The sequence below is a fragment of the Lepisosteus oculatus genome, unplaced genomic scaffold (genome assembly GCF_040954835.1).
Source record: "Lepisosteus oculatus isolate fLepOcu1 unplaced genomic scaffold, fLepOcu1.hap2 HAP2_SCAFFOLD_67, whole genome shotgun sequence".
Lineage (NCBI taxonomy): Eukaryota > Metazoa > Chordata > Actinopteri > Semionotiformes > Lepisosteidae > Lepisosteus > Lepisosteus oculatus.
This window is the reverse complement of record NW_027168224.1, coordinates 199,201-270,815: the sequence shown is the minus strand read 5'-3', so window position 1 is coordinate 270,815 and position 71,615 is coordinate 199,201. Positions and strand designations below refer to the sequence as shown.

The 71,615-nt window shown below is 42.5% G+C and overlaps 14 non-coding genes across 14 annotated transcripts; 5 read left to right on the top strand and 9 right to left on the bottom strand.

Annotated features, from left to right (window-relative positions):
• Positions 1–2,372: 2,372 nt before the first annotated feature.
• On the bottom strand, positions 2,373–2,445 carry trnar-ccu (transfer RNA arginine (anticodon CCU)). Its single transcript has one exon. It is a non-coding gene; the product is annotated as a tRNA-Arg (tRNA).
• A 13,406-nt stretch (positions 2,446–15,851) lies between these two features.
• On the bottom strand, positions 15,852–15,925 carry trnai-aau (transfer RNA isoleucine (anticodon AAU)). The gene has a single exon. It is a non-coding gene; the product is annotated as a tRNA-Ile (tRNA).
• An 841-nt stretch (positions 15,926–16,766) lies between these two features.
• On the bottom strand, positions 16,767–16,848 carry trnas-aga (transfer RNA serine (anticodon AGA)). The gene has a single exon. It is a non-coding gene; the product is annotated as a tRNA-Ser (tRNA).
• Positions 16,849–19,932: 3,084 nt separating this feature from the next.
• On the bottom strand, positions 19,933–20,074 carry LOC138233359 (U4 spliceosomal RNA). Its single transcript, XR_011187471.1, has one exon. It is a non-coding gene; the product is annotated as a U4 spliceosomal RNA (small nuclear RNA).
• A 6,747-nt stretch (positions 20,075–26,821) lies between these two features.
• On the top strand, positions 26,822–26,893 carry trnag-ucc (transfer RNA glycine (anticodon UCC)). Its single transcript has one exon. It is a non-coding gene; the product is annotated as a tRNA-Gly (tRNA).
• Positions 26,894–48,170: 21,277 nt separating this feature from the next.
• trnaq-uug (transfer RNA glutamine (anticodon UUG)) lies at positions 48,171–48,243 on the top strand. Its single transcript has one exon. It is a non-coding gene; the product is annotated as a tRNA-Gln (tRNA).
• A 7,070-nt stretch (positions 48,244–55,313) lies between these two features.
• On the bottom strand, positions 55,314–55,395 carry trnas-cga (transfer RNA serine (anticodon CGA)). The gene has a single exon. It is a non-coding gene; the product is annotated as a tRNA-Ser (tRNA).
• Positions 55,396–57,211: 1,816 nt separating this feature from the next.
• On the top strand, positions 57,212–57,285 carry trnat-agu (transfer RNA threonine (anticodon AGU)). Its single transcript has one exon. It is a non-coding gene; the product is annotated as a tRNA-Thr (tRNA).
• A 2,173-nt stretch (positions 57,286–59,458) lies between these two features.
• trnas-cga (transfer RNA serine (anticodon CGA)) lies at positions 59,459–59,540 on the bottom strand. Its single transcript has one exon. It is a non-coding gene; the product is annotated as a tRNA-Ser (tRNA).
• A 1,792-nt stretch (positions 59,541–61,332) lies between these two features.
• trnat-agu (transfer RNA threonine (anticodon AGU)) lies at positions 61,333–61,406 on the top strand. Its single transcript has one exon. It is a non-coding gene; the product is annotated as a tRNA-Thr (tRNA).
• Positions 61,407–63,653: 2,247 nt separating this feature from the next.
• Positions 63,654–63,795, bottom strand: LOC138233360 (U4 spliceosomal RNA). Its single transcript, XR_011187472.1, has one exon. It is a non-coding gene; the product is annotated as a U4 spliceosomal RNA (small nuclear RNA).
• A 1,308-nt stretch (positions 63,796–65,103) lies between these two features.
• LOC138233378 (U4 spliceosomal RNA) lies at positions 65,104–65,248 on the bottom strand. The gene has a single exon (XR_011187490.1). It is a non-coding gene; the product is annotated as a U4 spliceosomal RNA (small nuclear RNA).
• Positions 65,249–65,478: 230 nt separating this feature from the next.
• Positions 65,479–65,595, bottom strand: LOC138233389 (U5 spliceosomal RNA). The gene has a single exon (XR_011187501.1). It is a non-coding gene; the product is annotated as a U5 spliceosomal RNA (small nuclear RNA).
• Positions 65,596–69,670: 4,075 nt separating this feature from the next.
• On the top strand, positions 69,671–69,752 carry trnas-gcu (transfer RNA serine (anticodon GCU)). Its single transcript has one exon. It is a non-coding gene; the product is annotated as a tRNA-Ser (tRNA).
• Positions 69,753–71,615: the final 1,863 nt, after the last annotated feature.

Sequence of the window (71,615 nt, the reverse complement as noted above, 5' to 3'; positions counted from 1 at the left end):
AAACATTTCCAAAATACAAGCCTTGCAGACAGACACGCCTCAGAGGACTTAAGGGTGGCTTCATGTCGGAATGATAAAGTCTCCCCGTCCGGACATGAAAATGCCACTTTGTTACACACAAAAAAAGAATCAACAACAGAGAAATGCCCACAAGCATTTGAAAAGCCGCACCACGTCGCACTTGAAATAGCTCTTACATTAGTGGTAGACGCAGGAATCGCCTTTTTATTTACGCTCTTACCCACGCGATGGAAAGCAAAACAAAGCAAAGCAGAGCAAAACAAAACGAACAAACGAAAACCCTCACGTCCCGCACTTGCATATAACACCGTTACGTGCCCAAGCGGTATTGTACGTCATCCTAGCACTGCACGCCGGGGCGTATGGTATATGGGAACGAGCACACGCCACGAATCGTCTCGAATCACTCCCTACAGCTGTAAGGCGCCTTGAAGCGTGCACCCCCAACATTCTTCTTTGCGCATCTGTGATAGGTAAACTCTTGAGCAAACTCTGAACCAGCTCTAAGGAAACTAATCCGATTAGATGTTACTTTGACTCATCATTTAAGGGACCCTTGTTAATTGGAGAAATCAATGATTTCGAATGAATTCTGTATGCGTTAAAAGACAGCTATACACAGAAAACATGCAGGACACTGCTCATGATGTTTCCCGAGCCGAAACACAGTGCGTTTTTCCAAGCCATCTGACAAAGCCCGCCCACTGAAAACTGCAGGAGATCGTGTAAAGACGTTCAAGTTTGTAACTACTGCACGCACAGGAAGCAGAATAAATTCCTCTATTCAAACTGTCAAAGGTTTGCTTTGCGAACGCTGCAGGACATCGCACAATCTCTTTTGAACAGGGACAAACGATTTCTTATGGGGCGCAGTAAGTACAGACGTTTAAAAAGCTCCACTCATGCCAATGATGCAGCATGAAGAAGCGCAACCTAAAGTTTGCATTCCTAGCACTGTTGCATTCCCCGCATCAGTAGCTAAGAGAATATAATTTACGACTCTTGTTAATGCAGTTTCAGAAACCAGACTGAAATTTCTCAAGTATATTATTTGAATCCAGATACGATTGACGTTGGGCAACAACTATTCTCTCAAAACTTTTAGATTGAAATGGGACCTTTGAGACAGGCCTGTAGTTGTTAAGAACTTGTGGATCCAAATTTGACTTCTTAAGGAGCGGTCTAAGAACCACTACCTTAAATTGATCATGTACGTTGCCTGACGCAAGCGATGCATTCATCATACTAATTATAGGTCCTGCCAGTCCTTCGAGGGAATCTTTGACTTGCTGAGTGGGGATGGGATCTAGCAAACAGGTGGTTTACTTTGTCTTACGTCTGTGTCCATGAGTCCACCATAAGAAGAAATCTGAACAGGAGTGGTGATCATGCGAGGTCACCACGGAGGAAACCACTGCTCTCCCCCCCAAAAAAACCACCACTGCCCCTCTCAAGTTTGCTAAAGACCACATGGATGTTCCACAACTCCTGGAACAATGTTCTGTGGACAGACGTGACAAAAGTTGAACTTGTTGGTAAATGTGCACAGCGTTATGTTTGGAGATAACAAAACACCGCATACCAACTCCAAAACCTCATCCCACCTGGGAAGCATGGCGGAGGCTGTACGGCTTGCAATCATCGAGGGACCGATGAATTCCGAGATGTATCAGGAAATTCTACAGCAGAATGTCAGGGTGTCTGCCTGTGATCTAAAACTCAAAAGACGCTGGGTCTTGCAACATGACAAAAACAAAGGAGTACATCAACAACAGAGTGGCTGAAACAGAAGAAATTCTGTATGTTGGGATGGCCAAGTAAGAGTCCTGACCCCAATCCCATTGAAGTGCTGTGGCGTGATCTGAAGCAGGCCATTCAGCGCAAGACATCCCAAAAATATACATGAACTGAAACAGTTTTGCATAGAGGAATAGGCCAAAATACCTCCTAACCGCTGCTCAGGTCTGACAAGCCGCTACAGAAAGTGGGGGTTGAGGTTTTTGTCATAAAGGAGGTTCCACTAGCTCCTTAATATAAGGGTTCACGTACTTTTTCCATCAATGACCTTGATTGTTTAAACCATTTGGTCAATAAAGAAACAGCAATGTCAAATGTTGGGTGTGTGTTCTTTGTTAAATCAGAATCTCTTTATTAATTATTATGACTTAGATAAAGATAAGATCACATGTTAGGAGCCATTCATGCAGAAATCCACATCATTCCGAAGGGCTGTTTACAAAAGTTTTTCTCCCAACTGTATGTGAGAGAAAAGCAGAGACGCTCACTGAGTAAGGTGGAGTTGTAGCTTTGCAAACCACAAAGACATTTGTATGCTCAAAATGGGACAGGAGCACCCCAGATGGGACTCGAACCCACAATCCCTGGCTTAGGAGGCCAGTGCCTTATCCATTAGGCCACTGGGGCACACTGGGTTGGGTCGATCACGCTGATGAAGAGCCAGTTTTTTTTTCCTTTGCTTTTTCAAAGGGATCCCCAAAATTAGGAAAGTTAGGCAGCAGAAGGTTTACTGTGACCTGAGAAGGACCGGCATCCAATCACGGTGGTACACACACACGCTCTCACTCATCTGAGCTACACGGCTACCAAGATGATCTCAGGTGCGCCGAGCTGGTACGGAACATATTGAACTGATCGACGGCGAATTGTCTCTCAGACAGGCTTTTCACCTCTGAGCTCCCTGACTGACAGTGATCAGTTAGGCAGTAAAACAGTCAGCTGCTTCTAAGCCTTAAACAGCTGCATCTCGGCGCTTCCACGGAGAGATGATTTGAAAGCCGAACATCGCCCATTGGGAACACCTTACTATCACTAGTTTAAGAGACTTTTAAGGTCTTGCAGAGGTGCCTGTCTAATAGCATGCGCTTTGCAAGCTATAGGTGTTTAGGCTGAGGCAGAATGCCTGTTAACAAAATGTTTTTCTAAAGGGGCCTCGCACTCTTTTCCAAGCAATGGTCACCATCCCCACAATGTAGTCATGTCCTAGGACGTCACCTGTTAGTCTCCATTTGTCTGCCACCAACATTTTAGGTTACGGGGTCACAACCGCACCCCGGAGAGCATAGGAGCCGTTGGCGTTCTGGCTGTGCAGATTGGGCTGAAGGTGGGGCGCTTGAATCTCGCTGTTGGAGGCCGTCTGAAACTGACCCAAGCCTTTCCCTTGAATTAAATGTAAATAAGAAATGAACCCCAGATGCACATGGAATCAATCACGTGTTTCCTTTGAGCCGTTTCAAAGACTGCTCCAGAGTTTACCTTGCACAGATGCGCAAAGATTAATGATGGGGGTGCACGCTTCCAGGCGCCTTACAACTGTAGGGACTGATTAGAGACAATTCGTAGCGTGTACTCATTTCTCTCTATTCCCCGTGTTGCAGTGGTAGGATGACATAAATTCCTGCTTCGACACGTAACGGCATTATAATCAAGTGCAGGAGCTGAGGGCTTTAGTTTTGTTTCGTTTTCCATGGCGTTCGTAAGCGCGCAAATCAAAGGCAATTCCTGCGTCTAACACGAATGTAAATGCTTTTGAAAGTGCAGTGTGGTGCAGCTTGTAAAAACCATTTGTGGTTTGTTGATGTTTTTTCTGTCTGCCAAAGTTGCATTTTGACATCCGGACTGGGGGACTTTATCATTTGAACGTGAAGCCAGCCTTAAACCCTCTGAGGCGTGTCTGTCTGCCGGCACGAATCTTGTGAAAGGTATTTTTTTTTAACGGAGAGCGACTTTAAAAAGGTTTCCGCAGCCACCTCGCACTCCGTGTTAGATTATAGGAGGAATGCGGCGACAGCGAGCTCGCTTTTGTCGTGGCCGAGTGGTTAAGTGCGTTGGGGATTCCCCGCGCAGGTTCGGAACTTGCCGACTCCGGCGTCTGCCGCACGTCGCCTTGTGCCTGCGCGGCAAAGGCGAAGTGCCGTTTCTCCTTTCCTGGTACTATAAAAACGCTAAATCGCTTGGACCCGCTGCCATTGAAAGCAATTCTTCAGATAACCACACATTTTGCGTTCGCACCTCTGGTGCTCTACTTATGCCTTTGCAAACCTAATGAATAAAGCTGAAAGAACCGACACGATATGTAGGTGCTCGTAAACCACGCAGTAAAGAACTGTTAACAGCAAGGGTTTCAGTGGGTTAACTGAGGAGAAGGCGTGATCGCTAATTGTTGACTTTTTATTTGGTGTTAGAAACACTCTTACTGTGCATGACGTGCAACAAATGTAGCCACAGAAATTGCATCACGCTTTCATGTATGCTATTGCAGACACCAACGTTGCCTAGATAGAAAACCGAAATAGCCGTGGGTTTGCTTGCTGGTCTGAAGGATCTCTCTTCGAATCTCTATCATTTGTCAATGAAAGTAAAAGGCGCTGCAATCTCATACGTTCAGAATCAAACCCGCAGCTGTTGTTCGACTTTATTTCTTGACTAATTACAACTGAGTGTCGCATGAGCAGTTACGTAAACTTGTCTGGTATATTTGAACACAAATGCCGTTCTTCAATTAAAACTAACAGTACATTGTCAGGGACATTCAGTTCTATACAAACAAGAGACAGACAAGAGAATATTTCTACCGTTCATGTGGACTACGTGTTGACTTACTGATCGGAATAATTGAAAGGTTCGGGCTCATAGCCGATGCAGTGCGTGCTAATTAGAACAGCAACGCTGAGCTCTCAGCACCGTACTGAGCCCAGGTGTTTTTCTAAAGCTGTCAGGTGCAGTTCATTTACATGAAGGAAATCTCTTACTGGGTACGATTACAATGCAGTAAGTAGCACAGACTGCTTAGGGAGTAGCCCGATGCGTTTAAAAACAACCCGAGCCAGATAGGAGTCGAACCTGCAATCTCCTGATCCGTAGTCAGACGCGTTATCCATTGCGCCACTGGCCCTGGTGTGACACTGCAGGACTGTAACCCAGTGAGATCAGCACTGCAACTAGTAAAATATTACCCCCGGTCCATTCTTTTCCAAAAGTGAGAAACACCTGTTTTCTACATTTTGTCTGTTTTAAAACCATATCTCTTTAAACCAAACCAAGAGTTTGTCTTTTGCACTGATATTCTGATTCATTTCGATTTCAAAGAAAAAAAAAAACATTATCTTCCAAAGCATCATAAAATTGTCCCTTCTTCCAGACTCTACTTCTCTCTTGTAGTAGTACAGCAGACCTTTCCAAGTGAGCAGATCACAGAGTCCGAAATGAGCTTCCTCCATCAAGCAAAGTACCTGAACATGACTCTGTCTTCATAAAAGCGCCCCTGTAATAAAGAAATTAAATCCGAAATCAAGAGGGCAGTTTCCTACTGAAGTTCAAGAAATCATCAATTTTAACCTAGCAACACATTAAAGGCTGCATCTATACAAGTACGATTCTAGAAATGCTCACCAGATTACGTTTTAAGAAAGAACTGCGCCTCAGGTTCCGCCGAGATCTTAACTCGGATGGCAGGATTCAGAGTCCGGAGTGTGGACTGATGGCGCACGGAGGGTCCATATACTGTGGATCCCTCAGTGATCTTCCGCGTATTCAAACCGCCAGCGTGTGACTCCCCTGTCACCGTCCTCTCTCCTCTGTGCAGCCGGGCCCGATTCACGGTAAAGTGAAAAAAAATATGCCCTCAACGTGAGATTTACTCTGGAGTGAGGATAGATGTTACCTTTTTATCATTGAACAGGATGTATGTGATGTGGCGACTAGGTTCAATTTTGTATCCTGTTTAAAAGATTAAGGACTGGGGTGAGCGTGATTTACCACCCTTTCAGCTAAGAACCCGACGTGCGCACCGTTTAAGCTGCATAGACTCGGTCGTTTAACTCTTCTCCATTAGCAGGGTTAAGGTTAAAGAAAAAAAACATTGCTGACTTCTTTTTTTTTTGCCAGCTGCTAGCGCTGATTAGCAAGGTTTGTATTTCATGTTTTGCAAGTTGCATCCATTTTAAGAAAAACAAGTCATGTTAAAGACAGGAAATGAATACTTGTGTTTAATTAAGTCTAGCGGTTGTCCGCTGGGATTCAGACCCAGGGTCTCCTGTTCACTAGACAGGCGCTTTAACCAACTAAGCCACGGCGCCCCGGGAGTGCTGTCCTTTTGCAGCCACTTGGACACACCACTCAGACACATCTGCATTCGGTGTGTGCTCCGCCTGCTCGCTGAGCAAGTTGCCACCTTTACATACAATAGCAACATCGACACCAAGAGAAAGGATGACAAATGGCTTTTATCTGGAACTTTTCATGTCCAAGGAGCTCAATGTGCTTTCTGTGTACAACAGGGCCACTGAACTCCACACTGGCCACTGAACCACAGCAGTGGCTTGCTGGCTTGACATCTCCCAAGGAAAATGTTGAAATCGCATGTGGAACAGGAAAATGACCCTCGAGTACGAGGGAAAAAAAAGAAAAAGATCATCTGGAGCGCGCCAACTCAGTTGGGACAGTCCAGTTCTGTTGACGAGGTGGCTGAGTGGTTAAGGCGATGGCTTGTTAATCCATTGTGCTCTGCATGTATGGGTTCGAATCCCACTCTCGTCGGTTTCCATGTCTGACATGTGTGCCCGTTCGACGTTGGCCCTCCTGTCGTTTGCTCCAGAACTAGAGCCATGCAGTTTCTAGCGGTGGCTGAACATGGTATAGTAGGCTAACATCGGTATCGAGCAGTGACAGTAACAGTATTTACGTGCCGCTGCTGCCAAGTGGCTCTGGGTTGAGACCGCGTTTTCACTTACTTGCAATGCAAACGGAGAAAGCGATTTTTGACAGTCTCTTGAGAGACTGCGCTAGGTGTTTAGGGATAGACTTTGTCAGTTCCCCCTGGGATGATGGCCTCTCAAATAGTTTGTGATTCCTCTAGACGTTTATACAGTAGAAGCCTGCTTCGTGGCTTAAATCCAAGCTAAGGAAACGAGTTAGAGGTCTGATGCAGAACTGCGAATTCAATGAACGGGAACACTACAGTACATTGCACTGTATGTGTGAGGAAAACTGCCCCCTTCTGTCCCTTGTCGACCGAACAGAGGACTGTAAAGGATACCGCCAAGAAACTTTAGGATGCTGGTTGGAATACAGCTCCAAAGAAGCCCCTTTGGGTGTTATGTCATCAAAAAGTAAGAACAGCGAATCTCCCTTTGATCAAAAGCGCAACAGAACTGTTTTCCGTGGAGCAGCTTTCAGACCCGTAGACCTGTTTTATTTGTAGGGCAGGGCGCATTCCCAAACGCGAATCTCCTGTTTTAGAAATGCTTTGGGCGGCGTGAAGTGAAAATAAGAAATGGGCTCCAGATGCACATGGAAGCAATCAAGTGTTTCATCCGAGCTGTTTCAACGACTGCTCAAGAGCTTTCCTTTCACAGAGGCGCAACGATTAATGATGGGGGTGCACCCTTCAATGCGCCTTCCCAGTGGGCATTGATTCGTCGAATATACGTATATTTATGGCGAAAATACGGCTATACGTATATATACGTCGCCTCAACGTATAATCAACGTCGAATTGCAACCGTAAAATCGACGACATGAATAAACGCATATATAACATCGAAAACACATCTAACACAGTGCCTGAGGCTTTTTACTGTATGTATCGTGTGTGCCGCAACTAGGAGTATACGGCACTCTGCACAGTGTACGAAGTAAATTATTTTCGCAGTAATTAATTTATTATATTTACTATATTTATTATACACGTGTAAATTAATTACTGCGAAAATAATTTACTTCGTACACTGTGCAGAGATTCTAGACGAATTGCAGACCACATTTAGACGTCTAAGGTATGCGTTTAATAGATGCAGCCATTCAAAATGCGCGGTAAAAACCCGCGGTACAGTAACCTACCCACAAGCCACCGCGGGGCACCGGAGGGTACCGCAGGACAAGTGATTGGCTGGCCAAAATGACCGACAGGGGCACTCGTGGTGCATTGGTTGGTAGTGCAAAGATTTAATCATTTAATGTCTTTGCTGTCCACATTTTAATCCGCTTAGTTTTGAATATTTATATGGATTTTACCACTAAAGGGAAATTTTAGTAGCTGAGCATAAAAAGAAGAGGAGCATAACGCATCTGAAGGTCATAAACGATATTAATTTAGGAACATAAACATTACTGTATGTATGTAAACTGTACTGTGTATGGCTGGTCTTGGTAGTTTAAAGAAAAAATACACACCAGTCTTCCATTTCTCCCTAAACATTTTAAGCATGAAAGTTTTATGAAACGGTACCCAAATATGCGATTGCTGTATAGAATGAATTTTAATTAAAAAAAAATATTTAACACGAACATTAAGCTGTTTACATCTTCCGCCTGAGAACAGTCACCCGTTGCTACCCAACGCAGAATGGTGATTGGCTGACACCATCTGACACCCCTCTGATTGGAGAAAAAAGACGTGCTGGTGTGCTATACCAGGAAGAGGATTTCTTTCAATTCTAAACGTGTATTTTAAAAGTTTAAGAAGTAAAAACCTTACAGCGTACACAGATTTCTAAACTGATCAGGATCGTTATCTTTGTCTCATGCATAATAATGTTCACCGCTCTGTCCAGCAAATTAATAATAAACTTTATTTTATATAGCTTTTTAAACGAATAAGTAATTAGATTGCTCATAAACCTAATCACTTGCTTTTTCTTTTTATTTAGGCGCAGATTTCAACTATAGATCGTATTATTAATAACCATAATAACAACCAACCAACAAAAACAACCATATAAACATAATACCAACCAAAAACATAGATAACAACCACAATACAAAATCAAATAATCAAACCATTTTACTCTCGCAAAGTCCTCCAATTATCATAATCCCGCCCCTTATGCAAAACCAAACCTTCCTCCCATCCCAGTTTATCCTGTTTATCATAAACAAAATCAACCTCAATTTTCAACATAAAGCATTACACAAAATCAATACCTCAACACTCCATACTCAACAACGATAATTCACAAACAGCCAGAAAATGTAACTACACATTCCCAAACAGACCTAATTTCCATAGCCCCGCCCCTTATGCAAAACCAACATCCCTCCCCTGTTCTCTCTCTCCCCTGGCGGTTGTAATTGTTTTTATTTTCAAATAAATTTTAGCAAAGTCATGTATTTTAAAAATCTTAAGATTTTTATATTTATGTCTTTATTTAGTGGTTTCATTAGTGACAAAGGCTAAACTTTCTTGGAAAAATGTCTTTTATGTAAACCATGTTTGCTATTAATTCATTCAGGGCTAAAATATGTTCATTGTCTTCTAATGAAAGAAGGGTTCCTTTCGCCGTAGTCGGGAGCCTAGCCTTTAACTAGTAAGTACTGTATTTACTGGGTTTTTGAGGGGGGGTGTCTTTCGCTGGAAATCTCGCCTCCTACTTTGAAAATACCCGTGAAACCGTTTCAATTCGTCACAGCCAGCACTCCTGCAGAGAGGGGGGTTGTACTTGCAGTGTATACAGTACACGCGTTATGCTCTTCGTTAATGTAAATAATTACTGCGAAAATAATTTACTTCGTACACAGTGCAGAGATTCTAGACGAATTGCAGACCACATTTAGACGTCTAAGGTATGCGTTTAATAGACGAATATTATACGTCTTTTGCCCACTGTGCTGCCCTCTTGATTTCGGATTTAATTTCTTTATTACAGGGGCGCTTTTATGAAGACAGCGTCATGTTCAGGTACTTTGCTTGATGGAGGAAGCTCATTTCGGACTCTGTGATCTGCTCACCTGGAAAGGTCTGCTGTACTACTACAAGAGAGAAGTAGAGTCTGGAAGAAGGGACAATTTTATGATGCTTTGGAAGATAATGTTTTAAAACAGACAAAATGTAGAAAACAGGTGTTTCTCACTTTTGGAAAAGAATGGACCGGGGGTAATATTTTACTAGTTGCAGTGCTGATCTCACTGGGTTACAGTCCTGCAGTATCACACTGGATAACGCGTCTGACTAGGGATCAGGAGATTGTAGGTTCGACTCCTGCCTGGCTCGGGTTGTTTTTAAATGCATCGGGCTACTCCCTAAGTAGTCTGTGCTACTTACTGCATTGTAATAGTACCCAGTAAGAGATTTCCTTCATGTAAATGAACTGCACCTGACAGCTTTAGAAAAACACCTGGGCTCAGTACGGTGCTGAGAGCTCAGCTTTGCTGTTCTAATTAGCATGCACTGCATCGGCTATGAACCCGAACTTTTCAATTATTCCGATCAGTAAGTCAACACGTAGTCCACATGAAAGGTAGAAATATTATCTTGTCTGTCTCTTGTTTGTATAGAACTGAATGTCCCTGACAATGTACTGTTAGTTTTAATTGAAGAACGGCATTTTTGTTCAAATATACCAGACAAGTTTACGTAACTGCTCATGCGACACTCAGTTGTAATTAGTCAAGAAATAAAGTCGAACAACAGCTGCGGGTTTCATTCTGAACGTATGAAATTGCAGCGCCTTTTACTTCCATTGACAAATGATAGAGATTCGAAGAGAGATCCTTCAGACCAGCAAGCAAACCCACGGCTATTTCGGTTTTCTATCTAGGCAACGTTGGTGTCTGCGATAGCATACATGAAAGCGTGATGCAATTTCTGTGGCTACATTTGTTGCACGTCATGCACAGTAAGAGTGTTTCTAACACCAAATACAAAGTCAACAATTAGCGATCACGCCTTCTCCTCAGTTAACCCACTGAAACCTTTGCTGTTAACAGTTCTTTACTGCGTGCTTTACGAGCACCTACATATTGTGTCGGTTCTTTCAGCTTTATTCATTAGGTTTTCAAAGGCATAAGTAGAGCACCAGAGGTGCGAACGCAAAATGTGTGGTTATCTGAAGAATTTATTTCCACGACAGCAGAGCCAAGCGATTTAGCGTTCTTTTAGTACCAGGAAAGGAGAAGCAGCACTTCGTCTTTGCCGCGCAGGCACAAGGCGACATGCGGCAGACGCCGTAGTCGGCAGGATTCAAATCTGCGCAGGGAGTCCCCAATTGATTTTGAATCCATCGCCTTAATCACTCGGCCACGACTACAGCGAGCTCGCCGCCGCCGCATTCCTCCTATAATCTAACACGGAGTGCGAGGTGGCTACGGAAACTTTTTCAAAGTCGCTCTCAGTTAAAAAAAAAAACCTTTCACAAAATACGTGCCGGCAGACAGACACGCCTCAGAGGGTTTAAGGCTGGCTTCACGTTCAAATGATAAAGTCTCCCCGTCTGGATGTCAAAATGCAACTTTGGCAGACAGAAAAACATCAACAAACCACAAATGTGGACAAGGATTTTACAAGCTGCACCACACTGCACTTTCAAAAGCATTTACATTCGTGTTAGACGCAGGAATTGCCTTTGATTTGCGTGCTTACGAACGCCATGGAAAACGAAACAAAACAAAAGCCCTCAGCTCCTGCACTTGATTATAATGCCATTACGTGTCGAAGCAGTAATTTACGTAATTTACTGCCTGAAAAAAAAACAGTAAAATGTTTGAGTGCCTATAGAGTTTCTATTTTTATTTTCTTGAGAAAAGTTGATACCATTTCCTGGACACCCTGTCCCCCATCAGTGCGCGGTGCCCGGGGAAAAATCTGTAGGGGGGCGTCTGAAATTCTGAGGGGGGGGGGTGATATTTCGGTTGAAACGGAGCTGTAGGGTGCAGCTACCCAAATGAAATCTCGCAGCTATGCCATTGATTAGTGCTTCATGATAGAAGATAACGACTAGCAATCTGGTATTTGCGATGAAGTTCAGTTTCACATTTTTCGTCACTCTCACGGTTTGTATTGCCTGGAGCGAAAAGTACCATAAGCGTTCATTTTTGCAGCTACATGGACGTTCTGAATCGTTAAGAAAAAAATGTTGTAAAACCAACAGAAAGCACAGACTGCTATAACTAGTCCTAGTTATATAAAGATTTTAAGTATAATGATAAACTACTGCAAGGAATCGGTCCACCTGAGCAAACAGGATCGTAATGTTGACACTCAATAACGACACTGATATGTGCAGTTCCTGGACGGATAGCCCTCCTGCCCATCAAACAGACTGAGTGACTGTTCGTGTCATTTAGTGTTGTCTGACCATTGACCAAGTACAACTATTTTTTTAGGGCGCAAATTAAGTTAGGTAAATCTTTTTGCCCAAAACTGAAGGGGCAACACTCCTCCCTCCCCCCGTGATGCCAGGCCTGTCCCCATCCTATTCCATAATGTCATTATATATAATACCATACAACAGTACGATCCTTACTAACTGCATGCGTTAAAATTGCACATCAGCACATAGCAGGGGGCACATAGCCGTGATGTATTATCAATGTTAAATTTCAACCATAATATCGACAACATTAATAAACGCATACGTTGAGAAAATATCGAACCCAGCATATTTTCCGGTTATATACCACAATGCATTGCTAGTATTCGTTGGTCACCATTTTGGACACGTTTTTCAAACGTAGAAGTATATCCGCAAATATCTCAGCAATCCTCTTTTGACGAGTAAGTATGAACAATAATAATACTATCTGAATACACACAGATCTTTCTTAATATTATTTTGATTAAAATAGTACGTGAATAAGCAAAAAATGGCACATAAAAATAGTGTGAATGGGGAAGATGGCACAAAATCGTTTTGCCATTTCTCTATTCTTATTCTATGTTGTACTTTCAAACTTTGGGTACTCTTTAATAAGGACAGACTTTATTGCTCAACTGCTATGATGCAAGCCAAATTTTATACATTTATTTCAGCTTTGAGCTTTCAGCTTTGACCAACCTTGAACTCACCGGCCGTGGTTAACGCGTGTTGGATTTTAACGGGCTCTGTGTGTTCGATGTACATAAGCCACTGAATGCTGGGTGTAGAAAATCGTTTTTGCTGGTGGTGGTAATTGTCATGGGGTAGCAACGCTATCGTCTCTTCCTGTAAAAACATAAGTCTGAACATGGCCATGCAGACACTAGCGATGGTCACAAACTGAAAGGGGTCGATGCACACAACGCAGGCGGCCCCTGACTCAGTCACGCGTGTCTGTCTGGTCATATTCATGACCTCGTCCCAAAACCTGACACAGCCTTCTCTTAGAATTGCCACATCCAACTGGCAGTAACGTTTCAACTCTCTCTGTAAGTTAAACACACTTCCCTTGCATTCTTCATACCAAACCAAAAACTCGGCTTTCTCCCTCGGCAGCATGTAGTTAACGCCGTAAAGTTCTGGCGGCGGCATCGGGCTGACATAATTTTGGTTTTCTGAAGTGTTCATCAAGTGTGGAAAATGACCCTTACCCCCGGGGAACCCCATGGCGGCCGACAGTTTGCTTAATTTCATAGGTAGAAAGTTTAAAGAATCGATAAATCTGATGTTCAGAGCTTTTACGGTCATACACATTATCTTACCACCCTGATTAATTAGTTCAACGTCCATCTTTTCATCTTACAACTGTCTGATTACTAGGTAATTGTCATATCCCTTGCCATTGTGCGATATGAATGTATGGTTTTTGAAACGTCTATCGATAAATTTACACACAAAATCCTTTAGACAAGTTTCACCATAAAATTCCCAGCTTCGTTTATTGTTAATATGAAGGGCATGGATGTAATTTGGTATGTGTGTCCCCGTTTCTTGCATGCATTCAAAGTAAAAAAAAATGTACTTGTTTGAAATTTTGGGGTTGTCCAAAGGCAGTATGTACTGTAGCACAAATGTGTGTCAGGGGTGTCGATCACGTTGTTACAATGCGAGCACAGTTTCTCTTTACATTTGTGACTAGAGAGGTTATAAACCTCACATTTCTCACAAAAGACCCTGCGCTCACACTTACTAACACCCGTCGCTGCATTCCGAAAGTGTCTCGCCAAACATTGAGAGCTACGACAAAAGACCTTACAGGCCGGGCAATTCTGAATTTCTGCATCAATTTCGCAACACTGGGGATCTAAACAGGTTTTACAAGCTTTAACACAGGCGTGTGCGTTCTTGTGGCTATACGCCGCATGGTAGTTAGTGCAAAAATATGCCGCCCCCACAAAAGCTTTAATATTTAAAACCCCATAAAAATGCTCTTCATGCAGTAGAACAAAAAGTATTTTAGAATTAGGTGGTGTGGGCCCCGTTGTAAAATATTTTCAATCACCCTGGTCGTGGTACAAAATTTTAATGACCACCTTTAAATGTTTTTCAAAAGCGGTAATGTCTGACAAACTCATTTTCTGATTCTCTGAAAAACCCAACTCTTTGTGCATTCGTTTAGCGCCCTGTAACATTTCCCCATTGGTACAACCTTCATTCAACAAACCGTACACACTCCTGGTGAAACACAGATTACCGCCCGTGTAATGTAAGTCGATAAGGTGCGCTTTTTTCTGAGCAATTACCCAGAACGGATTTAAATCTTCGACGGGCACCCCCCTGCATATTCCTAACTATCGTCACCACTAATCGGAGGCTGTCATCGGTGAGAATTTCTGTGTGGCTCTGTAAGAGGTCTGAGATGTGGCTTAAAAAATCAGCAGCATTTAATTCTCCGGGTTGTCTCCTGCGTGAGAACAAGGGTTTGTTAAAACCACCCGCAGTCAAACGCAGCTGTACAAAATCATTCGCCCCGATGTTTGGAGAAAGTTCATCCAATATTCTCTGGACTGCACCATGCACATGTTTAGTCATTTATCCCGGTGGGTCTTCGCCAGTGCACCATGAAATAGCATTATCAGGTAACGAAATCCAGAGGTTAGATCAGCATCTTCTTTAGAAAAAACGTCTAAGAGTCTAGCGGCGTAAACCTGGATCGGTTTTGGAAACACTGAATGTACACTTGCTAAAGCGGCTCTTAGATTCTCTAAACCCCGCTTTTTATCCACCTCATTAGTGCCCACCTTTGATACTAACTGTGCAATATACCGCACTGAGTCTCCCACATCACCAAACACCAAGTCTTTAGGCGTGTTATTATTTCTCTCCGAAGGCTTGACACGTTTGGTTTTGGTCAGTGTCTTAACAGCCGTCTCCGATGCAGTCACCACCTTAGGGTCCGACGTTTCCACCACACTTTTTTCACCGCTCGTCGATACAGCTGCTGTGTGAAAAACGCCACATATGTGGCACATCCTTACACAAAGAGCTGCGGGTGAATGGAACAAGTTACCCGGACATGTTGTTACACCGGTTTCCTTTAAGACTGTGGTGGTGCTACTGGTATGGCGGCATGGTTAACAGCATACAGACCCCTGGCACAGACCACTTGTGTCAGGGGTCTGTATGCCGTTCCCAAAATCCACCTGCTGGATTTTGGCAACTTCAGGACGAGTGGGAATTTTCTCCTATCTGTCAATTCTGTTTTGTTTTGGAGACTCTTGGCTGCCTATGTTGAACAGTGCAGCGTGAAGGAAACATTTTCCAAAACTGTGTCAACTCAAAAGTTGTAAGAAAACCTCTCCAGCTGCTTTAACTCTCTTCATTTTTGTCATTTAATGTGACACTCGATGTATAACTGGAGCCTCACATATGCAAATGGTGAGGCTCCAGATCGACACCCAGTTCGACACCACTTTACAGTATATGACAAAAGCATGGCAGACTGTGCCGGACCGGCAGATAACTTCTGCTTATTTTTACCATATTAAACATTGGAAATCCAACCACTTGCATTTGTGACACTTGATTTTGGCTCCACCTAAGACACTCTTAAATCTTCAAACACTTTTCTCTTCTCCCGCAACACTCTTGTCTGTCGGCACTATGTGGCTGCGTTGCATGACAACCCATCTCACCACGGAAAGGAACCTAACAGCTTTGGTAAGAGAGGAGAAAAGGACCTGGCCTGTACGGGGCTCAAACCCGTGACCTTGGCGTTATTAGCACCACGCTCTAACCAGCTGAGCTAACCGGCCTCATGACATCAATCCTCTCTGTGCTGCAAAAAATCGATCTCAGGGAATTTCTTTTGCCCTCCTTTGAATAGAAAGCCGTGTAATTCAGTGTATGGGCTTTCTCGTGCAGTTTCATGGTTCTTGTAACCCAAATCCTACACTGGCCTGAAGTGCCCCCCCATTTCACAGCATTTTTCAGCTGATTTAAAATGTACCTAAAGGAGAAGCATTATTGAAGACCATCAATTACCAAGAGCTTTTGTCAAAGGTTTTGGTGGTCATTTTTAATGACCACAGAGCGCTGTGACCTCGGTTTTACATCTCATCCAAAAGACAGCGCCCTTTTACAACACAGCATCTCCGTCACTATACTGGGGCATTAGGACCCGCACAGACCTCAGGGTGAGTGCCCCCCCGCCGACACCATTAACACCGCTTCCAGCTGGAAGCTTTGTTTTTCCCTGTAGCTCACCCTCATTCGGGTACTGACCTGGCTCGCACCTACTTAGCTTCAGTGGGTTTGCAGTTGCGAGTTGCAAGGGGATGCAAGTGATGGAGCTGCTCGCTGCAAAAGCCACTGCATTGACCGGGAATCGAACCCGAGCCTCCCACGTGGCAGGCATGAAGTCTACCACTGAACCACCAATGCTCAGTGCCTGAGCCTTCAAAAAAGACGGTTTTTTGGTGCTCTGTGCAAAACGCGTCGACATCTGCTTCCAGCTGCAAAATGTCATTCGCGGACGCTGAAGAACTTATTTCCAAGGCAGCGGGTTTAAGCGATTGGGCGTTTTAAAACCACCAGGAACAGCAAGGAGGCGCGCTTCTTTGCTTGCGCCGGAACACACCGACTGGAGGCGGACAACGTAGTCGGCAGGATTCGAACCTGCGCGGGGAGACCCCAATGGATTTCTAGTCCATCGCCTTAACCACTCGGCCACGACTACAGCAAGCCCCACCGCCGCTGCGTTCTTGCTACAATCTTACCTGGATCGCGAGCCGCCGGCGGAAGCCTATTTCAAAGTCGTTCTCCGTTTCAAAAAAACATTTCCAAAATACAAGCCTTGCAGACAGACACGCCTCAGAGGACTTAAGGGTGGCTTCATGTCGGAATGATAAAGTCTCCCCGTCCGGACATGAAAATGCCACTTTGTTACACACAAAAAAAGAATCAACAACAGAGAAATGCCCGCAAGCATTTGAAAAGCCGCACCACTCCGCACTTGAAATAGCTCTTACATTAGTGGTAGACGCAGGAATCGCCTTTTTATTTACGCTCTTACCAACGCGATGGAAAGCAAAACAAAGCAAAGCAGAGCAAAACAAAACGAACAAACGAAAACCCTCACGTCCCGAACTTGCATATAACGCCGTTACGTGCCCAAGCGGTATTGTACGTCATCCTAGCACTGCACCCCGAGGCGTACGGTATATGGGAACGAGCACACGCCACGAATCGTCTCGAATCGCTCCCTACAGCTGTAAGGCGCCTTAAAGCATGCACCCCCAATATTCTTCTTTGCGCATCTGTGAAAGGTAAACTCTTGAGCAAACTCTGAACCAGCTCTAAGGAAACTAATCCGATTAGACGTTACTTTGACTCATCCTTTAAGGGACCCTTGTTAATTGGAGAAATCAATGATTTCGAATGAATTCTGTATGCGTTAAAAGACAGCTATACACAGAAAACATGCAGGACACTGCTCATGATGTTTCCCGAGCCGAAACACAGTGCGTTTTTCCAAGCCATTTGACAAAGCCCGCCCACTGAAAACTGCAGCAGATCGTGTAAAGGCGTTCAACTTTGTAACTACTGCACGCACAGGAAGCAGAATAAATTCCTCTTTTCAAACTGTCAAAGGTTTGCTGCAGGACATCGCACAATCTCTTTTGAATGGGGACAAACGATTTCTTATGGGGCGCAGTAAGTACAGACGTTTATAAAGCTCCACTCATGCCGACGATGCAGCATGAAGAAGTGCAACCTAACGTTTGACAGACAAAAGCCGGGCGCCGCCACGACTGACAGCACACGGCGTTTCGCGCTGACTCAAAAGTGATCTCGACAGACGATGTTCTCTGCATAAAGCTGAAAGAGCTAAAGAGCGTTTCTGTTGAGACGTAACCCAGTGGGCAAAAGACGTATAATATACGTCTAATAAACGCATATCTTAGACGTCTAAATGTGGTCTACAATTCGTCTAGAATGAAATTCTAATATACGTCTAAAGTTAAACGTCAATTATACGTCTATATTTAGACGTTCATTATACATAAATGGTTGGAGTTCTATTATACGGATAAATTTAGAGGACTATTATACATATATGGTTGGAGTTCCGGATTACTTTAGAGGTCTATTATACGTATATGGTTAGAGGTCTATTATACGTATAACTTTAGAGGTCTATTATACGTATATGGTTAGAGGTCTATTATACGGATAACATTAGAGGTCTATTATACGTATATGGGTAGAGGTCTATTATACATCAAAGATAGATTTTATAGGTGTAGAAACAAGTAAAACAAGCCAATGATTAGGTTTAGAAATGTATTCTGAAAATACACATTCACACCTGAAACATATGTATTTCAAATTATACATTGTATACAATCAATCAACAATCAACATATGGGCAATAATCATAAAAACACAACTAGTCTTAAACTTCAGCTACAAATTCTGGTAACATGGCAATATACAGTATAGTAATGACAAACACAAAACTAATTACATTAACACACTAACTCAAAACCACATTTTGATTCAAATATACATTTTAAAATGTACAACTTCTATATTTCCAAGAAAAAAAAATATTACAATGGAAGTTAAGACGATTTTTGTCCACTGTTTGCAAACCCTGTCTAATTGTCCTAACAGTTAGAACCAAAAACCTATTATTTTCAGAGTCCAGATCTCCTGGCCCCCTGCCTTGCATATGCATTCTTCAAGTAACACATTGCGTGCTCCTTTATTTCTTTTTCTGTTGATGTAGGGTGGGACTTCAACACCGCAGCTAGGAGAAAATTATATAATATTACTTCCCAAATAAATGATGATTAATATCTTCTTTAGTATAATCTAAAAAATGAACGGTTTACTAAGCTCAAAGCTGAAATAAATGTATAAAATTTGGCTTGCATCATAGCAGTTGAGCAATAAAGTCTGTCCTAATTAAAGAGTACCCAAAGTTTGAAAGTACAACATAGAATAAGAATAAGAGAAACGGCAAAACGATTTTGTGTCATCTTCCCCATTCACACTATTTTATGTGCCATTTTTTTGCTTATTCACATACTATTTTAATCAAAATAATATTAAGAAAGATCTGTATGTATTCAGATAGTATTATTATTGTTCATACTTACTCGTCAAAAGAGGATATCTGAGATATTTGCGGATATACTTCTACGTTTGAAAAACGTGTCCAAAATGGTGACCAACGAATACTAGCAATGCATTGTGGTATATAACCGGAAAATATGCTGGGTTCGTATAATCAACGTCGAATTGCAACCGTAAAATCGACGACATGAATAAACGCATATATAACGTCGAAAACACATCTAACACAGTGCCTGAGGCTTTTTACTGTATGTATCGTGTGTGCCGCAACTAGGAGTATACGGCACTCTGCACAGTGTACGAAGTAAATTATTTTCGCAGTAATTAATTTATTATATTTACTATATTTATTATACACGTGTAAATTAATTGCTGCGAAAATAATTTACTTCGTACACTGTGCAGAGTGCCGTATACTCCTAGTTGCGGCACACACGATACATACAGTAAAAAGCCTCAGGCACTGTGTTAGATGTGTTTTCGACGTTATATATGCGTTTGTTAATGTCGTCAATTTTACGGTTGCAATTCGACGTTGAGGCGACGTATATATACGTATAGCCGTACGTTCGCCGTAAATATACGTATATTCGACGAATCAATGCCCACTGGGAACAAGCTCGCTTCTTTCTACCATGATGTCACCATGACCAAATCTGTCTTTAAACACCTTGCTCAGTCTCTAACGAGACTGTCAAAAATTGCTTTCGCCGATTGTATTGCAAACCGGCGGAAGCGGGGTATTGGGAAAAGTTTTCAACTAGCAATAATCACGCCTCGGCTAACCCTCACAGGCTACGATACTGCCACTGCGCAAAGCTGACGGTTGCCAGGCAACCGCGGGGATCCTATGGAAATCGTTATCAATCGTCTCATGGCATGTCGTTGCTGTAACGCTTCATATTTGTCGTCTTCTTCTAGCTTGAGGTTTTGAAGAATTTCATGACAGACAAGGGCTCCGTTGGGAACAAAGAAACCCGTTGATTCTTTTCAGCAGCAGAAATACAACCCTTTAAATACAAGATGACAGAACAATGACGAAGGGCATGCCGGGAGGAACTCATGCACTACAGAGGAAAGGGGGCGGGCACGTACAGTTCACATTCAAGCCACAAGTACTCTTCTCGGATGTTGCACAAACAAATCCTAACGTCTTGAAAGCATTGCGGGATGTTTGTGTCCCACTTCCCGTGGCTGCAGGATGACTGACACGAACGGACAAACACAATCTGTGGCGTTTAGCGTGACATAGTCTTGCAGGCATCGTGCTGTCTCACTGCAATACTATACCGCTGGAGGAAACAGTCCATCTGGCCATGAAACTCATTTGAACGTCTAGCTACAGCAACTAACAATATCATGATTTATTCAGGATGTGTGGAATCAGCACGTCCCGGAGACAGCTTCCGAAATCGTGAGCATTCTCTGGTGGTAGGGGCGTTCAAGATGGCGCTCAGGTGGGAGGTAAAGTTTAGTGGTTGAGGATTTTTTTTGAGTTTTTCATGACCTAAATGTTAATTTTTGCTTTTTTTGACTACAGAAAAATAAGGACTTAACACTACTTGTTTAAACTTCAGTTATAATTGAAAGAAAAAAAAACGATTTTTTTTAGGTTTAAGAATTTCGATATGAGTAACACTGGGAAAAGAAAAGAGAGTGCTGGGTCTTCGAAGGAGAAGTCTAAGAAACCTCAATCGTATATGTATAGCACTACAAGAAAATTGATGGCAACTAAAGGGAAAAGTGAAGCAGCTGGAGGGGACGTGGAAAGAGTGCTGGAGATGCGCTCGTACGCGAGCGCTCGCAGCCCAAGTGAGACTCAGCTGCCAGAGGAAGAGCCGGAGTCCCTGCCCAGCACACCTGTGAAAACCCCGGCAGCCAAGAGAGGAAGGGGCGACCTGACGCTGGAGGAGCTCCAGACCAACATCTTCAACATGATGGCACAGAGCATGGGTGAGCTGAAGGAAGTGATTTGATCTAATACAGTCGCAATCGAAAGTCTTAAAAAGTCCATGGACTGTGTGTTTAAAGAGGTTGAAGACTTAAAGTAGGCTGGGCAAACGATTTTTAAATTTTAAAAAAAATAAATAAATAATGAGATATAATGATGTTTTCCTGCTTAACTTAGACATTGCACGACTTTAAAACATATAAAAACAGGTTTCGAGAGTTAAAAACCACTTTTTATGCGCGAAAAATGGGTGATTTTTCTTCCTCGTGATCAGCTCAGAATCTTTGTGTACGCTGTAAGGTTTTTACTTCTTAATTAAACGTTTAAAATACACGAATTTCATAAAGACAACACACGTTTCGAAGAGAAAAAATCCCATTCTTTTCTCTTCCTGGTGTGTGAAACTGATCAGCAGGTCTTTTTTTCCCAATCAGAGGCTCTGAAAATAGCGTACCGCCCACTGCCCTCCGTCAGAGAGGGGCGCGGCACCGAGAGAGGGAGGAGGCGCGGAGCGCAGCAGTACAGAACGAACGTTCTACTGCCTGGAGCGCTTACGGCAGCGATCGCGTCTGCATTTATAACTTAGTTTTTAAAATTAATCAAGCAATATGAACCATCTCTTTTTACTTTTAAGTCACTTAATTATCATTAAACACAGCTTTCTCACCACCTAGACTACTTTTTGATACCATCCTTAGACAAAGCAGAAACGTCTTGTTCTGTCTAATGACATTACAAGTGGAAAGATTACAGATTTTAATCGTCTTTAATTTTGTTACGTTATACATTTTAGAAACGTTTCATCCATACAAACACCACAAAACTATTCTCGATTGTATTTCTGAATGGTATGTTACACTTAGTTCACTGTTTTAAATACATCTAATTAAGAAAGTTAGGTGTTAGCATAAACTATTAGCAATCAATATTAAATTTAGCACTGTAATAATTTGTTGCACTTTCCCCCGCATCTTGTAAAAATATATTTTCATTGTTCAAATATACATTAAATCTGACTATCATATAATAAGTTAAATACAAAACTAAAGAAAAAATAGGGTTAAATATAATTCAAAATATTTTGCTAACAATGTTAACTATTTATAAATAATAAATTGTATTAACTAAAGAGTAGGATGGCACAGTTGTTAGTATGCTTTTTGTTTTGTTTCTTTTTCATAAATACAACAGTAGTACCTGATGTCTCAGTGGCTTTCAAAATTAAATTTTGCATGCAAACCTGTGAACTAGAAAGATAACTAAGATATCCATCCATTTATAATGGTGGCAAAGTGGTTAGCATTGCTATCTTGGAGCACTGGGGTCCCAGGTCCCATCCTGTGTGTGTGGGGTTTGCATGTTCTCTCTGGGTTACATGGTTTTTCTCCATATGTGTGATATGACTCCCTCTTGCACTCCAAAACATACTGGTAAGTTAATTGGTTTATGGGAAAACTGGCCCTGGTGTGTGTGTGTTTGTGTCTGTCTGTCCTGTGATGGACTGGCGCTATGTCCAGGGTGTATTCTGCCTTGTGTCTGTTGCTTACTGGGATAGGCTCCAAATCCTCTGTACTGGATAAAGAGATTAGAAATGGATGGAAGTAAAGGCACTGTGTGGATTGAACTATACACAGTGTTAGAAACCCACTATGAAATGGCAGCATCTCACTGAGAATAAAATATTTTATAGTGCTGGCTTAAGTAAACAGCCTTTCCAACTCTCTTGCACATCAGTATCCATACCTAGTTATTTAAACAAATTGCCTCTAATTATAAACATCTTAATATGCTGGCTCTGTGGATCCGCATCAGCGATGTTTGCCCATTCCTTCAATTCATGTCCATCCAACACACAGTTCAATGCTAGCAACTACACAAAATCTAAAATACAATCCTCATTTCAGTATCTATGTAAACATACAGTCTGTTAACTTCATCATCTTCATCAAAAGTATGCCTAACCCCATTAGGAAGTGTTCTTGTTATCAGTGTATTCCTCAGCTATCCCAAAATTATCTTCTTACCAACATCTCTAGTTTTTTATCCTGCAATAACTCAGCCAACACTTAAATCTCGAAAAGCTGCTTGTGTTCATTTCTTTAAATCACAAATATCATGTGTAAATACTGTCCATATAATAATCTGCATTGTGGAATAATAGTTTATTTTAAAGGGAACTAGAGAAACTAAGAACTAGAGAAATCAAGAAAGGCTTTTTTTTCTAGAATTAATAAATGCACATCCTGTTCACTGGGGAAATTAAATCCACACTGAGCAATCTTCAATATGTTCAGAATATGACAGCGAGAATCCTATCAGGGATGCATTACACCTGTTTTCAAGTCCTTGCATTGGTTACCTATCAGGTTTTGAGTCAACTTCAAAATCCTCATCCTCATTCAGTACCTACAGTATATGGCTTATTATCTGTCTACTCCCCACCTTTGTCCGTCTGACTCTGGTCTTCTAGCTGTCCTCAAGAACATCTACATTCTGTGGGTGACAGGGTCTTCTCTAGCTGCACCCCAGAGCTCTCAATTTGTATTCCCAGTGATATCAGTCACGTACCCTGAGTGCATTTAAATCTAACCTCAGAACCTTTCTTTTCAGAAGACTTAGTGTCTGTATCTGCTTCATTTTCTAATTTTGGTAGCACCTCTAACTGCTTGTCTTTCTTATATGTATTTACTTTGTAATCTGTGGTCCTTTTATCTGTTTTTATATCTACTGTATTGCTTTGAGATGCCACTTTTAAAGGTGATATATAAAATAAAGTTTTTTATTATTGTTATAGAGAAACATGATCAGTTTTCCCTGGTCCAGATACTGTAAAAAGATCTAAAGCATACTAGTTTGTCACTCTTCTCATTCCCTTTGCTAAATAACTTTTCATATTAATCTGATCAATCTAACTGCCTGTTTTCTGTGCTTTCTCTATCCTGCTAGATTTGCAATTATTCTGAACATTTTCTTCTTGAAATAACTCATTTCTAAATACCTTTTTTCACTGTTAACATCTTGCAGCAAAGCTGCGACAAAATATACACTTAGCACAGTTCATCCTGCTACCAACATTGAATAACAAAATCTTAAGATTTCTATATTTATGTCTTTATTTAGTGGTTTCATTAGTGACAAAGGCTAAACTTTCTTGGAAAAATGTCTTTTATGTGTTGCAGAAAAAACTGACTTGCTTTAACAAAGTATGTTTACAAATCCTTTCACCTGGCAATCTACCTGAATGCCCAACTATCTGAGAAGCCCTCCATGAAACCATGGTTGCTATTAATTCATTTAGGGCTTATTGACAGAATTGCTGTTTTTTATGCATGCTAATTTTCTGATTCCTCACTCTGTTTCATGTTTATAGATAAGACTTTATTGATCGTGAAGGGAAATTGATGTACATGATGAACATGTTTGCATGTTCTTTTGTAACATACACCTTTTTGTGATTTTTTTTGTATATCTAAGCAAGTGTTCCTGCATCCCTCTTCTGCACTTTAGTCATGGCTTTTTTTCTGTTTGCTTATTTCAAAGCAACACCTGCTCCATTTCTAAAACTTTTTACTCATGTGCATTTTTGTATTTTTTACACCTCTAGCACTTTAACATCCTGAATTTTCATTTGCCTTAATTTGTAGAATGAACTTGAGTTTTAGCCTAAAGAAGTTTTCATTATCTTTTGTTTCTTGTCCTACAACTGTTATTATTGATCACCGAATTATTGTTCTTGACATGACTTCATTCAGCCTTTCCTGAACGTCTATGACAGGCAGAGAGAGTGCTGTTTCTGGTGCGATCTTTTGGAGCTGACATTTCACTGTTTTAAACGAACAAGAAATTAGATTGCTCATAGATCACTTATCCTATATAAACACAGCGTAATTGCCCTCCGAAAATCCTCTTTTTCTTGTTCGTTTTAGAGACCTTGATCGAAACTGATTTTAGATGTCAGAAAGGATTTCTTTTCTCTGTATTTCCTACATTGCTTTGTCGAGATTTTAACTTTATATTTAGGCTCAGATTTCAACTATAAATCGTACACTAATTAATAGCAGTAAATACTGATGTTTTGCTCCCTCTTACCACAAAAATATATATGTTTTGTAGCTGGGATGAACTTTATTTCGTACGCGTAGCTACTGCGATTTGGACACGAAGCGGTTAAAGATGGCGGCAAATCAGGCACCCAGAGAGGGGGGGGGGGGGGCGTCGTCTCGCCTCCATAACTAAAATGCCAAATAGGAGTGGCTTAAGCGACATACACAGTCGTGTAACTGACAGTTTGAGGTAGCCTATCGTGTAAATTTCGCTTTGTTGCTGAGGTTAAGCTTTCGAAACTCTGCCCCAAAGTCATGTGACTGATTTTTCGCCCTGTTTCGTTGGTTAAACGCAATGATCACAAGCACCACCATGGTAACTGGGATGTGTAGTTTTTAATTCCGTTTGAATTATAACTGTACGTACTGTCTTCGTATTTGGCCAGGGCTTTAAAGAGAGGGCGCGCCAAAAATTTTCGGTGCCGTCGTCTCCGCTTTAAAGGTACCCCCGTCGCGGAAGAATTCGATCTCGGGACGTTTGCCCAGCGTACTTAAAGAGTGAAGTAAAAGTTCTTAAACAAGTAAATACCAAACAAGAAAAGCATATTAAAGAACTTGAATTGAAAGTGAACGATGTAGATAGATACCGTCGATGATGGAATTTAAAATTATTTGGAGTTAAAGAGGAACGTGATAAGGACCTTGTTGCAACAGTGAAGGGTATCTGTAAAAGGACCCTGCCGGACCAGGAGGACGTAATATCGGCCATTGACTTTGTTCACAGGCTCGGGAGAGCGAACATGTCTGGGCAAGTGCGCCCCAGATCGATTATAATACAGTTCACCAAGAGGACGGCGAGGGACATGCTGTGGCGAGCGGCGAGGGGGAATGAGTATTTGAATGGGAACAAACTGAGGTTTGCAGAGGACCTGTCTGCCGCGGACAGGAGTACCAGGAACCAGCTGTGGCCCCAGGTTGAAGCTGCCAGAAGAGAGGGGAGGAGAGCCTACTTTGTGGGAGCGAGGGCCTTTGTGGACGGGAAGGAGATTTGCTCCCAGTGACTGCTCAGTTAATGATTATGTTTGGTTATATTTGTTATACCAGTATATACTAGTGTTTCTTTAGTGTTAGTTTGGAATGGTGTAGTTAAGTGTTAAGGACTGTTATAGTTCTGGTTCTTTGAAAAACTCAATAGTTTAGACAGTCTTAGAGTTAGTTATTTGCTTTTGTGTATGTCTTTTTCATGAATGCCAGAGGTACTCGAAATGTTGTTAAAAGAAAAACTGTGTGCTGAGTTTTATTTTTTACAGGAAACGCATGCATGTTGAAACTAAAGTTTATAAATAATTGAGAAATATTAAAGCAAGGAAAATATGATACGTGTAAAATATACAATTTGATCACATAATTACTTAATTACCTCTGGTAGTTAAATGCTTTTTTCTGCTGCGTTTTTTTTCTCTTGTACATGACTCTGATCCTCTTGTTGTATTTGTATTTGTAAATTCTGTTTAATAAAAAAAAAATTAAAAAAAGCATTCTCTGGTGGTGTCCTGCAGGCTTCCTGTGGGTGTGCGTTGGTGGTATAGTGGTGAGCATAGCTGCCTTCCAAGCAGTTGACCCGGGTTCGATTCCCGGCCAACGGAGTGGCGAATGTTTTCAAATGCTGTCATGAGCCTTGGATTGTGACTAGCAAAGTGAAGCCTTTTGAAAGAGCTAAAGCACTGAAAAACGGAATTGAAGGAGAATCTTACAGGGGATTCTGAGCGGTGTCTGCAAACACGCAGTCCGATACAGGTGCTGAAAGCTTGAGCTACTCTCAATGTCATGCTGCTTTTCCCCGGAGTAAATCTGTTACATTGAAAGAATGCTTCTCGCAGGTTCAAAAAGGGACCCTTGTTAATTGGAGAAATCAATGATTTTGAATGAATTCTGTATGCGTTAAAAGACAGCTATACACAGAAAACATGCAGGACACAGCTCATGATGTTTCCCGAGCTGAAACACAGTGCGTTTTTTCAAGCTATCTGACAAAGCCCGCCCACTGAAAACTGCGGCAGATCGTGTAAAGACGTTCAACTTTGTAACTACTGCACGCACAGGAAGCAGAATAAATTCCTCTTTTCAAACTGTCAAAGGTTTGCTTTACGAACGCCGCAGGACATCGCACAATCTCTTTTGAACAGGGACAAACGATTTCTTATGGGGCGCAGTAAGTACTGTTACTGTCACTGCTCGATACCGACGTTGGCCTACTATACCATGTTCAGCCACTGCTAGAAAATGTACAGCTCTAGCACCGGAGCAAACAACAGGAGGGCCGACGTCGAACAGGCATACGTGTCAGTCATGGAGACCGATGAGAATGGGATTCGAACCCATGCCTGCAGAGCACAATGGATTAGCAGTCCATCACCTTAACCACTCAGCCACCTTGTCGACAAAACTGGGCTGTCCGGACATGGGTTGGCGCGCTCCAGATGATCTTTTTCTTTTTTTCCCCACGTACTCGAGGGTCATTTTCCTGTTCCACATGTGATTTCAACATTTTCCTTGGGAGATGTCAAGCCAGCAAGCCACTGCTGTGGTTCACTGGCCAGTGTGGAGTTCAGTGGCCCTGTTGTACACAGAAAGCACATTGAGCTCCTTGGACATCAAAAGTTCCAGATAAAAGCCATTTGTCATCCTTTCTCTTGGTGTTGATGTTGCTATTGTATGTAAAGGTGGCAACTTGCTCAGCGAGCAGGCGGAGCACACACCGAATGCAGATGTGTCTGAGTGGTGTGTCCAAGTGGCTGCAAAAGGACAGTGCTCCCGGGGCACCGTGGCTTAGTTGGTTAAAGCACCTGCCTAGTAAACAGGAGATCCTGGATTCAAATCCCAGCAGTGCCTTCTTTGTTCTGTCTTCTCAAACAGAACTGGTCCTTCCAGACAACCACCTACGGCTAGACTTGCAAATATTCATTTCCTGTCTTTAACGCGACTTGTTTTTCTTAAAATGGATGCAACTTGCAAAACATGAAATACAAACCTTGCTAATCAGCGCTAGCGGCTGGCAAAAAAAAAAGAAGTCAGCAATGTTTTTTTTCTTTAACCTTAACCCTGCTAATGGAGAAGAGTTAAATGACCGAGTCTATGCAGCTTAAACGGTGCGCAAGTCGGGTTCTTAGCTGAAAGGGTGGTAAATCACGCTCACCCCAGTCCTTAATCTTTTAAAGAGGATACAAAATTGAACCTAGTCGCCACATCACATACATCCTGTTCAATGATAAAAAGGTAACATCTATCCTCGCTCCAGAGTAAATCTCATGTTGAGGGCATCTTTTTTTTTCACTTTACCGTGAGTCGGGCTCGGCTGCACAGAGGAGAGAGCAGAGCAATGAGGTCACGGGGACAGGGGAGTCACACGCTGGCGGTTTGAATACGCGGAAGATCACTGAGGGATCCACAGTATGTGGACCCTCCGTGCGCCATCAGTCCGCACTCCGGACTCTGAATCCTGCCATCCGAGTTACGATCTCGGCGGAACCTGAGGCGCAGTTCCTTCTTAAAACGTAATCTGGTGAGCATTTCTAGAATCGCACTTGTATAGATACAACTATACAAGTACGATTAGTACGAAATCAGTAGGCAACTGCCCTCTTGATTTTGGATTTAATTTCTTTATTACAGGGGCGCTTTTATGAAGACAGAGTCATGTTCAGGTACTTTGCTTGATGGAGGAAGCTCATTTCGGACTCTGTGATCTGCTCACCTGGAAAGGTCTGCTGTACTACTACAAGAGAGAAGTAGAGTCTGGAAGAAGGGACAATTTTATGATGCTTTGGAAGATAATGTTTTTTTTTTCTTATACTGAAAATGAAAAGTAGTTGTTTCTATATGGACTCAGTCTTTGGAATTTGTATATTTATATATTTCAGTGAACCCTCAGCCATTCCTTCTGTATTGTAATTCAATTTCTCTTTTAAAATTCCTTCCCCACTTCTAGGACCTGCAGTTGCTGAACTCCACAATGGCTTCTATTGGAAAGTCTGTGACTGAGACCAAGTAAGTGTTCAATTTTTTATGAAACCATTATTTATTTTGGAGCAATGAGCAATTCTTATATAAATGCAATAAAATCATTATGCTCAAACTATGAGAGAGAATTTTAAGGATAATTTAATAAATCAGTCTTAGCTTGTTTCTATACACAGATGGTATTATTTATTTTCAAAGGAAACCCGCGAGGATTCCCCTGGTGTGCAAGATGTGCCTGAATACTTTTGATCAGCTTCCTGCTCATTTGAAGAGGGCGTTTATGAAGCACGCCACGGCAGAAGAGATCAGGATGGCCTCTCAACAGGCGAGGGAGGACATGATGAATCACCTGAAGAACGGGGTCATCGTGGATTACCACAGAATAGAGATCAAAGGACACTTTGTGGGCTTAAAATACAAAGAAAATCATGTTCTATGGTACAAGATAAATACAAAACTTAAGCTTTTATTTTAATTAGATTTGTTTATAAAGCATAAGCAATAATTTATTACATTAATATATGTGAAAATAACATTTTAGCATCATATTATTACATACAGGTCTCTAGCTTCAACACAGTGATATATATATATATATGCTCAGTGATTTATTGGTACATGCCCAGGTCAATAATCAGAATGAGGATTTATTTCCAGACGGGCTACAGGTAGTGTTGTGAAATACTTCAACACACTGGATCGCAGATTTAGACCCCCTGCACTCTTACTCCTTAAAAACCAAAGAAATGAAGATATGTAGCAATCACATTGTAACAGGGGTGACAGTGACTTAATGCTTATACTAGTGGACTTCTGGTACCTTTAGGGTAAGGTGTTCCCTGAAGGGCTCTCAAACCCTGCATTTCAGATGCCTAGCTGTATCGCTGATGTGTTGCACCTCAGAATCACTTTTAAACCTTACCTCTGGTATCTTTAATCCCTATTGCTCAACGCATGGTGAAAGTATTGCATAATTGTGTCTGAAAATGAGCAATGGGCACCTGAGAGACTCATTTGCCTGTTTCACAAATGATCATATTTGACTAGAGATTCTGTTTGGGATTCAGTTGTGCATTCCGACAGCAATCCCTTTCAAAAAACGATACATTCTGGATGAGGTCAAAGGTGCAGGAACACTGTATTTAGGATGTGTTTGCACTTATTCTGTGTCTCTAGCTTCAACACAGCGATATATGTATATGCTCACTGATTTTTTGGTACATGCCCAGGGCAATAATCATTATGAGGATTTATTTCCAGATGTGCTAGGGGTAGTGTTGTGAAATACTTCAACACACTGGATCGCAGGCTTAAACCCCCTGCACTCTTACTCCTTAAAAACTAACAAATGCAGATATCTAGCAATCATATTGTAGCAGACACTCATTTGCCTGTTTCACAAATGATCATATTTTACTAGAGATTATCTTTGGGATACGGATGTGCATTCTGACAGCAATCTCTTCCAAAAAATGATTTTACCTTATCGCGGCTTTGCCCTACTTGCCCCTTTGGACAATATCTCCATCTTGTGGTCGTTGTTGGTAATGTCTAGACAATACCTCCATCTTGTGGTCGTTGTTGGTAATGTCTTCTTATGCCATTTTTTTATTTCAATTCTCTATTAGTTGATTCTAGAATCTCTACAATGAAGTTGAAAACATCAGTTTTATAGCAGACAATATGACATTATTTATAGTCCAATTAGAAACTTATTACCCTGTTTTTAACATAATAACAAATTAAAATTGATTAAAACTAAGTTTGGAACACCAGGGAACATAACAAATGATTTTTAGGAAAACCATGAGGTTCTCTGTGCCCGATGCCTGCAAGGAGAGAAAGCTAGAATCCTTTGATTTTTTCAAAATTTGAAAATAAACATCATATAACAACAGCTTTCATTCCTAGGAGTAAAAAATAACCATTTCTGAAGACATAGTAGTTTCTAAAACACTACAATAAAGTTAAAAACATCAGTTTTATATTACATTATTTTTAGTGAAATCAGTCATTTATTACACTATTTTTAATATAATCTCTAAGTAAAAGTGATTAGAATTAAGTTTGGAACAACAAGGAACACAAAAAAAAAGATTTTAAGGAAAAAAATGATGTCTTCTGTGCCAGGTGCCTGCAAGGGGAGAAAGCTAGAATCCTACCCAGGCTCCTGGAGCTCTGTCCTGGCTAAAGGAGGGCGAATCCATCCCATTCAAAGCTCCATGAAAAAATGATATTTTTAAATCTGAAAAAAAACATTATAGAACAACATCTCTTGGTCCACAGAGTGCAAAAATCCAACTTTGAAGAAAATCCATTGACTGATCCCCGAATCCTGAAGTTTCTTCGCATGATATCGGGCTTGCAACCACTTTCTGGAAAATTATGAAAAATGCCAAAAATGAAATAAAAGTTATCAATTCTAGAGCCTAAGAGGAAAATAAGACAAATGTATATCTCCAAATAATTTTATGTGCTTCAGAAGAGCCCAGGAAAGTTTTTTGCATACATGAAACCACGCCCGTTTGCACGTAAGCAGACATGGTTGCACACACGACTGCATGAAAGCACGCGTGCATGCAAAATCATCCTGTTAAGCATTTGAAAAGCCGCACCACGGCGCACTTGAAATAGCTCTTACATTAGTGGTCGACGCAGGAATCGCCTTTTTATTTACGCTCTTACCAACGCGATGGAAAGCAAAACAAAGCAAAGCAGAGCAAAACAAAACGAACAATAAGATCTGTTAGGTTTACATGCATATTTTATGTATTAATAAATGTATCCTCGTGTATTAGTACCTGTGTGTGCGCGTTGTTTGAGTTATGTCACATGGTTGGATTCTAAAGCCATCAAAAGAATCAACTTTGTGATTTACTGCTACAATTAATAATTGTCTCAGTAAATGCCCAAACCCTACAGAACTGGTGCCTTCAGAGAGCCACTACATTTAATTTTGCTATGGCAACATTACATATTTGGCGTCCCTGAGCCGGTTTTCTTACATGTGAAAATAACATTTTAGCATCATATTATTACATACAGGTCTCTAGCTTCAACACAGTGATATATATATATACTCAGTGATTTATTGGTACATGCCCAGGTCAATAATCAGAATGAGGATTTATTTCCAGACGGGCTACAGGTAGTGTTGTGAAATACTTCAACACACTGGATCGCAGATTTAGACCCCCTGCACTCTTACTCCTTATAAACCAAAGAAATGAAGATATGTAGCAATCACATTGCAACAGGGCTGACAGTGACTTAATGCTTATACTAGTGGACTTCTGGTACCTTTAGGGTACGGTGTTCCCTGAAGGGCTCTCAAACCCCGCATTTCAGATGCCTAGCTGTTTCGCTGATGTGTTGCACCTCAGAATCACTTTTAAACCTTACCTCTGGTATCTTTAATCCCTATTGCTCAACGCATGGTGAAAGTATTGCATAAATGTGTCTGAAAATGAGCAATGGGCACCTGAGAGACTCATTTGCCTGTTTCACAAATGATCATATTTGACTAGAGATTCTGTTTGGGATCCGGATGTGCATTCTGACAGCAATCTCCTTATCGCGGCTTTGCCCTTCTTGCCTCTTTGGACAATATCTCCATCTTGTGGTCGTTGTTGGTAATGTCTAGACAATATCTCCATCTTGTGGTCGTTGTTGGTAATGTCTAGACAACATCTCCATCTTGTGGTCGTTATTGGTAATGTCTTCTTATGCCCTTTTTTATTTTAATTCTCTATTAGTTGATTCTAGAATCTCTACAATGGAGATGAAAACATCAGTTTTATAGCAGACAATATGACATTATTTATAGTCCAATTAGAAACTTATTACCCTGTTTTTAACATAATAACAAATTAAAATTGATTAAAACTAAGTTTGGAACACCAGGGAACATAACAAATGATTTTTAGGAAAACCATGAGGTTCTCTGTGTCCAATGCCTGCAAGGGGAGAAAGCTAGAATCCTTTGATTTTGAGTTGAACAAGTTCAACTTTTGTCACGTCTGTCCACAGAACATTGTTCCAGGAGTTGCTGTGGAACATCCATGTGGTCTTTAGCAAACTTGAGAGGGGCAGTGGTGGTTTTTTTGGGGGGGAGAGCAGTGGTTTCCTCCGTGGTGACCTCGCATGATCACCACTCCTGTTCAGATTTCTTCTTATGGTGGACTCATGGACACAGACGTAAGACAAAGTCAACCACCTGTTCGCTAGATCCCATACCCACTCAGCTAGTCAAAGATTCCCCCGAAGGACTGGCAGGACCTATAATTAGTATGATGAATGCATCGCTTGCGTCAGGCGTTGTACCTGATCAATTTAAGGTAGCGGTTGTTAGACCGCTCCTTAAGAAGTCAAATTTGGATCCACAAGTTCTTAACAACTACAGGCCTGTCTCAAAGGTCCCATTTCAATCTAAAAGTTTTGAGAGAATAGTTGTTGCCCAACGTCAATCGTATCTGGATTCAAATAATATACTTGAGAAATTTCAGTCTGGTTTCTGAAACAGCATTAACAAGAGCCTTAAATGATATTCTCTTAGCTACTGATGCGCGGAATGCAACAGTGCTAGGTTGCAACAGTGCTAGGAATGCAAACGTTAGGTTGCGCTTCTTCATGCTGCATGGTCGGCAAGAGTGGAGCTTTTTAAACGTCTGTACTTACTGTGCCTCAAAAGAAATCGTTTGTCCCCGTTCAAAAGAGATTGTGCGATGTCCTGCAGCGTTCGCAAAGCAAACCTTTGACAGTTTGAAAAGAGGAATTTATTCTGCTTCCTGTGCGTGCAGTAGTTACAAAGTTGAACGTCTTTGCACGATCTGCTGCAGTTTTCAGTGGGCGGGCTTTGTCAGATGGCTTGGAAAAACGCACTGTGTTTCGGCTCGGGAAACATCATGAGCAGTTTCCTGCATGTTTTCTGTGTATAGCTGTCTTTTAACGCATACAGAATTCATTCGAAATCATTGATTTCTCCAATTAACAAAGGTCACTTAAAGGATGAGTCAAAGTAACGTCTAATCGGATTAGTTTCCTTAGAGCTGGTTCAGAGTTTGCTCAAGAGTTTACCTTTCACAGATGCGCAAAGAAGAATGTTGGGGGTGCACGCTTCAAGGCGCCTTACAGCTGTAGGGAGTGATTCGAGACGATTCGTGGCGTGTGCTCGTTCCCATATACCGTACGCCCTGGGGTGCAGTGCTAGGATGATGTACAATACCGCTTGGGCACGTAACGGCTTTATATGCAAGTGCGGGACGTGAGGGTTTTCGTTTGTTCATTTTATTTTGCTCTGCTTTGCTTTGTTTTGCTTTCCATCGCGTCGGTAAGAGCGTAAATAAAAAGGCGATTCCTGCGTCTACCACTAATGTAAGAGCTATTTCAAGTGCGCCGTGGTGCGGCTTTTCAAATGCTTAACAGGATGATTTTGCATGCACGCGTGCTTTCATGCAGTCGTGTGTGCAACCATGTCTGCTTACGTGCAAACGGGCGTGGTTTCATGTATGCAAAAAACTTTCCTGGGCTCTTCTGAAGCACATAAAATTATTTGGAGATATACATTTGTCTTATTTTCCTCTTAGGCTCTAGAATTGATAACTTTTTTTTCATTTTTGGCATTTTTCATTTTCCAGAAAGTGGTTGCAAGCCCGATATCATGCGAAGAAACTTCAGGATTCGGGGATCAGTCAATGGATTTTCTTCAAAGTTGGATTTTTGCACTCTGTGGACCAAGAGATGTTGTTCTATAATGTTTTTTTTCAGATTTAAAAATATCATTTTTTCATGGAGCTTTGAAGGGGATGGATTCACCCTCCTTTACCCAGGACAGAGCTCCAGGAGCCTGGGTAGGATTCTAGCTTTCTCCCCTTGCAGGCACCTGGCACAGAAGACATCATTTTTTTCCTTAAAATCTTTTTTTTTTTTTGTGTGTTCCTTGTTGTTCCAAACTTAATTTTAATCACTTTTAATTAGAGATTTTATTAAAAATAGTGCAATAAATGACTAATTTCACAAAAAATAATGTAATATAAAACGGATGTTTTCAACTTTATTGTAGTGTTTTAGAAACTACTATGTCTTCAAAAATGGTTATTTTTCACTCCTAGGAATGAAAGCTGTTGTTATATCATGTTTATTTTTTCAAATTTTAAATGATCATTTTTTCATGGAGCTTTGAAGGGGATGGATTCACCCTCCTTTAGCCAGGACAGAGCTCCAGGAGCCTGGGTAGGATTCTAGCTTTCTCCCCTTGCAGGACCTGGCACAGAAGACATCATTTTTTTTCCTTAAAATCTTTTTTTTTTGTGTTCCTTGTTGCTCCAAACTTAATTCTATTCACTTTTAATTAGAGATTATATTAAAAATAGTGCAATAAATGACTAATTTCACTAAAAATACTAAAAGTAATATAAAACGGATGTTTTTAACTTTATTGTAGTGTTTTAGAAACTAATATGTCTTCAAAAATGGTTGTTTTTCACTCCTAGGAATGAAAGCTGTTGTTATATGATGTTTATTTTCAAATTTTGAAAAAGCAAAGGATTCTAGCTTTCTCCCCTTGCAGGCATTGGACACAGAGAACCTCATGGTTTTCCTAAAAATCATTTTTTATGTTCCCTGGTGTTCCAAACTTAGTTTTAATCAATTTTAATTTGTTATGTTACAAACAGGGTAATAAAGTCTTAATTGGACTATAACTAATGTCATATTGTCTGCTACAAAACTGATATTTTCAGCTCTATTGTAGAGATTCTAGAATCAACTAATAAAGAATTGAAATAAAAAAAGGGCATAAGAAGACATTACCAACAACGACCACATGATGGAGATATTGTCTAGACATTACCAACAATGACCACAAGATGGAGATATTGTCCAAAGAGGCAAGAGGGGCAAAGCTGCGATAAGGTAAAATCATTTTTTGAAAGAGATTGTTGTCAGAATGCACATCCGTATCCCAAACAGAATCTCTAGTAAAATATGATCATTTGTGAAACAGGCAAATGAGTGTCCGCTACAATATGATTGCTACATATCTGCATTTGTTGGTATTTAAGGAGTAAGAGTGCAGGTTTAAACCTGCGATCCAGTGTGTTGAAAAATTTCACAACACTACCTCTAGCACATATGGAAATAAATCCTCATAATGATTATTGCCCTGGGCATGTACCAAAAAATCAGTGAGCATATATACAGTGCCTTGCGAAAGTATTCGGCCCCCTTGAACTTTTCAACCTTTTGCCACATTTCAGGCTTCAAACATAAAGATATACATTTTTTATTTTATGTGAAGAATCACCAACAAGTGGGACACAATTGTGAAGTGGAACGAAATCTATTGGATTTTTGAAACTTTTTTAACTAATAAAAAAATGAAAAGTGGGGCGTGCAAAATTATTCGGCCCCCTTGCGTTAATACTTTGTAGAGCCACCTTTTGCTGCGATTACAGCTGCAAGTCGCTTGGGGTATGTCTCTATCAGTTTTGCACATCGAGAGACTGAAATTCTTGCCCATTCTTCCTTGCAAAACAGCTCGAGCTCAGTGAGGTTGGATGGAGAGCGTTTGTGAACAGCAGTTTTCAGCTCTTTCCACAGATTCTCGATTGGATTCAGGTCTGGACTTTGACTTGGCCATTCAAACACCTGGATACGTTTATTTGTGAACCATTCCTTTGTAGATTTTGCTGTATGTTTGGGATCATTGTCTTGTTGGAAGATAAATCTCCGTCCCAGTTTCAGGTCTTTTGCAGACTCCAACAGGTTTTCATCCAGAATGGTCCTGTATTTGGCTGCATCCATCTTCCCCTCAATTTTAACCATCTTCCCTGTCCCTGCTGAAGAAAAGCAGGCCCAAACCATGATGCTGCCACCACCATGTTTGACAGTGGGGATGGTGTGTTGAGGGTGATGAGCTGTGTTGCTTTTACGCCAAACATATCGTTTTGCATTGTGGGCAAAAAGTTCGATTTTGGTTTCATCTGACCAGAGCACCTTCTTCCACATGTTTGGGGTGTCTCCCAGGTGGCTTGTGGCAAACTTTAGACGAGACTTTTTATGGATATCTTTGAGAAATGGCTTTCTTCTTGCCACTCTTCCATAAAGGCCGGATTTGTGCAGTGTAAGACTGATTGTTGTCCTATGGACAGACTCTCCCACCTCAGCTGTAGTTCTCTGCAGTTCATCCAGAGTGATCATGGGCCTCTTGGCTGCATCTCTGATCAGTCTTCTCCTTGTCTGAGCTGAAAGTTTAGAGGGACGGCCAGGTCTTGGTAGATTTGCAGTGGTCTGATACTCCTTCCATTTCAAGATGATCGCTTGCACAGTGCTCCTTGGGATGTTTGAAGCTTGGGAAATCTTTTTGTATCCAAATCCGGCTTTAAACTTCTCCACAACAGTATTACGGACCTGCCTGGTGTGTTCCTTGGTCTTCATGATGCTCTCTGCGCTTTCAACAGAACCTTGAGACTATCACAGAGCAGGTGCATTTATACAGAGACTTGATTACACACAGGTGGATTCTATTTATCACCATCAGTCATTTAGGACAACATTGGATCATTCAGAGATCCTCGCTGAACTTCTGGAGTGAGTTTGCTGCACTGAAAGTAAAGGGGCCGAATAATTTTGCACGCCCCACTTTTCATTTTTTTATTAGTTAAAAAAGTTTCAAAAATCCAATAGATTTCGTTCCACTTCACAATTGTGTCCCACTTGTTGGTGATTCTTCACATAAAATAAAAAATGTATATCTTTATGTTTGAAGCCTGAAATGTGGCAAAAGGTTGAAAAGTTCAAGGGGGCCGAATACTTTCGCAAGGCACTGTATATATATCACTGGGTTGAAGCTAGAAACACAGAATAACTGCAAACACATCCTAAATACAGTGTTCCAGCACCTTTGACCTCATCCAGAACGTATCATTTCTTGAAAGGGATTGCTGTCCGAATGCACATCTGAATCCCAAACAGAATCTCTAGTAAAATACGATCATTTGTGAAACAGGCAAATGACTGTCTCAGGGGCCCATTTCTCATTGTCAGACACATGTATGCAATGCTTTCACTGTGCATTGAGCAATAGGGATCAAAAACACCGCAGGTAAGGTTAGAAGTCATGTTCTATGATCATTTCTTTCAGCATTAGGGACTAAATATACTAAACGTATGATGCTAAAATGTTATTTTTACATATATTAATGTAATAAATGATTGCTTATGCTTTATAAACAAATCTAATTATAATAAAAGCTTAAGTTTTGTATTTATCTTGTACCATAGAACATGATTTTCTTTGTATTTCAAGCCCACAAAGTGTCCAAATGATGCACCTTTGACCTCATCCAGAACGTATCATTTCTTGAAAGGGATTGCTGTCCGAATGCACATCTGAATCCCAAACAGAATCTCTAGTAAAATACGATCATTTGTGAAACAGGCAAATGACTGTCTCAGGGGCCCATTTCTCATTGTCAGACACATGTATGCAATGCTTTCACTGTGCATTGAGCAATAGGGATCAAAAACAGAATGGAAACAGACGAGGATGGGATTTGAACCCATGCGTGCAAAGCACAATGGATTAGCAACCCATCGCCTTAACCACTCGGCCACTTCGTCAACAAAACTGGGCTGTCCCAACTGGGTTGGCGCGCTCCAGATGATCTTTTTCTTTTTTTTCCCTCGTACTCGAGGGTCATTTTCCTGTTCCACATGCGATTTCAACATTTTCCTTGGGAGATGTCAAGCCAGCAAGCCACTGCTGTGGTTCAGTGGCCAGCGTGGAGTTCAGTGGCCCTGTTGTACACAGAAAGCACATTGAGCTCCTTGGACATGAAAAGTTCCAGATAAAAGCCATTTGATATCCTTTCTCTTGGTGTCGATGTTGCTATTGTATGTAAAGGTGGCAACTTGCTTAGCGAGCAGGCGGAGCACACACCGAATGCAGATGTGTCTGAGTGGTGTGTCCAAGTGGCTGCAAAAGGACAGCACTCCCGGGGCGCTGTGGCTTAGTTGGTTAAAGCGCCTGTCTAGTAAACAGGAGACCCTGGGTCTGAATCCCAGTGGATAACCGCCTACGGCTAGACTTAATTAAATGCAAGTATTCATTTCCTGTCTTTAACACGACTTGTTTTTCTTAAAATGGATGCAACTTGCAAAACATGAAATACAAACCTTGCTAATCAGCGCTAGCAGCTGGCAAAAAAAAAAGAAGTCAGCAATGTTTTTTTTCTTTAACCTTAACCCTGCTAATGGAGAAGAGTTAAACGACCGAGTCTATGCAGCTTAAACGGTGCGCACGTCGGGTTCTTAGCTGAAAGGGTGGTAAATCACGCTCACCCCAGTCCTTAATCTTTTAAAGAGGATACAAAATTGAACCTAGTCGCCACATCACATACATCCTGTTCAATGATAAAAAGGTAACATCTATCCTCGCTCCAGAGTAAATCTCACGTTGAGGGGATATTTTTTTTCACTTTACCGTGAATCGGGCTCGGCTGCACAGAGGAGAGAGCAGAGCAATGAGGTCACGGGGACAGGGGAGTCACACGCTGGCTGTTTGAACACGCGGAAGATCACTGAGGGATCCACAGTATATGGACCCTCCGTGAGCAATCAGTCCGCACTCCGGACTCTGAATCCTGCCATCCGAGTTAAGATCTCGGCAGAACCTGAAGCGCAGTTCCTTCTTAAAACGTAATCTGGTGAGCATTTCTAGAATCGTACTTGTATAGATGCAGCCTTTAATGTGTTGCTAGGTTAAAATTGATGACTTCTTGTATTTCAGTAGGCAACTGCCCTCTTGATTTCAGATTGAATTTCTTTATTACAGGGGCGCTTTTATGATGACAGAGTCATGTTCAGGTACTTTGCTTGATGGAGGAAGCTCATTTCGGACTCTGTGATCTGCTCACCTGGAAAGGTCTGCTGTACTACTACAAGAGAGAAGTAGAGTCTGGAAGAAGGGACAATTTTATGATGCTTTGGAAGGTAGTTTTTTTTTCTTTGAAATCGAAATGAATCAGAATATCAAAGCAAAAGACAAACTCTTGGTTTGGTTTAAAGAGATATGGTTTTAAAACAGACAAAATGTAGAAAACAGGTGTTTCTCACTTTTGTAAAAGAATGGACCGGGGGTATTTTACTAGTTGCAGTGCTGAGCTCACCGGGTTGCAGTCCTGCAGTGTTGCACCAGGGTCAGTGGTGCAATGGATAACACATCTGACTACGGATCAGGAGATTGTAGGTTCGACTTCTGCCTGGCTCGGGTCGTTTTTAAACGCATCAGGCTACTCCCTAAGTAGCCTGTGCTACTTACTGTATTGTAATCGTACCCAGTAAGAGATTTCCTTCATGTAAATGAACTGCACCTGACAGCTTTAGAAAAACACCTGGGCTCAGTACGGTGCTGAGAGCTCATCGTTGCTGTTGTTCTAATTAGCACGCACTGCATCGGCTATGAACCCGAACTTTTCAATTATTCCGATCAGTAAGTCAACACGTAGTCCACATGAAAGGTAGAAATATTCTCTTGTCTGTCTCTTGTTTGTATAGAACTGAATGTCCCTGACAATGTACTGTTAGTTTTAATTGAAGAACGGCATTTGTGTTCAAATATACCAGACAAGTTTACGTAACTGCTCATGCGACACTCAGTTGTAATTAGTCAAGAAATAAAGTCGAACAACAGCTGCGGGTTTGATTCTGAACGTATGAGATTGCAGCGCCTTTTACTTCCATTGACAAATGATAGAGATTCGAAGAGAGATCCTTCAGACCAGCAAGCAAACCCACGGCTATTTCGGTTTTCTATCTAGGCAACGTTGGTGTCTGCAATAGCATACATGAAAGCGTGATGCAATTTCTGTGGCTACATTTGTTGCACGTCATGCACAGTAAGAGTGATTCTAACACCAAATAAAAAGTCAACAATTAGCGATCACGCCTTCTCCTCAGTTAACCCACTGAAACCCTTGCTGTTAACAGTTCTTTACTGCGTGCTTTACGAGCACCTACATATCGTGTCGGTTCTTTCAGCTTTATTCATTAGGTTTTCAAAGGCATAAGTAGAGCACCAGAGGTGCGAACGCAGAATGTGTGGTAATCTGAAGAACTGCTTTCCATGGCAGCGGGTCCAAGCGATTTAGCGTTTTTATAGTACCGGGAAAGGAGAAGCGGCACTTTGCCTTTGCCGCGCAGGCACAAGGCGACTTGCGGCAGACGCCGGAGTCGGCAAGTTCCGAACCTGCGCGGGGAGTCCCCAACGCATTTCGAGTCCATCGCCTTAACCACTCGGCCATGACAAAAGCGAGCTCGCTGCCGCCGCATTCCTCCTATAATCTAACACGGAGTGCGAGGTTGCTGCGGAAACCTTTTTAAAGTCGCTCTCCGTTAAAAAAAAAATACCTTACACAAGATTCGTGCCGGCAGACAGACACGCCTCAGAGGGTTTAAGGCTGGCTTCACGTTCAAATGATAAAGTCCCCCAGTCCGGATGTCAAAATGCAACTTTGGCAGACAGAAAAAACATCAACAAACCACAAATGTGGAAAAGGATTTTACAAGCTGCACCACACTGCACTTTCAAAAGCATTTACATTCGTGTTAGACGCAGGAATTGCCTTTGATTTGCGCGCTTACGAACGCCATGGAAAACGAAACAAAACTAAAGCCCTCAGCTCCTGCACTTGATTATAATGCCGTTACGTGTCGAAGCAGGAATTTACGTCATCCTACCACTGCAACACGGGGAATAGAGGGAAATGAGCACAAGCTACGAATTGTCTCTAAACAGTCCCTACAGTTGTAAGACGCCTGGAAGCGTGCACCCCCATCATTAATCTTTGCGCATCTGTGCAAGGTAAACTCTGGAGCAGTCTCTAAAACGGCTCAAAGGAAACACGTGATTGATTCCATGTGCATCTGGGGTTCATTTCTTATTTACATTTAATTCAAGGGAAAGGCTTGGGTCAGTTTCAGACGGCCTCCAACAGCGAGATTCAAGCGCCCCACCTTCAGCCCAATCTGCGCCGCCAGAACGCCAACGGCTCCTCTGGTCTCCGGGGTGCGGTTGTGACTCCGTAACCTAAAGTGTTGGTGGCAGACAAATGGAGACTAACAGGTGATGTCCTAGGACATGACTACGTTGTGACACTCGGTGGGGATGGTGACCATTGCTTGGAAAAGAGTGCGAGGCCCCTTTAGAAAAACATTTTGTTAACAGGCATTCTGCCTCAGCCTAAACACCTATAGCTTGCAAAGCGCATGCTATTAGACAGGCACCTCTGCAAGACCTTAAGAGTCTCTTAAACTAGTGATAGTAAGGTGTTCCCAATGGGCGATGTTTGGCTTTCAAATCATCTGTCTGTGGAAGCGCCGAGATGCAGCTGTTTAAGGCTTAGAAGCAGCTGACTGTTTCACTACCTAGCTGATTACTGTCAGTCAGGGAGCTCAGAGGTGAAAAGCCTGTCTGAGAGACAATTCGCCGTCGATCAGTTCAATATGTTCCGTACCAGCTCGGCGCACCTGAGATCATCTTGGTAGCCGTGTAGCTCAGATGAGTGAGAGCGTGTCTGTGTGTACCACCGTGATTGGATGCCGGTCCTTCTCAGGTCACAGTAAACCTTCTGCTGCCTAACTTTCCTAATTTTGGGGATCCCTTTGAAAAAGCAAAGGAAAAAAAAACTGGCTCTTCATCAGCATGATCGACCCAACCCAGTGTGGCGCAGTGGCCTAATGGATAAGGCACTGGCCTCCTAAGCCAGGGATTGTGGGTTTGAGTCCCATCTGGGGTGCTCCTGTCCCATTTTGAGCGTACAAATGTCCTTTTGATTTGCAAAGCTGCAACCCCACCTTACTCAGTGAGCGTCTCTGCTTTTCTCTCACATACAGTTGGGAGAAAAACTTTTGTAAACAGCCCTTCGGAATGATGTGGATTTCTGCATGAATGGCTCCTAACATGTGATCTTATCTTTATCTAAGTCATAATAATTAATAAAGAGAGTCTGATTTAACAAACAACACACGCCCAACATTTGACATTGCTGTTTCTTTATTGACCAAATGGTTTAAACAATCAAGGTCATTGATGGAAAAAGTACGTGAACCCTTATATTAAGGAGCTAGTGGAACCTCCTTTATGACAAAAACCTCAACCCCCACTTTCTGTAGCGGCTGGTCAGACCTGAGCAGCGGTTAGGAGGTATTTTGGCCTATTCCTCTATGAAAAACTGTTTCAGTTCATGTATATTTTTGGGATGTCTTGCACTGAACGGCCTGCTTCAGATCACGCCACAGCACTTCAATGGGATTGGGGTCAGGACTCTTACTTGGCCATCCCAAAATACGGAATTTCTTTTGTTTCAGCCACTCTGTTGTTGATGTACTCCTTTGTTTTTGTCATGCTGCATGACCCAGCGTCTTTCGAGTTTTAGATCACAGGCAGACACCCTGACGTTCTGCTGTAGATTTTCCTGATACATCTTGGAATTCATCGGTCCCTCGATGATTGCAAGCAGTACAGCCTCCGCCATGCTTCCCAGGTGGGATGAGGTTTTGGAGTTGGTATGCAGTGTTTTGTTATCTCCAAACATAACGCTGTGCACATTTACCAACAAGTTCAACTTTTGTCACGTCTGTCCACAGAACATTGTTCCAGGAGTTGTGGAACATCCATGTGGTCTTTAGCAAACTTGAGAGGGGCAGTGGTGGTTTTTTTTGGGGGGAGAGCAGTGGTTTCCTCCATGGTGACCTCACATGATCACCACTCCTGTTCAGATTTTTTCTTATGGTGGACTCATGAACACAGACGTAAGACAAAGTCAACCACCTGTTCGCTAGATCCCATCCCCACTCAGCTAGTCAAAGATTCCCTCGAAGGACTGGCAGGACCTATAATTAGTATGATGAATGCATCGCTTGCGTCAGGCGTTGTACCTGATCAATTTAAGGTAGCGGTTGTTAGACCGCTCCTTAAGAAGTCAAATTTGGATCCACAAGTTCTTAACAACTACAGGCCTGTCTCAAAGGTCCCATTTCAATCTAAAAGTCTTGGGAGAATAGTTGTTGCCCAACGTCAATCGTATCTGGATTCAAATAATATACTTGAGAAATTTCAGTCTGGTTTCTGAAACTGCATTAACAAGAGTCGTAAATGATATTCTCTTAGCTACTGATGCGGGGAATGCAACAGTGCTTGTGCTTCTAGATCTTAGAGCTGCCTTTGACACGGTTGACCTCTCTGTTTTGTTACACAGGCTTGAGTTTGAGGTTGGCTTATCTGGAACCGTCCTTCAGTGGTTTACTTCACATTTTACTCATCGTTTTCATTATGTTCAAATATCTAATAATTGTACTGCTTCATCAATGTCACCAGTTCAATTTGGGGTACCAGAAGATCAGTGCTGGGACCAATATTGCTCTCTCTCTCTACATGCTGCTGCTAGGTAGGATAATCTGAAAAAATAATATGAACTTTCATTCATATGCTGATGACACTCAAATAAACATTTTGTTTACACCAAACGACAACTCTTCTATTATCAGTTTAGTTAAATGCATTAAGGAAGGAAATACTTGGATGTGTGAAAACTTTTTGTTACTCAACTCTGAGAAAAATGAGGATCTGTTGATCGGAGGCAACAATACTGATAGGACTACTATAACTTCAGCACTTAACTCAGAGGATTTAAACATTTGCCTCAAAGAGACAGCACGTTACCTAGGCGGCATATTAGACACAAGGCTCTTAACAACTTGCATTGTTAAGTGCCTTGGGACAACCTTGTTGTGAAAGGCGCTATATAGAAATACATTGATTTGAATTGAATTGACAATGTAAAATGTTGTGTGTGTTGTTTGTTAAACAAGACTGTCTTTATTTATCAAAAAATAAAAGGAATTTGCTAGGAATGCAAACGTTAGGTTGCGCTTCTTCATGCTGCATCGTCGGCATGAGTGGAGCTTTTTAAACGTCTGTACTTACTGTGCCCCATAAGAAATCGTTTGTCCCCGTTCAAAAGAGATTGTGCGATGTCCTGCAGTGTTCGCAAAGCAAACCTTTGACAGTTTGAAAAGAGGAATTTATTCTGCTTCCTGTGCGTGCAGTAGTTACAAAGTTGAACGTCTTTACACGATTTGCTGCAGTTTTCAGTGGGCGGGCTTTGTCAGATGGCTTGGAAAAACGCACTGTGTTTCGGCTCGGGAAACATCATGAGAAGTGTCCTGCATGTTTTCTGTGTATAGCTGTCTTTTAACGCATACAGAATTCATTCGAAATCATTGATTTCTCCAATTAACAAGGGTCCCTTAAAAGATGAGTCAAAGTAACGTCTAATCAGATTAGTTTCCTTAGAGCTGGTTCAGAGTTTGCTCAAGAGTTTACCTTTCACAGATGCGCAAAGAAGAATGTTGGGGGTGCATGCTTCAAGGTGCCTTACAGCTGTAGGGAGTGATTCGAGATGATTCGTGGCGTGTGCTCGTTCCCATATACCGTACGCCCCGGGGTGCAGTGCTAGGATGACGTAAAATACCGCTTGGGCACGTAACGGCGTTATATGCAAGTGCGGGACGTGAGGGTTTTCGTTTGTTCATTTTGTTTTGCTCTGCTTTGCTTTGTTTCGTGGTCAAGAGGCGTAAGGTAAGTCGTAATCCAGGGAGAACACTGGTGGCAAACAGTCCGAGGTGAGAGGCGAGGTCCAAAGTCGAAAAGGCAGAAGGGGAGTCCAATATCCAGAATAAACGAGGTAATGGAAAAAACGCCAGGTAGAGCTCTCAAGGAGTAGACTCAATACCAGCGGGAAGCAGGTAAAGATGGTAAAAATAGCACTGCGTACCGCACGGTGGAGTGTGTGCAGGTGGGTTAACTCGTGCGGCGGCGTTTGTTAATAATCACCCGCTGCTGGTGCTGTTTAGATTGCTTAAGAGTTGGTCTTAACTGCCTGGCGGTCATGACAAGCTCCTCTTTAAGCTGTGGTTTAGTTTTGCATTCATGTGTTTCTAGAGCAGTTATTTATGGGGGTGGGTGGGTCTTTCACAGAGGCTCAGGACAAATCCCCTGCATGAAAGTCTACTGTGTGCGTTCAAACAGTCACAGGTCAAGAGCCAGGCAGGAGGACAATGGACAGAAGAAGCAACGAACTAAAAATAAAAGAACGAATATGAAAAAGCCACCATCTTTTTCTTTTTGACATTTTCCGACTTTCATGCAAGCCAGGACAAAGTTGCTCGTAGCTACTTGTGGATTCAAATACTCTATCGAGTGCTTTGATGAGTTTTTGCAATTTGATTGTCGTCCTGTCAGCCTGTTTCTGTTTTTTTTTTTCAATCTAGTGATGGAAAGTAAGAGGGAAATGATGGAGCAATCAATAACCGCTCCGGAAAAATGGCAGAAAGAAATGGCCCGTCACTAAGGACATTTGTGAAGCAGAGGAGTGACATCACCACAAAGGCGACTTATTCTGCTGATCGTTTTGGTGAATAATGATTGAGGCGTGTTAAGAGAAAGGTAGCTGCGTCAGCATGCTTAGGCTGCAAAGGATAAAGCAAAGGTTTACTCCATGCTGAAAAGAGAAGAAAAGAAGCACAACGTTTCGGCTGTGGAGCCTTCTGCGCCATCTTCTTTAGCAATGGTGATGATGTTTACATTGGAAAAACTGAGACACGCATACTGGAGGGGCTTGAACCACCAACTTTTCAGCACCACAGAGTCTGACAGTCTTTTGTGCGCCCTACATTTGCAGGTTTATGGTCAAAGAAAACAATCACTTGCGCTTCTTGCAGCCGGCAATCTTTTTCCACTGACAACCAAGAAATGGATTTCATCTTTCACAAGCTGTATGGATTTCTTCAAAAACAAGTTATTCCAGAAAGGAAATGAATTCTTGCATTAAACTGAACCAAGCTGTACATGTTTGTCTGAAATGAGACATGCGGCACAACAAGACACGGAGAGAGGCACCGCTGGTATTCAGACCCAGGATCGCCTGCTTACTAGGCAGGCACTTTAAGCCACTAGGGAACAGCGCCAGCAGAGCACCGTGCTTTTACAGACACTTGGACACATCTGCGTTCGGTGTGCACTTAACCTGCTCTCTGAGCCCGTTGCCTCCGTCCCATTTAATAGCAGAACTGACGCCAAGAGAAATGATGAGAAATGGCATTTATCTGGCACTTCTCATGTCCAAGGAGCTCAATGCCCTTGACACCTCCCCAAGGCGACAGAACTGTGCATTCTTTGGCGACAACATTTTTTCTTTTGTTTTATTTCTATACTTATTGATAGAATAAAAACGATATGTCATGTACTGTAAGGGAAATGTCTGTTTTCATGGGGAAAGCTAGCACCAGCAAATGTTGTGTTTAGAAGAAGTGATTTAACATGACACGTGACCTAATTTACCGGAGCAAAAGCTCACCCAGCAAGCCCTGCTTTACTTCTACAGGAGAGAAGTACTGTAGAGTCTGCAAGATGTTCAGCTGGGTAGCTACGTCAGCATGCCTCGGCTGCAAAGGAACAAGTAATAGGTTTATTGCATGCTGAAAAGAGAAGAACGGAAACACAGCGTTTCGGCCGTGAGGTCTTCTCACACCTGAAGAAGCCTCACACCTGTAAAAGGCTCCATGGTTTTCTTTCTTCTCTTTTCAACATGGAATACACCTATTGTCTGCAAGATGTGACAATTTCACGGTGTTTTGGAAGAAAACCTTTTTTCTTTGAATTCAAAATCAATCAGAATTTCAGCACGACACACCAACACTTTTTCTGTTTTAAGGAGATGATATTTTAAACCTGATAAAAATAGTAGGAAACACAAGTTTCTTGCTGTGAAAATTTAGATGGGGAAGTGTACTACTGGTAGCAGTGTAGAGCTCTCTGTGGTGGAATGCAAACACATGTTCTATGGGCCAGTGGCGTAATGGATTACGCGTCTGACTTTGGATCAGAAGATTGTAGGTTCGAGTCCTGCCTGGTTTGTGACGCTTTTAAACCTCTCAGGTTCCTCGGTAACAGGTTGCCGTCATGTATATGAACTATAGAAAAGCATCTGCCACAACCCGTAAATTAGCACGCAAGTGCGGGCTAGTTAACACAGAACTGTATGGAGATCATCTCCAGCTCCGAGCTCAATTGCAATGAAAAAACATGCAGAACAGAACTGGAGAGCAGCTGAATTTGTGCTCAGTAGGGTGGGGAGGACTCAGCATTGCTATTGTTCTAATTGGCATGAACTGCAGGGGATCTGAATCAGAACACGTCACTTAGTTCGATCATTGCGTCAATATGTAGGCCACGTTAATATAGAATTATTACTTTGTCTGTCTCGTCTTTGTATATAGGTGAATGTCCCTGACAATTTCATGTTAGTTTTTAAGAACGACATTGGTGCTAATATATACATATATAGCATATAAGGAACACGTAAAAGTTTAGTCCATGCTGAAAAGATAAGAAAACCGCCACAACGTTTCATCTCGGAATAAATCTTTACTTGTTGTTTTGCAGCCTACCCATTCTGACCTAACTCCTCCCTTGAAATTCCCTAACAGATAAGGGTACGTAACGGCTCATGCGATGCTCAGTTGCAATTTGTCCCAAAACAAACAAGAACAGCAGCTGAGGGTTTGAGTTTGAACATGCATTGTATTAAAGCAGCTTTTATTTCCATTGATAAATGCTAGATATTCCTACAGAGATTCTCCAGGTAGTAAGCGATTCCTGTTTCTGTTTCTATTTCTGTTTCATATATATATACAGTATATATACAGTATTGTACTATTATTATATAATTGTTACACTGTGGCTGTGTTGTGTGTGTTAAGCTGCTGTTGCACTGCAATTTCCCTCACGGGATCAATAAAGTATCTATCTATAAGAAGACATTACCAACAACGACCACAAGATGGAGATATTGTCTAGACATTACCAACAACGACCACAAGATGGAGATATTGTCCAAAGAGGCAAGAAGGGCAAAGCCGCGATAAGGTAAAATCATTTTTTGTAAGAGATTGCTGTCAGAATGCACATCCGTATCCCAAACAGAATCTCTAGTAAAATATGATCATTTGTGAAACAGGCAATTGAGTGTCTGCTACAATATGATTGCTACAGATGCAGCCATTCAAAATGCGCGGGCGTACGCTGTACGCAGTCTACCACAAGTTACCGGTAAATACCGCGAGTTACCGGTAAATACCGCTAGCAAAATAATAGTATCCGGAATTTCCGCAAGGTGGCGCTAATAAAGCTCAACTTCTCATGTTTGAGCTGTAGCCATCAAAGTCTTTAATGAAGATATTACTAATAGTATTAATAATAAATGAACTTGGACAAGCTGTAAACTCAAAGTATTGCCCTGGTCCACATTATTTTTTTCATTGACCGTCTTTGTAAAAGTAACACCACAGCATTTCGCAATCACGCATTTTTTTCCAATCATGCAAAGTACAGTAATTTTTGAGAATCGATTCACCATGCCTTTCACATGCTCATAAAAGAGGTTGATTTAGGAACATAAACATATTACCGTATGCAAACTGTACTGTATACAGTTTGTATATGTATATGTATATGTATATGTAATGTCTTAACTGTGCCCGTTTAAGTATTGAATATTTATTTGGAATTTTACCACTGAAGGGAAATCTTAGTGCCTGAGCATAAAAAGAATAGGAGCATACTGCAACACGTGTGAAGGCCATAAACGATATTAATTTTGGAACATAAACATACAGTATATGGCTGGTCTCGGTACTTTAAAGAAAACATACACGAAACATGGTTTCATTATGACCAGAATCGGTCTTGAGATATTTTTAACTTGATTTACAGTATTTGAGAGGTATGTCTTGACACCGATACTACGTAAATACTCCTCACGTATATGTTTCTAGGTTTATATTATGCATTTCATACGGTCAAATTGCTTTTGAGCAACTGATAAGAAGCGCGAAACGGTATGCCCAGGGCGTTTTAGTTTTCGTTTTGTTTTAATGCAGTGCAGTGGATTGATTAGAGATATCAAGTACATACAAGTCATTTTTTAAATGTTGTAGTTCGTCTTGTAAAAATGTTACGAGTACATCATCTGTCAACAATTACACAGGTTCTGTTTCCATATTGCGGTTTTTGGTTACGTAATATTATTTTCTAATTTCACGTTGTGAATATATGATTTGGGCAAACAGAGCCGCAAAGAAGTACATTATGGGTTGTTGTTGTTTTTTTGCAGTTTTATCTAAAATAAGTGATGCTTAAACCTTTGTCTGATTCTTGTGAAACTATCCACACGACAGTTACCTAGGAGTTGACTTCAGTGATGTCACTGATGGGATGTTTCTAAAAATCCATCCTCTGTAAAACATCTTCTCTAGTTGTTCTGCATATGTATTCGCTAATGAAGCTGTGTGTTCTGAGCCTGGTTCTCTACATTTCTGTATGAACCAGCTTAGAGGGCTAAAGACAGCTTGTGTTTAAATTGAGTGTAAGGTAATTTATGCTTCTAAAGTCATGGTCAGCATTTATTATTGTACTGTGCTGTAAACTTCTTCTGTGCCTAATTACATTATTTTATAGTCGATAATGTTTCTGTAGTGCTTTTTCAGCCCTCAGCATGTGTCTGCGCTGGTGGTGCTGTGGGTTAGGTTCCTGACTCCTATGTCACATGGTCTGTGGTTGAATCTCATGGAACTATGACTTTAATTTTTAACAAACATTTCTTTGAAAAAATGAAACATTTCCCTTGGTCAGAGATTAAATAAAACCTCACTCGCATCAAAACAAATTTATATTTCTAAATATCACAACATGATCGAATTTACGTCTTTTTAATAACAATGAATAGTCACCTATGCGTTACAAAATAAACATTTATATTGATTTGAATCGCGTTTTGATTTAAATCGTAAACGCGTGTTTAAATATATGTGTTTAAAGGCGATATACTGTATAAAAGTGCTGATTCTAATGGAATGTGTTCGGCCGGGGATTCAAAAAAATTATTTTTTTTAATTGCGAATCTAAGGAAAATTGCAGTATAACTTTGTTCATGCACAAACAGTGGCATGTTACATTATAATTTGGGTGTCTCCTCTTGCCAGAAAGCTCTAAATTGCATTTTGAGTGCGGTTTTTGACTTTTTCTAAATTGCAACCCATAAATAAAGCTGATACAGTTTAGACTTACTGTATTCTAAACTGTATTACAACATCACATTGGACAATGCAACGTAAATTGCAAAAATGCACTTGGAATCTGTCCAAGCCCTACTACGAAAATTATTTAAACTGCGACACTTATCATTCATCTTTAAATAAACTTTATTTTATATAGCGTTTTAAGCGAATAGATAATTAGATTGCTCATAAACCTAATCGCTTTTTCTACATAAACACAGCGTGATTGCTCTCTGAAAATGCTTTTTTCTTTATATTTAGGCTCAGATTTCAACTATAGATCGTATTATTATGAACTTTCTTGGAAAAATGTCTTTTATGTAAACCATGTTTGCTATTAATTCATTTAGGGCTAAAATACGTTCATTGTCTTCCAATCGAGTCGAGTTGACATTGGAAGCTTGCCACGCCCGGACTGTTACACCAACGCATTAGCATGTTGAAGCGATTTCATTGAGGAGGCCATCTACTAGTTAACACTGTACTTCCTACTTTGAAAATACCTGTGAAATTGGTTTAATTCGTCACAGCCAGCACTCCGGCAGAGAGGGGGGTTGTACTCGTTAATGTCTGATGACATACAAGTGGAAAGATTACAGATTTTAATCGTTTTTTTTCTGAACCAGGGAAAATCTGATCATGTTTCTCTATAACAATAATAAAAAACTTTCTTTTCAATTATTTTACATATCCCGCTTGCACATCGCATGACTTTAATAAATCTATTCTTTATTAATACTAAATAAATAATACTAAAAATACTTCAGCAAAGAGGTCACTTGATTTTTGGAATAATTCCAAATAGCACAATGATCCACTGGCATTCCTGAAGTCTGTTTAGTGCATAATCTTCCAAATACAATCACTAAGCAATTATAAGAATTATACCATCCTATTTCTTTGTGATGTCCTGTAAAAACTAAACCTATTTTTATAAGGCTTTTACTCAAAAGATTTCCAAACACACAAAGCATTTGTGAAGTACTATAGTATTTCTAAAGGTTACTGGTACAACATCAATCATTAAAGCTTAACAATAAAGTTTAGATTGCTGACTATGGACTAACTACATTAACTAACTGCAATGCAACAGTATACATTTTACAAGAATATCTGGTTGAATTCTTGCATTTGTAGCCAATTTAATGCGAGAGAAATAAGCCAATTTAATTATTTCACAAAAAATAATGTGATATAAAATGGATGTTTTTAACTTTATTGTAGTGTTTTAGAAACTAATATGTCTTCAAAAATGGTTGTTTTTCACTCCTAGGAATGAAAGCTGTTGTTATATAATGTTTATTTTCAAATTTTGAAAAATCAAAGGATTCTAGCTTTCTCCCCTTGCAGGCATTGGACACAGAGAACCTCATGGTTTTCCTAAAAATCATTTTTTATGTTCCCTGGTGTTCCAAACTTAGTTTTAATCAATTTTAATTTGTTATTATGTTAAAAACAGGGTAATAAATTTCTAATTGGACTATAAATAATGTCATATTGTCTGCTATAAAACTGATGTTTTCAACTCTATTGTAGAGATTCTAGAATCAACTAATAGAGAATTGAAATAAAAAAGGGCATAAGAAAACATTGCCAACAACGACCACAAGATGGAGATATTGTCTAGACATTACCAACAACGACCACAAGATGGAGATATTGTCCAAAGAGGCAAGAAGGGCAAAGCTGCGATAAGGTAAAATCATTTTTTGAAAGAGATTGCTGTCAGAATGCACAACTGAATCCCAAACAGAATCTCTAGTCAAATATGATCATTTGTGAAACAGGCAAATGAGTCTCTCAGGTGCCCATTGCTCATTTTCAGACACATTTATGCAATACTTTCACCATGCGTTGAGCAATAGGGATTAAAGATACCAGAGGTAAGGTTTAAAAGTGATTCTGAGGTGCAACACATCAGCGATACAGCTAGGCATCTGAAATGCGGGGTTTGAGAGCCCTTCAGGGAACACCGTACCCTAAAGGTACCAGAAGTCCACTAGTATAAGCATTAAGTCACTGTCACCCCTGTTACAATGTGATTGCTACATATCTTCATTTCTTTGGTTTTTAAGGAGTAAGAGTGCAGGGGGTCTAAATCTGCGATCCAGTGTGTTGAAGTATTTCACAACACTACCTGTAGCCCGTATGGAAATAAATACTAATTCTGATTATTGCCCTGGGCATGTACCAATAAATCACTGAGCATATATCACTGTGTTGAAGCTAGAGACCTGTATGTAATATTATGGTGCTAAAATGTCATTTTCACATATATTAATGTAATAAATGATTGCTTATGCTTAATAAACAAATCTAATTAAAATAAAAACTTAAGTTTTGTATTTGTTTTGTACCATAGAACATGATTTTCTTTGTATTTCAAGCCCACAAAGTGTCCAAATGATGCACGACATGATATAAGGAAGATTATCACATGAAAAATCGGTATTATCTTTCTCATGAAAATGCATTCCTTTCATTACCTTTTAATTTTTAAAATGAACTCAAGTTGTGTATAATGTAATAATTTAAGTAGAATAGATTCTAATAATATAATGATCCAGTGTGTTGCACTACTTCACTGCTTCACTGTTCTATGCCGTATGGAAATAAATCCTCAGACTGCTTACTGCCCTGGGCTTGTACCAATAAATTACAGGAGCACATCTATATATCACTGCGTTGAAGCAGGAGACAGACAATCACTGCAAACACATCCTAAATACAGTGTTCCAGCACCTTTGACCTCATCCAGAACGTATCATTTCTTGAAAGGGATTGCTGTCTGAATGCACATCTGAATCCCAAACAGAATTTCTAGTAAAATACGATCATTTGTGAAACAGGCAAATGACTGTCTCAGGGGCCCATTACTCATTCTCAAGACACATGTATGCAGTACGTACACCATGCATTGAGCAAAAGGGATCAAAGACACCACAGGTAAGGTTAGAAGTCATTCTGACTATATTCTAAAATATTGGACTCATATTCTTATGATGGCAGACATGATGCTGCGTTTAAAACCGGGGTTAATGGACATTATATGACTGTCAATTCTGTTTTGTTTTGGAGACACTTGGCTGCCTATATGGTACAGTGCAGCGTGAAGGAAACATTTTCCAAAACTGTGTCAGCTCAAAAGTTGTAAGAGAACCTCTCCAGCTGCTTTAACTCTCTTCATTTTTGTCATTTAATTGTCTGTCGGCACGATGTGGCAGCGTTGCATGACAACCCATCTCACCACGGAAAGGAACCTAACAGCTTTGGTAAGAGAGGAGAAAAGGACCTGGCCAGTAAGGGGCTCGAACCCACGACTTTGGCGTTATTAGCACCATGCTCTAACCAACTGAGCTAACCGGCCTCACGACAGTGATCCTCTCTGTGCAGCGCCTTTTACTTCTATTGACAAATGATAGCGATTCGAAGAGAGATCCTTCAGACCAGCAAGCAAACCCACGGCTATTTCGGTTTTCTATCTAGGCAACGTTGGTGTCTGCAATAGCATACATGAAAGCGTGATGCAATTTCTGTGGGTACATTTGTTGCACGTCATGCACAGTAAGAGTGTTTCTAACACCAAATAAAAAGTCAACAATTAACGATCACGCCTTCTCCTCAGTTAACCCACTGAAACCCTTGCTGTTAACAGTTCTTTACTGCGTGCTTTACGAGCACCTACATATCGTGTCGGTTCTTTCAGCTTTATTCATTAGGTTTTCAAAGGCATAAGTAGAGCACCAGAGGTCTGAAGAACTCATTTCCATGGCAGCAGGGCCAAGTGATTTAGCGTATTTATAGTACCAGGAAAGGAGAAGCGGCACTTCGCCTTTGCCACAGAGGCACAAGGATACGTGTGGCAAACGCCATAGTCGGCAGGATTCAAACCTGCGCAGGGAGTTCTCAACGGATTTCGAGTCCATCGCCTTAACCACTCGGCCACGACTACAGCGAGCTCACCCCCGCCGCATTCCTCCTATAATCTAACACGGAGTGCGAGGTGGCTGCGGAAACGTTTTCAAAGTCGCTCTCTGTTAAAAAAAAATAAATACCTTTGACAAAATACGTGCCGGCAGACAGACATGCCTCAGAGGGTTTAAGGCTGGCTTCACTTTCAAATGATAAAGTCTCCCCGTCCGGATGTCAAAATGCAACTTTGGCAGACAGAAAAAACATCAACAAACCACAAATGTGGACAAGGATTTTACAAGCTGCACCACACTGCACTTTCCAAAGCATTTACATTCCTGTTAGACGCAGGAATTGCCTTTGATTTGCGCGCTTACGAACGCCATGAAAAACGAAACAAAACTAAAGCCCTCAGCTCCTGCACTTGATTATAATGCCGTTACGTGTCGAAGCAGGAATTTATGTCATCCTACCACTGCAACACGGGGAATAGAGGGAAATGAGCACACGCTACGTACGTCTCAATCACTCCCTAGAGTCGTAAGGCGCATTGAAGGGTGCACCCCCATCATTAATCGTTGCGCCTCTGTGAAAGGAAAGCTCTTGAGCAGTCTTTGAAACAGCTCGGATTAAACACTTGATTGCTTCCATGTGCATCTGGAGCCCATTTCTAATTTTCACTTCACGCCGCCCAAAGCATTTCTAAAACATGAGATTCGCGTTTGGGAATGCGCCCTGCCCTACGAATAAAACAGGTCTACGGGTCAGAAACCTGCTCCACGGAAAACAGTTCTGTTGCGCTTTTGATCAAAGGGAGATTCGCTGTTCTTACTTTTTGATGACATAACACCCAAAGGGGCTTCTTTGGAGCTGGATTCCAACCAGCATCCTAAAGTTTCTTGGCGGTATCCTTTACAGTCCTCTGTTCGGTCGACAAGGGACAGAAGGGGGCAGCTTTCCTCACACACACAGTGCAATGTACTGTAGTGTTCCCGTTCATTGAATTCGCAGTTCTGCATCAGACCTCTAACTCGTTTCCTTAGCTTGGATTTAAGCCACGAAGCAGGCTTCTACTGTATAAGGAATCACAAACTATTTGAGAGGCCATCATCCCAGGGGGAACTGACAAAGTCTATCCCTAAACACCTAGCGCAATCTCTCGAGAGACTGTCAAAAATCGCTTTCTCCATTTCCGTTGCAAGTAAGTGAAAATGCGGTCTCAAACCAGAGCCACTTGGCAGCAGCGGCACGTAAATACTGTTACTGTCTCTGCTCGATACTGACGTTAGCCTACTATACCATGTTCAGCCACCGCTAGGAAATGTACGGCTCTAGTACTGGAGCAAACAACAGGAGGGCCAAAGGCACACGGGCACACATGTCAGACATGGAGAGTGACGAGAATGGGACTCAAACCCATGCGTGCAGAGTACAGTGGATTAGCAGTCCATTGCCTTAACCACTCGGCCACCTCATCTAGGAAACTGGGCTGTCCAGACATGGGTTGCCGCGCTCCAGATGATCTTTTTCTTTTTTTTCCCTCGTACTCGAGGGTCATTTTCCTGTTCCACATGCGATTTCAACATTTTCCTTGGGAGATGTCAAGCCAGCAACCCACTACTGTGGTTCAGTGGCCATTGTGGAGTTCAGTGGCCCTGTTGTACACAGAATGCACATTGAGCTCCTTGGACATGAAAAGTTCCAGATAAAAGCCATTTGTCATCCTTTCTCTTGGTGTCGATGTTGCTATTGTATGTAAAGGTGGCAACTTGCTCAGCGAACAGGCGGAGCACACACCGAATGCAGATGTGTCTGAGTGGTGTGTCCAAGTGGCTGCAAAACGACAGCACTCCCAGGGCGCCGTGGCTTAGTTGGTTAAAGCGCCTGTCTAGTAAACAGGAAATCCTGGGTCCGAATCCCAGCGGTGCCTTTTTTGTTCTGTGTTCTTGAACAGAACTGGTCATTATGGACAACCGCCTACAGCTAGACTTAATTAAATGCAAGTATTCATTTCCTGTCTTTAACGCGACTTGTTTTTCTTAAAATGGATGCAACTTGCAAAACATGAAATACAAACCTTGCTAATCAGCGCAATCGGCTGGCAAAAAAAAAGAAGTCAGCAATGTTTTTTTTCTTTAACCTTAACCCTGCTAATGGAGAAGAGTTAAACGACTGAGTCTATGCAGCTTAAACGGTCCGCACGTCGGGTTCTTAGCTGAAAGGGTGGTAAATCCCGCTCACCCCAGTCCTTAATCTTTTAAAAGGATACAAAATTGAACCTAGTCGCCACATCACATACATCCTGTTCAATAATAAAAAGGTAACATCTATCCTCGCTCCAGAGTAAATCTCACGTTGAGGGCACCTTTTTTTTTCACTTTACCGTGAATCGAGCTCGGCTGCACAGAGGAGAGAGCAGAGCAATGAGGTCACGGGGACAGGGGAGTCACACGCTGGCGGTTTGAATACGCGGAAGATCACTGAGGGATCCACAGTATATGGACCCTCCGTGCGCCATCAGTCCGCACTCCGGACTCTGAATCCTGCCATCCGAGTTAAGATCTCGGCGGAACCTGAGGCGCAGTTCCTTCTTAAAACGTAATCTGGTGAGCATTTCTAGAATCGTACTTGTATAGATGCAGCCTTTAATGTGTTGCTAGGTTAAAATTGATGACTTCTTGTATTTCAGTAGGCAACTGCCCTCTTGATTTCAGATTTAATTTCTTTATTACAGGGGCGCTTTTATGAAGACAGAGTCATGTTCAGGTACTTTGCTTGATGGAGGAAGCTCATTTCAGACTCTGTGATCTGCTCACCTGGAAAGGTCTGCTGTACTACTACAAGAGAGAAGTAGAGTCTGGAAGAAGGGACAATTTTATGATTCTTTGGAAGGTAGGTTTTTTTTTCTTTGAAATCGAAATGAATCAGAATATCAGTGCAAAAGACAAACTCTTGGTTTGGTTTAAAGAGATATGGTTTTAAAATAGACAAAATGTAGAAAACAGGTGTTTCTCACTTTTGGAAAAGAATGGACCGGGGGTAATAGTTTACTAGTTGCAGTGCTGAGCTCATCGGGTTGCAGTCCCGCAATGGATAACGCGTTTGACTATGGATCAGGAGATTGTAAGTTTGACTCCTGCCTGGCTCGGGTCGTTTTTAAACGCATCGGGCTACTCCCCTAAGTAGTCTGTGCTACTTACTGCATTGTAATCGTACTCAGTAAGAGATTTCCTTCATGTAAATGAACTGCACCTGACAGCTTTAGAAAATCACCTGGGCTCAGTACGGTGCTGAGAGCTCAGCGTTGCTGTTGTTCTAATTAGCACGCACTGCATCGGCTATGAACCCGAACTTTTCAATTATTCCGATCATTAAGTCAACACGTAGTCCACATGAAAGGTAGAAACATTCTCTTGTCTGTCTCTTGTTTGTATAGAACTGAATGTCCCTGACAATGTACTGTTAGTTTTAATTGAAGAACGGCATTTGTCAAATATATCAGACAAGTTTACGTAACTGCTCATGCGACACTCAGTTGTAATTAGTCAAGAAATAAAGTCGAACAACAGCTGCGGGTTTGATTCTGAACGTATCAGATTGGAGCGCCTTTTACTTCAATTGACAAATGATAGAGATTCGAAGAGAGATCCTTCAGACCAGCAAGCAAACCCACGGCTATTTCGGTTTTCTATCTAGGCAACGTTGGTGTCTGCAATAGCATACATGAAAGCGTGATGCAATTTCTGTGGCTACATTTGTTGCACGTCATGCACAGTAAGAATGTTTCTAACACCAAATACAAAGTCAACAATTAGCGATCACGCCTTCTCCTCAGTTAACCCACTGAAACCCTTGCTGTTAACAGTTCTTTAATGCGTGCTTTACGAGCACCTACATATTGTGTCGGTTCTTTCAGTTTTATTCATTAGGTTTTCAAAGGCATAAGTAGAACACCAGAGGTGCAAACGCAAGATGTGTGGTTATCTGAAGAACTCATTTCCATGGCAGCAGGGCCAAGCGATTTAGCGTTTTTATAGTACCAGGAAAGGAGAAGCGGCACCACGCTTTTGCCGCGCAGGCACAAGGAGACGTGCGGCAGACGCCATAGTCTGCAGGATTCAAACCTACGCGGGGAGTCCCCAACGGATTTCGAGTCCATCGCCTTAACCACTCGGCCACGACTACAGCGAGTTCGCCATCGACGCATTCCTCCTTTAATCTAACACGGAGTGCGACGTGGCTGCGGAAACCTTTTCAAAGTCGCTCTCCGTTAAAAAAAAAAAAATACCTTTGACAAAATACGTGCCAGCAGACAGACACGCCTCAGAGGGTTTAAGGCTGGCTTCACGTTCAAATGATAAAGTCTCCCCGTCCGGATGTCAAAATGCAGCTTTGGCAGACAGAACAAACATCAACAAACCACAAATGTGGATAAGGATTTTACAAGCTGCACCACACTGCACTTTCCAAAGCATTTACATTCCTGTTAGACGCAGGAATTGCCTTTGATTTGCGTGCTTACAAACGCCATGGAAAACGAAACAAAACAAAAGCCCTCAGCTCCTGCACTTGATTATAACGCCGTTACGTGTCGAAGCAGAAATTTACGTCATCCTACCACTGCAACACGGGGAATAGAGGGAAATGAGCACACGCTACGAATCGTCTCAATCACTCCCTAGAGTCGTAAGGCGCATTGAAGGGTGCACCCCCATCATTAATCATTGCACCTCTGTGAAAGGAAAGCTCTTGAGCAGTCTTTGAAACAGCTCGGATGAAACACTTGATGGCTTCCATGTGCATCTGGAGCCCATTTCTTATTTTCACTTCACGCCGCCCAAAGCATTTCTAAAACAGGAGATTCGCATTTGGGAATGCGCCCTGCCCTACAAATAAAACAGGTCTACGGGTCTGAAACCTGCTCCACGGAAAACAGTTCTGTTGCGCTTTTGATCAAAGGGAGAGTCGCTGTTCTTACTTTTTGATGACATAACACCCAAAGGGGCTTCTTTGGAGCTGTATTCCAACCAGCATCCTAAAGTTTCTTGGCGGTATCCTTTACAGTCCTCTGTTCGGTCGACAAGGGACAGAAGGGGGCAGCTTTCCTCACACATACAGTCCAATGTACTGTACTGTTCCCGTTCATTGAATTCGCAGTTCTGCATCAGACCTCTAACTCGTTTCCTTAGCTTGGATTTAAGCCACGAAGCAGGCTTCTACTGTATAAACGTCTAGAGGAATCACAAACTATTTGAGAGGCCATCATCCCAGGGGGAACTGACAAAGTCTATCCCTAAACACCTAGTGCAGTCTCTCGAGAGACTGTCAAAAATCGCTTTCTCCGTTTGCGTTGCAAGTAAGTGAAAACGCGGTCTCAACCCAGAGCCACTTGGCAGCAGCGGCATGTAAATACTGTTACTGTGACTGCTCGATACCGACGTTAGCCTACTATAACATGTTCAGCCACCGCTAGAAAATGTACAGCTCTAGTACCGGAGCAAAGAACAGGAGGGCCAACACCGAACGGGCACACGTGTCAGACATGGAGAGCGACAAGGATGGGATTCGACCCCATGCCTTAACCACTCGGCCACCTCGTCAACAAAACTGGGCTGTCCTGACATGGGTTGGCGCACTCCAGTTGATCTTTTTCTTTTTTTTCCCTCATACTCGAGGGTCATTTTCCTGTTCCACATGCGATTTCAACATTTTCCTTGGGAGATGTCAAGCCAGCAAGCCACTGCTGTGGTTCAGTGGCCAGTGTGGAGTTCAGTGGCCCTGCTGTACACAGAAAGCACATTGAGCTCCTTGGACATGAAAAGTCCAATAAAAGCCATTTGTCATCCTTTCTCTTGGTGTCGATGTTGCTATTGTATGTAAAGGTGGCAACTTGCTCAGCGAGCAGGCGGAGCACACACCGAATGCAGATGTGTCTGAGTGGTGTGTCCAAGTGGCTGCAAAAGGACAGCACTTCCGGGGCGCCGTGGCTTAGTTGGTTAAAGCGCCTGTCTAGTAAACAGGAAATCCTGGGTCCGAATCCCAGCGGTGCCTTTTTTTGTTCTGTGTTCTCAAACAGAACTGGTCATTATGGACAACCGCATACGTCTAGACTTAATTAAATGCAAGTATTCATTTCCTGTCTTGAACGACTTGTTTTTCTTAAAATGGATGCAACTTGCAAAACATGAAATACAAACCTCGCTAATCAGCGCTCGCAGCTGGCAAAAAAAAAAGAAGTCAGCAATGTTTTTTTCTTTAACCTTAAGCCTGCTAATGGAGAAGAACCTAGTCGCCATATCACATACATCCGTTTCAACGATAAGAAGGTAACAACTATCCTCACTCCAGAGTAAATCTCACGTTGAGGGCATATTTTTTTCCACTTTACCATGAGTCGGGCTCAGCTGCACAGAGGCGAGAGCAGAGCAATGAGGTCACGGGGACAGGGGAGTCACACGCTGGCGGTTTGAACACGCGGACGAACACTGAGGGATCCACAGTATGTGGACCCTCCGTGCGCCATCATTCCACACCAGACTCTGAATCCTGCCATCCGAGTTAAGATCTCGGCGGAACCTGAGGCGCAGTTCTTTCTTAAAACGTAATCTGGTGAGCATTTCTAGAATCGTACTTGTATAGATGCAGCCTTTAATGTGTTGCTAGGTTAAAATTTATGACTTCTTGAACTTCAGTAGGCAACTGCCCTCTTGATTTCGGATTTAATTTCTTTATTACAGGGGCGCTTTTATGATGAAAGAGTCATGTTCAGGTACTTTGCTTGATGGAGGAAGCTCATTTTGGACTCTGTGATCTGCTCACCTGGAAAGGTCTGCTGTACTACTACAAGAGAGAAGTAGAGTCTGGAGGAAGGGACAATTTTATGATGCTTTGGAAGGTAATGTTTCTTTTTTCTTTGAAATCGAAATGAATCAGAATATCAGTGCAAAAGACAAACTCTTGGTTTGGTTTAAAGAGATATGGTTTTAAAACAGACAAAATGTAGAAAACAGGTGTTTCTCACTTTTGGAAAAGAATGGACCGGGGGTAATATTTTACTAGTTGCAGTGCTAAGCTCACTGGGTTACAGTCCTGCAGTGTCACACCAGGGCCAGTGGCGCAATGGATAACGCGTCTGACTACGGCTCAGGAGATTGCAGGTTCGACTCCTGCTGGCTCGGGTCGTTTTTAAACACATCAGCCTACTCCCTAAGTAGCCTGTGCTACTTACTGCATTGTAATCGTACCCAGTAAGAGATTTCCTTCATGTAAATGAACTGCACCTGACAGCTTTAGAAAAACACCTGGGCTCAGTACGGTGCTGAGAGCTCAAGTTGTGTATAATGTAATAATTTAAGTAGAATAGATTCTAATAATATAATGATCCAGTGTGTTGCACTACTTCACTGCTTCACTGCTCTATGTCGTCTGGAAATAAATCCTCAGACTGCTTACTGCCCTGGGCATGTACCAGTAAATTACAGGAACACATCTATATATCATTGCGTTGAAGCAGGAGACACAATCACTGCAAACACATCCTAAATACAGTGTTCCAGCACCTTTGACCTCATCCAGAACGTATCATTTCTTGAAAGGAATTGCTGTCCGAATGCACATCTGAATCCCAAACAGAATCTCTAGTAAAATACGATCATTTGTGAAACAGGTAAATGTCTCAGGGGCCCATTCCTCATTCTCAAGACACATGTATGCAGTACGTACACCATGCATTGAGCAATAGGTATTAAAGACACCACAGGTAAGGTTAGAAGACATTCTGACTATATTCTAAAATATTGGACTTATATTCTTATGATGGCAGACATGATACTGTGTTTAAAACCGGGGTTAATGGACATTATATGACTGTCAATGCTGTTTTGTTTTGGAGACTCTTGGCTGCCTATGTGGTACAGTGCAGCGTGAAGAAAACATTTTCCAAAACTGTGTCAGCTCAAAAGTTGTAAGAAAACCTCTCCAGCTGCTTTAACTCTCTTCATTTTTGTCATTTAATTGTCTGTCGGCACTATGTGGTAGCGTTGCATCACAACCCATCTCACCACGGAAAGGAACCTAACAGCTTTTGTAAGAGAGGAGAAAAGGACCTGGCCCGTACGGGGCTCGAACCCCAGCCTTGGCGTTATTAGTACCACGCCAAAAAAAAAAAAGCGTCGACATTACCTCTTTCAAAAGGCTTCACTTTCCTAGTCACATTCCATGGCTCATTGAACCCTGGCTGTTTCCTCCAGCGGTATAGTATTGCAGTTAGACAGCACGATGCCTGCAAGACTATGTCGCGCTCTGACGAGACTGTCAAAAATTGCTTTCGCCGATTGTATTGCAAACCGGCGGAAGCGGGGTATTGGGAAAAGTTTTCAACTAGCAATAATCGCGCCTCGGCTAAACCTCACAGGCTACGATACTGCCAATGCGCAAAGCTGACGGTTGCCAGGCAACCGCGGGGATCCTATGGAAATCGTTATCAATCGTCTCATGGCATGTCGTTGCTGTAACGCTTCATATTTGTCGTCTTCTTCTTCTAGCTTGAGGTTTTAAAGAATTTCATGACAGACAAGGGCTCCGTCGGGAACAAAGGGCGTTGTGAGAAAACCGTTGCTTATTTTCAGCAGCAGAAATACAACCCTTTAAATACAAGATGACAGAACAATGACGAAGGGCATGCCGGGAGGAACTCATGCACTACAGAGGAAAGGGGGCGGGCACGTACAGTTCACATTCAAGCCACAAGTACTCTTCTCGGATGTTGCACAAACAAATCCAAACGTCCTGAAAGCATTGCAGCATGTTTGTGTCCCACTTCCCGTGGCTGCAGGACGACTGACACGAAGGGACAAACACAATCTGTGGCGTTTAGCGTGACATAGTCTTGCAGGCATCGTGCTGTCTCACTGCAATACTATACCGCTGGAGGAAACAGCCCGGGTTCGATGAGTCTTGGAATGTGACTAGGAAAGTGAAGCCTTTTGAAAGAGGTAAAGCACTGCACAACGGAATTGAGGGAGAATCTTACAGGGGATTCTGAGCGGTGTCTGCATACACGCAGTCCGATACGGGTGCTGAAAGCTTGAGCTACTCTTAATGTCATGCTGCCTTTCCTCGGAGTAAATCTGTTACATTGAAAGAATGCTTCTCGCAGGTTCAAAAAGGGACCCTTGTTAATTGGAGAAATCAATGATTTCGAATGAATTCTGTATGCGTTAAAAGACAGCTATACACAGAAAACATGCAGGACACTGCTCATGATGTTTCCCGAGCCGAAACACAGTGCGTTTTTCAAAGCCATCTGACAAAGCCCGCCCACTGAAAACTGCAGCAGATCGTGTAAAGACGTTCAACTTTGTAACTACTGCACGCACAGGAAGCAGAATAAATTCCTCTTTTCAAACTGTCAAAGGTTTGCTTTGTGAACGCTGCAGGACATCGCACAATCTCTTTTGAACGGGGACAAACAATTTCTTATGGGGCGCAGTAAGTACAGACGTTTAAAGAGCTCCACTCATGCCGACGATGCAGCATGAAGAAGCGCAACCTAACGTTTGACAGACAAAAGCCGGGCGCCGCTACGAGCAATATGAAATCAAACTGACAGCACACGGCGTTTCGCGCTGACTCAAAAGTGATCTCGACAGACGCTGTTCTCTGCATAACGCTGAAAGAGCTAAAGAGCGTTTCTGTTGAGACGTAACAAGCTTGTTTCTTTCTACCATGATGTTACCATGACAAAATCTGTCTTTAAACACCTTGCTCAAAAATTGCTTTCGCCGATTGTATTGGAAACCGGCGGAAGCGGGGTATTGGGAAAAGTTTTCAACTAGCAATAATCGCGCCTCGGCTAAACCTCACAGGCTACGATACTGCCACTGCGCAAAGCTGACGGTAGCCAGGCAACCGCGGGGATCCTATGGAAATCGTTATCAATCGTCTCATGGCATGTCGTTGCTGTAACGCTTCATATTTGCGGCCGGACACTTCCCGCCCCCCAAAGAAAAGAGCGCCAATCAGACAGGCTGAGACCGAGGACTCGCAGAGCAGAAGGCCACAGTCGCCGTAATAAGAGCGATTGTGAGCGGTTTTGTTTTCTCTCTTTGACCAGCCCAGCTGCGCCCCACCCAAAGGCAGGGAAGCACAAAAATTGTATGGAACTCATTCATGCTCCTCTCCATGGAAATCTTTAGTAAAAGGCAAAAGATTTGTACGAGATGAAGAGAAACCAGAGTGCGTGGCTGGACAGCTGCAGGAGCCCAGGCCGCCTTCAAGTCCTCTGCCCTGCCGGTCGTGGTTGGCAATGCACCTGGCCTTACAAACGAGCCAGTGGGGCCCGTTCAGCTCCGGGCTCATCGCCTGCGGCTCTCTGCTTATCTGGCAGGGGAGATACCTTGATCAGCCTGTAGTTGGAGTAGTTGGATTGTTTTCTTGTTTTGTGGAAGCAGTGTTTGTTTTGCAGTTTGAGATGGCAACCTTTGGATCCCGCAAGAATGCTGTACGTTTTGAGCTTTTGGATGACCTCTTCATGGATCGTATGCAGTTCAGCAGAAAAGTGTTACAGAAGGAACTTGGCTTTGAACCTCGGCACTTGTATTTCATCTTCGCTCTCCCAGGTCAGAAAGCATTTGAGGTTGTTTTTGCTACCTATTCTCTGTTTGAACAATGTGTGGATGTGTTTGAGGCAAAAAGAGGGAAAGTTCCTGCCCTTGAGAAGATCAACTTGCAGCCTCTGACACAGAGAGAGAGGTTGTTATGTTCTCGGAAATGGCAAAGACGGAGGACATTCACACCTGGCTTAAGCAGTACTGCACCATCCACCATGGAACTGAGGTTAGAGATGTTGACGGTATAAAAACAGGAGCAAGGAAATTCGAGGTTCGCTTGCTACCGGACAATGTCAATGGAGGCTTAAGGCACCTGCCCTCTACAATCCAGCTGGGCGCCTGCAATGGCTATGTTTTTTATGTGGGACAACCAAAGGTTTGTCGGCGCTGTGGTGCTGTGGGACACCTGGCATCGTCCTGCACTGTGAAATGCTGCAAGACCTGTGGCAAACAGGGACATTAAGCCTCTGACTGTTCAATGCTGCCAAAGTGCAATTTATGTGGCTCGGAAGGACACGTTTTTAAGAACTGCCCTCACGCCTACGCCTATAAACTCAAAATGAGAAAGGATGAGGCAGTGCTTGTTTCAGCCAAACCGGCCTGAAAAAGCCAAAGCAAACAACAAGTCAAACAAAGAACCCTTGTTGGACAAAGAGTCTCAGCCTCCAGCCAGGATCAGTCCTGCTGTGGCTCCGGGGCCGGTGGAAGAGAAATCCACTACGCCCCCACAACCGCAGACTGCACCAGACAAGCACGAGGGTTTGAAAACCCCAGAGAACAGCGAGGACCCCTCCCCCACTCCTGCTCCTCAGAACGAGGGCCAGTGTGGGGCCCCCCGGTGGAGCGGGTCCAGCGAGGATACCCAGGATTCAGCGGAGCTGCTTTTCTCAGACTCTGCAAGTGCTACAGATGCCCTCCTCTCCTCCATCCAGTCCATCACGGAGGATCTGCAACAGCTGGTGGTTGAGGGGGAAGAGGAGACTGGTGCATCGGCTGCACCCCTTTCCCCTCGGTGCTCCCAGGAGCTGGACTTGAGGAAAAGGAAAAATGACTCTGTTTTCTCCCCGAGCGAGGAGGAAGGAGAGCATGGCGATGGGGACAGCTGGAACCCCTCCACCCCTCCTTCTACCCCCTTCCTTGAAATGGACTCCGTGAACGCTTTTACTGCTGCCACCCTGATGAAGGCTCATTCAGAGGATGGCTGGCAGGAAATTGGTAAGAAGAAAAAGAAAAAGAGAAGGTAACAGGTGAGACCGAAGAGAAATGTGTTTTGTAAAGACTGGTTCCACTTTCTTATGTAATATGGCTCTAAACATAATTTCTCTTAACACCAGAGGTATCAATGACAGAGTTAAATGCCAGTGTGTCTTTGATTACCTCCAGCAGAGAGAGGGAGATGTGTTGATGTTGCAGGAGTGTGCTTTAGCCTATCAAGAGAGGTATAAAAGCTTTGAAGATAGGTGGGATAAAGGGCCTTCTGTTTGGTCAGGGGACAATAACAACAGAGCCTCTGGCGTGGCCATTCTTTTCAAAGGATGGGCTTTCAAATTGAAAAGTATTCAGAGGGTCATAGATGGCAGGTTGCTGTGTGTGGATGTGGAATGGGGGACCGTTAACCTGCCGCTAATCAATGTGTATTGTCCTACTGACGTGGGAGGAAGGGTGGAGCTACTCAAGGCACTCTCTCCCCTATTGTTAAGTAGCACAGACGTGATAGTGGGAGGGGATTTTAATTGTATCTTAGAGCACACAGACAGGCAGTCTAGCTCTCCGATAAAATTGGATTCCAGCTCACTGGCCCTGCAAAACTTAGTTCAAGACTTTAAACTCTCAGACACATATAGATGTATATATCCCACAACAGCAGGATATACATGGTCAGGGAGGAATAGCAGCTCCAGAATTGACTATTGCTTTGTCTCAGAGAGAGTGAAAGTTGTTGGGGTCACTCTTCAGCCTGTCTTCTTCTCAGATCATCAGGCTTTAGGGTGTAGAGTGGAACTCCAGGGCGGGACTGTCTTTGGCCCAGGCCTCTGGAAACTCAACACAAAGCTGCTAGAGAACGAGGGGGTAGTATCCCGCTACAAGGAGAAACTATCACAGTGGCTGTCCTTGCAGTGTCTGTACGGGTCAGTAGGAGAGTGGTGGGAGGAGGTGAAGATGAGGACAAAGGCCTTTTTCATGGCTGAGGGAAGGAAGGCTGCTGCCAGACGGAGAGGAGTGCTAGCCAGGAAACAGAGGCAGCTGCAGCGTCTCTACACGATGCTGCACAGTGGCTTCGATGTGCTCGAGGATATCACCCTTTTAAAAAAGGACATCCGGAGCATAGCCAAGAAAGTAGTCGAGGAGTGCTGTTAAGAAGCAGAGTGCAGTTCTTGGAAGAAAATGAGAAGTGTACTCGCTTCTTTTTCAGGAAAGTGGTAGGCTCCAAGTCTGTCATGGAAAGTGTAGTTGATGAGGAGGGACGAGAGAGAACAGAGCCGAGTGCTATCCTCTCCTGCACCGAGGCCTTCTACTCAAGACTGTACAGCTCTACAGAGGTAAAGGATGAAGAAATTCATTTTTTTACCTCAAAGCTAGAAAACGTTTTGAGTGAAGAAGATAGGGAAGTACTTGAGAGGGATTTGACAGTAGAAGAGCTGAGACAGGCTATGGAGAGCTTACAGAAGGGGAAAACTCCGGGTGCTGACGGGCTCCCTAAAGAATTTTATTGCACCTTTTGGGATCTGCTTCAGGATCCGCTACTGCTCCTATTCGAGGAAAGCTATAAGACAGAATTGCTGCCTGACTCTTTAAGAGAAGGCACTATCTCTCTCTTGTTTAAGAAAGGAGCAAAGAATGACATAAAGAACTGGAGACCCCTCAGCCTGTTAGGCGTGGACACTAAGATCCTGTCCAAAGCCCTTTTCCTGCGCCTACAAAATGTAGTGGCCTCACTGGTAGGGAAAGAACAGACTTGTGGGATAGTAGGACGCCTGATGAGCGACAACCTGGCCTTGTTGAGGGATGTCTGTCTGTACTCAGAGGATCGCTCCCTCCCTCTGTGCGTTTTAGGTGTAGACCTAGAAAAGGCCTTTGACCGCCTAAACCGGCAGTACTTAACATCGGTACTTGAGCACATGAAGTTTGGCCCCATCATGAGAAAGTGGATTAACCTGCTGTACACAGGTAGCAACAGCAGAGTAATGGTTAATGGCAATAGATCACACCCCTTTGAAGTCTGTTCAGTAGTGAGGCAGGGCTGCCCATTATCCCCTTTGTTATTCGTTTTGGCTACGGAGCCCTTAGCCTGTGCCTTGCGCCAGGATCAGGCCATTAATGGGATACCAGTGCCTGGAAGTGGGGGAGGAGAGGTAAAGACATCTCTATACATGGATGACGTCACCCTGCTCCTCTCTGACAGTACCTCAATTAGCAGAGCTCTGCAGTGTTGTGAGCGTTTCTCTTTGGCTTTCTCTGCAAAAATTAACAAATCTAAGAATGAGATTTTTTATCAGAACTGGAGGGAGCCAAAAGAAGGACATGATCTCAGGCTGCAAGAGAAGAGAATTAAGGTCCTGGAGAATTAATTCCTGGCTTGGCATCTCCCAAGGAAAATGTTGAAATCGCACGTGGAACAGGAAAATGACCCTCGAGTACGAGGGAAAAAAAAGAAAAAGATCATCTGGAGCGCGCCAACCCATGTCCGGACAGCCCAGATCCCTCGACGAGGTGGCCGAGTGGTTAAGGCGATGGACTGCTAATCCGTTGTGCTCTGCACGCATGGGTTCGAATCCCATCCTCGTCGCGCTCCATGTCTGACACGTGTGCCCGTTCGGCGTTGGCCCTCCTGTCATTTGCTCCGGTTCTAGAGCCGTGCATTTTCTAGCGGTGGCTGAACATGGTATAGTAGGCTAACGTCGGTATCGAGCAGTAACAGTAACGGTATTTACGTGCCGCTGCTGCCAAGTGGCTCTGGGTTGAGACCGCGTTTTCACTTACTTGCAACGCAAACGGAGAAAGCGATTTTTGACGGTCTCTCGAGAGACTGCGCTAGGTGTTTAGGGATAGACTTGTCAGTTCCCCCTGGGATGGTGGCCTCTCAAATAGTTTGTGATTCCTCTAGACGTTTATACAGTAGAAGCCTGCTTCGTGGCTTAAATCCAAGCTAAGGAAACGAGTTAGAGGTTTGATGCAGAACTGCGAATTCAATTAAGGGGAACACTACAGTACATTGCACTGTATGTGTGAGGAAAGCTGCCCCCTTCAGTCCCTTGTCGACCGAACAGAGGACTGTAAAGGATACTGCCAAGAAACTTAAGGATGCTGGTTGGAATCCAGCTCCAAAGAAGCCCCTTTGGGTGTTATGTCATCAAAAAGTAAGAACAGCGAATCTCCCTTTGATCAAAAGCGCAACAGAGCTGTTTTCCGTGGAGCAGGTTTCAGACCCGTAGACCTGTTTTCCCAAACGCGAATCTCCTGTTTTAGAAGTGCTTTGGGCGGTGTAGCGGCGAGGCTTATTAATAAGAAAGAATTAAGTGTTTCTGAGCTTTCCCAAATTAGGCCTCATCTCTCTGTTCATCTCTGTGGTGCAGCCACAGAGAAACTATTCATGCAGGCTGATTTAAGGTTTCCCTTGATAAGGGACAGCTCCCAAAGGGGGATGCACTTAGCTAAGCCTGGCTATCATGATCAATGGTCATCCATTGGCGCCTATCTGTCTAGGGAGTGCCAGATGGACATCTGGACTGCATTCCTAAGTGTCAGGAGTAAGTGACTCATATCTCACCTTGATCAACCAATCAGGGACTGGTAGGGCCGAGTAACCCACGTGGGACTCTGATGCCCATGGAACTTTCAGCCAATCAACGAGCTGAAGTTCCTCCAGGTAAAAACAGGCAACACAGAGAGCCTGAGAGATTCAGTGGGAATTCAGTAGAGATTTCTGTGGAGTTTTCTAAAGGGAATTCAAAGGAGAATTCCAGGGCAGGACAGCCCAGGAGCAGAAGGCTCCCAAGGGCAGGACATTCTCACAGCGCGCCTCCTGACCATCCTGAGACTCAGCCCGGACAACCACGGAACGGCCAGTGTGTCCGAGTGCCAGAACTTTCCTTTGTTCTAAGAGTCTAAAGCGGAGGTTGCCAGAGAGTAACCAGAGGATCCACCCGAGGTTAGCACCAGCAGCAGGCCTCGTGAACAGGTCGGAACTGTGGACAGTTGAATCACTATTCAGAACTAGCTCTTCATCAGGAACGAACCGGTCTTCTTCTTGACTTGCTGGGACCCACAGTCATCTTTTCTCCTGTGCACAAACTTTGCTAGTTAAAGCCAACACTAACTAGCCGGTCAGTGAGCATCAGCAGCGCACCGTCGCAACCCGCACAGCACAGCCTGGCACCTAGACAGAGAGCACGGATTGGACAGCAACAAGCCTGCAACTGTTTCTTTGTGCCCGCAGGAGATCTGAATCCCCAGAGATTGGATGAGTATTCAACTTCACTGCATTACTGCTCGCGAATTCAATTGTTATCCCAACCAGTTGATATCAATTTAATTCCTAAGAGTTATGTACTTGTTTTCAGTATCTAATGTAGAAGTTATTACCAGGTTCATTTATGAAATGGTCTAAATGAATGATATACTGAATGTATGTCCTCTTGATATGTGTAAC